The sequence below is a fragment of the Scylla paramamosain genome, chromosome 29 (genome assembly GCF_035594125.1).
Source record: "Scylla paramamosain isolate STU-SP2022 chromosome 29, ASM3559412v1, whole genome shotgun sequence".
In the NCBI taxonomy this organism is placed as follows: Eukaryota; Metazoa; Arthropoda; class Malacostraca; order Decapoda; family Portunidae; genus Scylla; species Scylla paramamosain.
This window is the reverse complement of record NC_087179.1, coordinates 5324315-5396403: the sequence shown is the minus strand read 5'-3', so window position 1 is coordinate 5396403 and position 72089 is coordinate 5324315. Positions and strand designations below refer to the sequence as shown.

General features: G+C 43.3%; 3 protein-coding genes across 4 annotated transcripts; 1 reads left to right on the top strand and 2 right to left on the bottom strand.

Annotated features, from left to right (window-relative positions):
- Positions 1 to 20312: 20312 nt before the first annotated feature.
- LOC135115777 (uncharacterized) lies at positions 20313 to 24029 on the bottom strand. Its single transcript, XM_064032791.1, has 3 exons — positions 23671 to 24029; positions 22757 to 22859; positions 20313 to 21292 (listed from the first exon to the last, which is right to left on the bottom strand). The coding sequence occupies exon 3, from the start codon at positions 21085 to 21087 to the stop codon at positions 20593 to 20595; it is 495 nt and encodes a 164-aa protein (XP_063888861.1). The 5' UTR covers positions 21088 to 21292; positions 22757 to 22859; positions 23671 to 24029; the 3' UTR covers positions 20313 to 20592.
- A 17899-nt stretch (positions 24030 to 41928) lies between these two features.
- On the bottom strand, positions 41929 to 45678 carry LOC135115613 (uncharacterized protein K02A2.6-like). Its single transcript, XM_064032542.1, has one exon. It carries the CDS (start codon positions 45676 to 45678, stop codon positions 41929 to 41931), a length of 3750 nt encoding a protein of 1249 aa, XP_063888612.1.
- Positions 45679 to 52701: 7023 nt separating this feature from the next.
- LOC135115194 (uncharacterized) lies at positions 52702 to 54373 on the top strand. Of its 2 annotated transcripts, none has more exons than XM_064031702.1 (5): positions 52702 to 52838; positions 52968 to 53306; positions 53396 to 53585; positions 53809 to 53914; positions 54031 to 54373. In XM_064031702.1, the coding sequence occupies exons 2-5, from the start codon at positions 52968 to 52970 to the stop codon at positions 54182 to 54184; spliced, it is 789 nt and encodes a 262-aa protein (XP_063887772.1). In that variant the 5' UTR covers positions 52702 to 52838; the 3' UTR covers positions 54185 to 54373. The 2 variants fall into 2 exon arrangements, with proteins under 2 accessions (XP_063887772.1, XP_063887771.1); XM_064031701.1 differs by having other exon boundaries at positions 53396 to 53618.
- The last annotated feature ends 17716 nt before the right edge of the window (positions 54374 to 72089 follow it).

The following is a 72089-nucleotide window of genomic DNA, read 5'->3' as shown; positions in this document are numbered from 1 at the left end:
GCGGAAACTCGGGTTGCTCCTTCCACCCCTATTCCTATATGACATACGAGTACTCTAGTATAATGGTGGTAGTTCTTGCCAGTTGGCAGGGCAGATGGGAGGATTTAGTTGCGACCACTGAGATGGGTGAGATAATTTCTGTAACATTTCGTCCATGGACTACGTGCAGAAGCGCCACTCAGAGATTGCACTTGTCCGTCTCCAGACGGGTCACACACGTCTCCCACATGTTTACTTCATGTCCCAGGAAACCCTACCATTTTGTGATGCCTGCTTAGTTCCTCTTACGTACATTACAACACTTTTTAACGGAGTGTCCCAGTCTGGTGGGGCTACGGGAGCGATATCTTTACCTTCCATATGTCGCTTATACTTAGGCTCTCTCCCTGAGACATGAGGTTCATATGTTTATGGAGAAGGCTGGTCTTTTAAACAAATTATAGATTAACTTCTAATTGCTCTTCTGTTTATTTTATCAGTAATATAGTATTGGGCGGAAGTTTATTCTCGGACTGGGAGAACATGGAGGTAAATTAGGAAGCTTGGGTCTTGGGTCAGTGGGGGTCAGTGTCTTGGGCACGCAAAGAACAACGCCAGATATCTAGGTCAGTGGGGTCAATGTCTTAGGTACAGAACGAACAACGTCATAGTGGTCTGGGTCAGTGGGGTCAATACCCCCCTGACTTTAAATCAAACTAATTAACTAAAACATTAATATACCAACCCTCTGATTTTCAGCACTAAATTTTTTTTTTCTTATGGTTTTCCCTATTTCTCTCTTCATGTTTACTATTTTGTGTTTTTTTAACATTTTTACCATATATATAATTTTGTTTTTAATATCAGTATTTTAAGTGTCAGTAGTATTGGTGGATTTCAGACACCCTGTAAGAGAGTTCACAAAGAAGTATCACACAGGAACACCGTTTTCTTCCCCTCCCTATTTTGAGTGCGGTCACATGTTTATTCTGCGTCAGTGGGATTGGTACCCCCTTCACTTGCAATACTATATTGAAATTCCATCCCGTATAATTTGTAGTTTTTAATGTATTTTATTTTATTATTGATTCAAATTTCAACTATACCCGATTTTATGTTATGTGTACCATTCATTTTAATAATTTTATAATACGGCATCATATTATGCCCTTAATTCTTGCGGCGCCAAGCAGTATTTTTTTGTTTTATTCACTTCCTGATCTAAACAGATGAATTATTGGTGTGTGGCGTAACAAAAGTTATGAACAGCTATTGGTTTCAAGTGAGCTGTGATACCAACTTTGTGGAATAACACAGGGATGGCGGTGTTGTTTTATCACTGTTTTTTGATGCTTCGCTTATTACCGAAGATCATCTGTAGGGCGTGGACATGATGTGTAGATAATGATTATGAAGTTACTTGTATTAACTGTACTTCCTACATCTACGTATGTCCTTATTCTAATTGTTTTGTAATTTTTTTGAAAGAATGGTTAATTATTTTTCCTCACCTTCTTCTACTTCCTTCACTCATTATTCTATTCTCAAAGACCCTTCATCTTTTCTTTCCATTATTCACTTATTTTAATTCCTTATATATGCGTCGAAATCGAACATACTTTCCATGAGCTTTTTTTAGCCATTGAACGACTAGCAGGCGGTGTGGCGCTCAGGTGTTGGCGGCGCCAGCGTTGGGATGACAAAATATAACTATCTAATTAGTGAGACAGATGGAGAGGTGACTTATCATCCTCATTAATTTTGTGCAGATTAATCTCTCTCTCTCTCTCTCTCTCTCTCTCTCTCTCTCTCTCTCTCTCTCTCTCTCTCTCTCTCTCTCTCTCTCTCTCTCTCTCTCTCTCTCTCTCTCTCTCTCTCTCTCTCTCTCTCTCTCTCTCTCTCTCTCTCTCTCTCTCTCTCTCTCTCTCTCTCTCTCTCTCTCTCTCTCTCTCTCTCTCTCGAAAGGGTGTGTCTGTTTTATTTTCTAGTACGATAATATTTATGCTTTTTGTTTTGAGGAAGTTTTTAATGATGGTAAATTACAACGTAAGATGATTTCGCACATGAATAAAGATGTCTTCAACTCTCTCTCTCTCTCTCTCTCTCTCTCTCTCTCTCTCTCTCTCTCTCTCTCTCTCTCTCTCTCTCTCTCTCTCTCTCTCTCTCTCTCTCTCTCTGTGCATCTTCCTTTCACATTTTTTTCCCTTCCTGTCCCCTTTGCCTCTCTCTTAACCCTCTCCCCTCTTTCCCTCTCCTCCCCCAACATTCATTATCTGGAAGATGGGCGCCGTCATCTTAACAGAAAACTACGTCCATCCTTCCAGTAAAGTATAGTTAGGTCCACCATTCCTTCTACTCTCCCGTTCTCCTTCCTAGTTCCTTCTCTTTATCCATACGTCTCTTCGTCAGTGTTTCTTGCATCCCACTACTAACTCATACTGTTGCCATTCGTCTCCCTTCCTCAACTCAACAAATTAAGATAAATGTCTCAGCGCTCACTAATCTTTTATTGTCGTCGTCGTTGTCATTGTTGCGGTGGTGGTGGTGATGTTGTTATTGTGGTTGAGGTGGTTGGTGTGGTGGTAGTGGTGTAATTGCTGTTGCTGTTGTTGTGGTTGTAGCATCGGTAGTGGTGGTGAATGTTGTTGTTGTTGTTCTTGAGGTTGTTAATGTTTTTATTATAGGTAATGGTGATTATGATAATGATGATATTGATGTTAGTGTCGTTATTGCTGTTACTATTGTAGTTGCTGATGCTGATGCTAATATTGCTGTTCTTGTTTATTGCTCTTCTTAATGTTGTTATGTAGCAATGAATAAATAAACTTCGCCAATGTAGTGTGTGCTACTTCAGCCAGTCTAATTTCTTACCATTCACCTCTTTAGTCTATATTCCTTTATATCCTTAGTGTCTATATTCCTGTTTATTAGCTAAGGGAAGGTAAGAAAGACTGTGGTTAATTAACAACTTTTTTATTCTTTAATACTTTAACATTTTATTAAAAAAGTGGAGGGCAAATACACAGGAGTGCGGTGGGGAGGGAAAAACAATGATTGAAATATAAAGATACAGAAGCTTACAGTGCCCGGGCGATCTGGGCACTGTAAACTTAGAACTTGGATATACTGGTAGGGTGAAAGAAGAGGTAATTAGAAGGAAGTGTAAAAAAGAAGAAATATAGTAATAGACCATTGAGTTAAAGATGGCGTGCAGTCCGCCTTGCTAGTTGTTCTTATAATCTATCAGTTATTATTATTTTGTTTATTTAAGCACTTATCAATTAACTTATTGTTGTATCTATAATCTTTCAGTTATTTAATGCGTTAGTGTAGATGAGTTGTGGTATATCTTTATTTAGTTGTGTTAACGGTCTTTTAAACCATTCGTGTTCTTTGTTTACTTCTTATAGCCACTGGTCAACAGGAAAAAATGCTTCCGAGTCCAGAATATTAATTTTCGACTCATTTTGGGTCACTGGTAATGAATATCATGATTAAAATTGTTTGTTACTTCTACTTTTCAAGCTACACCTACATGTCAGAACAGTTTCCAACACGCTTGTTGTGTTTCTCACAACACTCACAATCACACTGCCCTTCATTACTGACCCAGCAGTCATAGAAGGTGGTTGTGCTGTACAATTGTGTATTTAATGGTGGTGTGATTTTCTTACTCAAACACTTTTTAATGTGTAATATCTATTCAGTGAGCAAGCAATTCGTATGCATGTTAGGCATCTAATATTAATTTCATTTTTTACTGATTTATATGAATATTTCTGCTAAGTTTTATGCTCAATATTCTAATGATATATATATGTATATATATATATATATATATATATATATATATATATATATATATATATATATATATATATATATATATATATATATATATATATATATATATATATATATATTTTATTTTTTTTTTTTTTTTCACGTCCCTTGTAGTTGTGTGAATAAAGCAGACGACTTCTGCTGCATTTGTGGTTAGGTTACCTTTGCATCACAGAAGCGCAGCAGAAGTGCTATGGTTAGAAAGGCATACCACCTATGTTTTGGATGCAAGATTGATAACCAGGATAAGAACTGGCCTTCACCAGTGATACAACAGAAGAATAGAATGCCCTTTGTTGTGTCAATGACCTAGCGAGAGCCAACAGATCATACCAACAATTGTTATTTCTGCATAGTACCTCCAGTACAAAAGGGCTTGTCAAAGGAGAGAGAAAAAAAAAAAAACATTCCATTAAATATCCAGACATTCCATCAGGTATTCGCCCAGTTCCACTTGGACAAGGTTCACTTGTCCGGTATCATTCGAGTCAGATGAGGAAGATGTTATGAAGGAAGAAGAGAAGGATCGCAACGTTGGATTGCAGATTGATCTAACTTTTAATGAAGCAAAAACACACTCCTCTAGGCCACATTTCATAACACAAGGACACCAAGACCTTGTCAGAGGTCTACAACTACCCAAGAATAAGGCGGAGCTGCTAGGCTCTCATCTTCAGCAGTAAAATCTCTTAGCACCTTATATAAAGATTTCAAAATTCTGTGACCTCACCAGCAGTTCAACGATTTCTTTGTAATGGAAGGTGATTTAATAGTCGGCAACAATATTAATGGTGTGATGGAAGCACTTGGCATCGAATATGAACCCAATCACTGGAGGATGTTCATAGATTCATCAAAAAACAGTCTAAAAGATGTCTTACTGCATAACGGAAATAGTAAGCCTGTGTGCTATACACCACATATGAAAGAAACCTATGAGACTATAAAGCATATGTTGCAAAAGATAAAATATGGTGAACATTAGTGGGAGCTCTGCGGTAACTTGAAGGTTATTGCTCTTGCGATGGGGTTGCAGGGTGGATACCTTAAGCACTGTTGCTTTTTGTGTGAATGGGACACCCGTGCAAGAGGTTCTCACTATATTAGGAAAGACTGGCCATCTCGTCAATCATTGGAGCCTGGAATGAAAAATGTTCAACATCCATCTGTCGCAGAATCAAACAAACTTTTGCTACCACCGCTACATATAAAACTGGACTTCATGAAGACTTCTTAAAGATGGCAACTTTGAATCAGTCCTTCATGCGGAGAAGATGCTTGGGAAGCATTCAAGTTAATGGCAAAATTATTTCTCGGAAAACGAGAAAAAAAAAAAAAAATATATGAAGAATCGGTGAAAAATATCACCAATGCATAAAAGAACTTAGGATGTAACGTATCACTTAAAATCCATTTTTGAACTCACATTTAGACTTCTTTCCAGTGAACTGTGGTGCAGTCATTGATGAACACGGTGAAATGTTTCACCAACATATTTCATCAATGGAAAAGCGGCATCATAGTAAATGGAGCACAACCATGCTTGCAGACTATTGCTGGTCATTGGCAAGAGATGTTTCTTCAGCCAAATATAAGCGTCAGACAAAATGGAAAAGGGTAGATAAGGAATAAAACATGACACATTATACATTGTAGTAAAATATTCAAATATCACATGTCTCGTATTTGTACAACTATAGCCAAAAAAAAAACTTGTTTCAATGTGTTATTTGGATTCAGGACATGACATCACGTTACGAATTAACTCATCTCATTTAAGAAGTATACAACTTTTCAAAAGTTGTTCATTACCGAGTTATTAATTCTCTGCGTATGTCTATGGACAGACTACTGGTTAATTTGGCTTTTATGTTTTTTTTTTTTTTTTTTCATTTATGATAATGTTCAGCGGTTTAATTTGTGATATATGATGCAGATGTCAGCTGTTCTCGTGTATGGGTATTTTTCTTCGGATGCAAATTTTTGCGCTTTGTTTTGATATTTTTGTAAGCTGATTAAAGCTCTTTTTCGAAATGTCAGTAGTGGACAGCATAGGATAGATAGGTTTTCAATGTTTTAATGTGGCTGGTAATTCCTCTTGTGTTAAAGTTCATGCCTAGAATGTTTCCTGAGTTAGACTAGGGTATTTGGTATTATGGTTATTTGGTATTTGGTTGTTATCGGTTCAGTCTTTGTAACTGCCTGTGGTGTTATTTGGAATTTGCTTGTGTTTGTTTTTATTTTCCATTTTTCTTTATATGAGTGTTTATTTTGTCAATCTCTCTCTCTCTCTCTCTCTCTCTCTCTCTCTCTCTCTCTCTCTCTCTCTCTCTCTCTCTCTCTCTCTCTCTCTCTCTCTATATATATATATATATATATATATATATATATATATATATATATACGAGTATATATATTCTTTTTCTGGCCACAAATTTTCTAGATTTGATGGGGTGTATTATGATTTGTGTTATATCGTCTGCTTATATGATGTTAGTACAATAGTAGGCTTGGGCTAGAATGTCTGCCGTGTATAATGTGTAGTGTTGGTCAGATTGAGCTTTCCCGAGGTATTTCATTTTTGTTAAATATAGGTTTACCAATGGAATTATTTTATTTGATACAGGATGTCTATTGTCTATAAATGAACAGATAAGTTTTGTAAATATTCCAGGCATCTTGAGGTTAATGATCTTAACCTTGAAGCCCTCGTGCCACATTTTGTGAAATGCTTTAGAGACGTTGTTAACTACTAAGGGACATTCTTGTTTTTGTCTAAGGTGTGTGCTAGTTATTTATTTATTTATTTTATTTATTTTTTTTTCGGTGGCGATCGCTATTGCAGTATCCATGCCTCGTGTTGATCAAACTCCGTTTTGTACTTCTAGAAGTATTTTATTGTACTCGATGTTGTTTCTCACTCTCTTGTTTACTAATTTTTTCATTCTTTTTTTCCCTGATACTTCTAGTAAGGATAATGGCCTGTAGTTTATTGGATCAGTGTTTGATTTGTCAAGTTTCGAGATTAGTTTAATGATTTATTTATTTTAAATTTTTTTTTAGGAAATAACCCATGGATAGGGAAAGATTGAGGATTTTAGTGTGTATTATGATCGCTGCTTCTGGTAGGCTGTTTAAGGGGGGAAACCATTTTATATTTCGTCACCGGAAGTTTTGATCTCTTGTCGTGATTCTCCTTGTCGTGATTCGTGATTCTTTTTTTTTTTTTTATAGTTTAAACAACAGACTGTGATGTAACGCTGATGTTATTTTTTATGAGAATCGATTCAAAACCATTCTTCCCCAATTTTTTTTTTTTTACACTTGATTAAAAAACTGATATCTTATGAATGAAAAATTATCTATAGTACCAAAATATATTTTATTTAAGAGTTAATAGAAACCCAAACGAACAATATTGTATATAATCATTTGTATATCTCAAATATACATCTATCACTTCACAACCTTCTATCTGATCGCCAATATATCGCTCTACTGGTGATCTTCTGGCTTTCCTCACTGAGTCTTTGTCATCCTCTTTTAAGAGATTTTGGTGAAACTTTTGCTGTTGCCTTGGATATATCAAGAGCTTTTGATAGAGTCTGGCACAAAGCTTTGATTTCCAAACTACCCTCCTACGGCTTCTATCCTTTTCTCTGTAACTTCATTTCAAGTTTCCTTTCTGACAGTTCTATTACTGCTGTGGTTGACGGTCACTGTCCTTCTCCTAAGTCTATTAACAGGGTTCTGTCCTGCCACCTACTCTCTTCTTATTATTCATCAATGACCTTCTAAACCAAAATTCTTGTCCTATCCACTCCTACGCTGATGATACCACCCTGCACTTTTCCACGTCTTTTCATAGACGTCCAACACTTCAGGAAGTAAACATTTCACGCAGGGAAGCCACAGAACGCCTGACTTCTGATCTTTTTAAAATTTCTGATTGGGCAGAGCAAAGTTGGTATTGTTCAATGCCTCAAAACACTCAATTCCTCCATCTACCAATTCGAAACAACCTTCCAGACAACTGTCCCCCTCTTCTTCAATGACACTCAACTGTCCCCCTCTTCTACACTGAACATCCTTGGTCTGTCCCTTACTTATAACCTGAACTGGAAACTTCACATCTCATCTCTGGCAAAAACAGCTTCTATGAAGTTAGCTGTTCTGAGACGTCTCCGCCAGTTTTTCTCACCTCCCCAGCTGCTAACTTTGTACAAGGGCCTTATCCGTCCATGTATGGAGTATGCTTCACATGTCTGGGGGGTTCCACTCATACCTCTCTTCTAGACAGGGTGGAATGAAAAGCTTTTCGTCTCATCTCCCTTAACTGACAGTCTTCAGTCTCTCTCTCATCGCCGCATTGCTGCATCTCTAGTTGTCTTCTACTTCTATTTTCATGCTAACTGCTCTTCTTCACAAGACTTTCTCCTTTCTCTCACCCCTGTTCTGTCCATCTCTCTAATGCAAGAGTTAACCAGTATTCTCCATCATTCATCTCTTTGGTAAACTCTGGAGCTCCCTGCCAGCTTCTGTACTTTCACCTTCCTATGACTTGAATTCCTTCAAAAGGGATGTTTCAAGACACTTATCCTTCAATTTTCGACTACTGCTTTGGACTCTTTTATGGGACTGGCATCTCAGTGGGTGTTTTTTTTTTTTATTGGATTTTTGTTGCCCTTGGCCAGTGTCCCTCCTACATAAAAAGAAAAAAAAATAATAATAATAATAAGTATATAATATAATATTGATTCCAGCGGTATTTTTCAGTAAGAAAAAAAAATAAATAAAAAAAATTAAATTTAAAAAAATCAGGTCTTACGAGCTTCGTAATGAAAGAATGCCAAGATGCAGTTTGTAGCAATTTCCTTCCTGGTTGATATGTCGCAAGAAAATTGAAAATCGTCAGGTCGAGATATATAGCAATTTACACCAAAATATTTCATTTTGAGAAAAAAAACTCATTTTAATGTACCGATGTACGGTAGAAATATTTTCCAGAGAAACATAACTACTGTGCTTGATGTTTGCTCCATGTGGTCAGGCTTCCAAAGATGGTCTTTCAGGTCATCTCAGTTCACTTTTACTTATTTATTATTATTATTATTTTTTTTTTTTTAATGTAGGAAGGACACTGGCCAAGGGCAACAAAAATCTAATAAAAAAATGCCCACTGAAATGCCAGTCCCATAAAAGGGTCAAAGCAGTGGTCAAAAATTGATGAATAAGTGTCTTGAAACCTCCCCCTTGAAGGAATTCAAGTCATATTCAAGTTATAGGGAAGGGATCCTGACAACTTTTTTTTTTCTTCGAAGTGGATTTAGGCACCTGGTTCCCTTTTGTCTCTTACGATACGTATTACGATGTATATCTGTTTTATAATAGACAAAATATTAGTCCTTGAGAGGGGAGGGCATTATTGGACGCCACCCATCTCACGGTTGGCAGGTTAAGTCTATGAAGGCCTAGGTTTCAAAATCACCTATCTGATATAGTCTGCAGACTCGCAGCTTTCCCTCACTTTCTCCTTCTTTCTTGGCTGGCATGAAAAAATCCATGGCACCGTAGAGATTTACGTAATTCATAAATACAGACTGTGTCATGGCAAGTGTGCCAAAGAAAAACGAAAGCTTAGAGGCCAGGTCTTCCATACCCATTGCTCAGGCTATGATACAGTGACACACTGTTTTCTTCAGTAATGTTACCAATCTTTGATTTACGTGGCTTACTGTGGCACACCAAAACATTACACTTGTTGCACTTCAGTTCCACAACATGGTCGAAATATTTCTTAGTAATACTTGTCTGGGCCTGTTCGCCACATAAATCACATTCCTTTTTTACGATAACTCCCAACGGAAATTACAACAAGTGCATTATCATCACTGACATCTCCAACGTCACTCAGTTTACCTGATAAGAGGTTATTTCTATACTCCGCGGCGGTCAGCTGCTCCTCCTCCACGTGGTGGGTTGTTGCCGAATCGTCTTTTTTTTTCCTCTTTCAACTTTTCTCAGTACTTTTTCATTCGCTTCTTTGCAACGTCACTCCAACTAAGCGTCTTTCTTTTGTGTTGGCCATAGTGTCTTAACAACAACGAAAACGCACTGGAAAATTGGTACAAACACTCGAAGGAGAAACGCAAGCCGAGACCACGTGCATCCTACGTCTCCAAAAACTAAGCCTACCCCATCCCTCCCCCACATCCCTTCGATTAGGAGGGCGACACTTGACTCATGTGTTGCGGTAGAAACTGTCGTACAGTACCACAAGAATATATAATCACGAAAAAGAAAAAAAAAAAGAAAAAAAAGATACAGAGGAAGATACACGACGATAAGTGACAGTATGTATTTAAATCCCTAATCTAGTGTACCAGACATCTAAATTTTAGAAGCCACCTCGACACTATAGCGCTTGGTAGTAGGGCGCAGAACATGCACCTATATCTATCAGTTTCATTTGAAAAAAAATGAAAAATTTCAACCATAAAAGTGGTTTTCAACCTTAAGATGGTTTTATTTATAATACTGTTACCTCGGGTGTTATTCTTAAATGTGTTTATTGCATTGAGTATTTCTTGCTTGCTCATTATGGATGTTTGAGTATCTGTGTACTTTAATCTTATAGGGACCCCAGTGCCATGTCATTCAAGGATGGGGGACCCTGGTGACATTTTTCCAGGAGCTCAGTGGCATGCAATTTCAGGATGGAGACCCTGGCGGTAAATTAACTCGAGGAGGGGAGTGGATCTTTCACGGCGACGTCACCAGGGTTCATGCTACAGGGGAGTGACGGCGGCGGCGGCGCTGATGGGGAGAGGCGGGGGTGTGCGTCCTTATCCTACAGCAACTATAAAATGACTAAATGAATGAATAATGGTGGGTGGGAAGTAATTGAATGGTAAGGGGGGGGCGGAACCTGAACGCATCAGGCGAGGTGATCGCTGACAGCTTGCCACCAGGGTCCCCATCAAGAAATGGTTTGCCGCCAGGGTCCCTGTCACACACACGACGAGTGGCGGCGGTGGGGGTCGCTGACGGCTTGCCACCAGGGTCCCCATCACATGCGCGGATCCTGGGCGGCCAGGGTGGTTGAGTCTTGCCACCACGTGTTCCCTCCGACATCTCAGTACATTCCAATGTCTCCCATCACTCAATGGTCAAGGTCAGTGGAAGGAAAGGAAATGTGGACTGAACGCATCAGGAAAGTGGGTGGCAGGGACCATGTGGCCTTTGTTTTAGGCGGGAATGGGAAGTTGAGGGCTATAGGATGGGCCGCCACGTGGCTGGCACGCTCTAGACAGGGTGGTCAAGGAAGCATGGGTGGATCTTACCGCTCTGCCCGGTCATCTCAGGATGGATCAATACATTCCAATGCCCTGCCACTAGCCGATGGTCAAGGTCATCATGACTACCCACGCAGTTCCATTACCTGGACGAAATGTCTGTGATGGCGGGAGCGGCAGCGGTCACTTTCGCTGACCGCCTGCGCTGTGGGCGAGGTCGTTGACGTAATACTTATGACTGATGGTCACCTTATTATTATTATTAAAAAGGTTATGCAGAGGTGATGGGATATTTTATTTTTATTAGGGCGAATACAGCTCATTGATTTATTAGGACAAATACATCTCATTCATTCAAAACATTTGCAAATTGAAGACAAAGAGATCATCGTCATCGGTGTCAATGACGGGTATAGTTTCAATAACTCTAGGAATTACCTTCTTATGTGGGGCGGGTGGAGCTTTGGGTAGTTTTGACGTGCTGACATCCTCTGGTGTGTTCAGGGGCATATTTTTTTTTTCCTGCAACTTCTTCATCTCCTGGTGCTCATTACCGCCTACAGGCAGCTCATCTAACTGTCGTGGTTCTGATTCGGCGGGTGGTGGCATCACCGACTCCGGAGGTTGCGGCCGCGACTGCTGTGACAGTGGATTCGGCTACTGCTGCGGCCTGCAGCTGTGGCTGCTGCTGTGACTGCTGCGGCTCCTGTCCAGACCTGAGCTCTGTCACATGGCGTTGGTCATAAGAGCCTTAAAAATAAACTCGATCTCCCAAGACGCCTGCCAGACTGGCTTGTATTACACGTGCATTTATGACGGCTTATGCGCCGACAATGCAGAGAACATGACGATAATGATGAATTTCTATGACATCAGTAGCATTGGCGAAAAACATGATGACGTGGTTGTAATTACGTCCCTTAGCAAAAGATTCTTAGATTCCCTGATTTATCCAGAGGGATGGCATTGTGCACGTCCTCCATCACAAAGTTAAAGAAACATCACATGCTAGGGAATTACGCATGTCTAATCCTAGTGACTCGAGTCGTGTGAAATAATTTTGATGCGTGGAAAAGAGCTACGATTCGATATTAATGACGTCAACCATATACCAAGTAACGTCCGAGGTGTGTATGTATGGAGTTTATACGTGCGTGATTCATTGACGTGGCCTATGGCCCAAATCTCAATCCTCCAAGCATAATCACCCACTACTAGACACAACAACTGTTTGAGATAAAAAGCAGTTTATCACACCTACTTCATATTCCTTATTTGGATCAAGATGGCTGGGGGAGTGATTCTATTTTCAAAGCTATGGGGTTGGTTATGGGGGTAGAGGTTGGTGTTGCCCAGTCTCATCAAATACATTTAAGGAATACATTTATTCTCGTTTCGTCACACACACATCAAATTTATTTTAAAATTTTACATGATATAGTTTATTCAAGCTTCCTCACCAGAACAGTTTCAACTCCAAAAGGTTGAAGTCGCTTCACCAACCCTTCCACCATAGGCAGGTAATTATTCGTCCACTCATCCTGGCAACGACCTCTGCACCCTATTCCTTCCGGGATGATAATCTGCTCCACTTCAGTGTTCGCCATGGCTAGCAGGGTAATCTTTTTCAGGCAATTCTGGAAGTGTTGACGTCGTTTCACGCTTGTATCCATCTTGAGTCCTTCCACGTAAAGCAAATCCTTTGATGTTGCAACTGCCTGTCGTGCCTTCTCGTTATCCTTGACGGCCTCACCCCAACCATACTGAGTCATGCAGGCCATCAGGTGGGGGAGATTTACGCCTCTTGTGGAAGGCGCACGTATAATGATACATCCTGGTTCATCTCTCATGTCGCCGTGGCCCGATGAAGCGAGTAGAGTCTCTTTCTAGCCACATGCGTATTCTCATATGGATAAATCGTTTTGAGGTCCCGTGCAATCCTGCACGGTTCGGTGGAGACCGCATTTACAGCGTAAGCAATATAACAGCGACGATCGCGGAACGCGCCGTCGGTCAGCTTACCCTCGACCATCTTCATCTTGATGACTAATTGGAGGGTAGATCCACATGTCGATCCCTCTGTGTGGGGAGTGATTGACGAATGTGACATCGCAGACCTTTATTCGCACATATTGGCCGATATTACACCTCTTGCGTAGTAAAATTATTCATTCAAACTGACGCAGGTGTTATTTTTTTGCTTTGTTGGTGGAAAGGGATGGGGAGTGGGTCATATTATTTATTAGAGGATGTGGGTGATGGGACGAACCTTTTTGACCATAACCTTTATTAATTATCCATCCGTGGGTCTGCACCCCCTGACGTGCCTAACACGTGCACGTTAATGACTCATGCGTTATCGATTTACTTACTTGTTTACAGAGTAAGACAGAGCCTTTCATTTTAATATGCTTCCCACATGAGTCTGATCCCGCCGCCTTTTAGTTTACTTCGTTGAGCCGTATTTCTGATGGCGTCGGAGGGGAGTTGCGCCAAGCGAAGTAGCAGTGATAATAATGGATGCTTATCGGCTGAAAGTCTTTTTGCGTCCCCTTTTCCGTCGCCAAGCACTTATATGAGATAAACACACTTATCCCCGAAAATGGCGGAAGTAAGTTGCCGCTCTCATCCCATGAAATTCCAGGTTTACCCTCTAATAATTTCAAGAGGGATAAATCGTATTCTCTAAAGGAAAGTGGAACAGCAACTCGAATTAAATAATTCAAGGGCGGATTAACAGGCGCGCGTGACGGCGGAGCCGCGGTGGAGGCAGCGGTTTTTTTTTTCTTGACTTATTTTGACGTGACTCGGTGCGGAGTTGCGACATCGGTCGGTTCAAACTTACACCTCTCGGCAACTGAGACGGAAACTAAATATTCTTTCATCTCTAGCAAACTTGTTATTGCCAACACGGCTATTGGGAGTAACCCGGCCAATATCCTGGCCACCTCGTTTGGAGATGAGAATGGCTTTTTTCTTGTACACTGCCGTCTTCTTCAAGGCTATAGTGCGGATATCACTCTTGAATTTTTTTTCAGGCGGTTAATGATGGTATTGTCGTCTGTCAGGCGTTTCTTCAAAAAGTTGGCGAATATTTCCGAGATGCAATTGACTTCGCGCTTATTCAAACTCTGCAAGACCTGCTTCCGCAATTTAGGGGAGACGTGAAAGAGGAGGAAAACCAAATCCTTGTACTGCAATATCAATATTTTTTTCTCATCCATATCTTACTAAGTCGTTGACATTTATCCAGCTGTCAAATTTATCTGGAAGAAATACTTTCTCTTACCTCGCTCGACCTTCAATCTTAATATATCGACCTGTTAATGTGCCAGAAGATAGGACTTGATTAATTCTTCCTTGTAGAATGCACTGGTTACGTCTTCACCCGCCAAATCCCTTATGTAAGAAATAGGGATTTTATGTGAGTAATCCACACGACTTATCTTAAAAAGCTCCTCGGTATTGTTAACGGTATAAGCCTTATTGAATTTAAATTGCGCTCGGGAAGCACGTTGGGAGCGTACAATGTCTCCCACGTCTACCCTGGGATGGTGTTTGGTTATCACCCAAACCGCGGTGTGGGGTGTAATTGTACGTGTTTATTAGGGTGGGCAAGACGTTAATATACGTCAATGTATTGTTCAGCGTGAGATATTTATATATTTCCGTCTTTATGGTTCGAATGACCCTTCTGCCAAACTCACCTTTGTTTCGCGCGAGTAATTGGAATACAAGGTAATACCTCTCAAAGTTAGATATTTTTTCACTGCTTGATTATAAAATTCGGATCTCTGATTGGTAAAAAAGACGCGACACGCCTATAAAACTTCCCAAATCTAAAATTTTTATTCAGTGCTTGACTACAGTGCTTGACTACAGCTACAGTGACTGGATTTACTTGTCAGCGTTGCCACTTTCAAGTACCTGCTGAAAACGTCCAGGCAAAACATGATGTATCGAACGCCGCCATTGTGTCTGTGTAGCTTTGTAAAATCTGCCGAATCGCAAGTTAAAATGACGAGAATTTTTCGCCGTGGAAAAAGTTTCAGTGTTGGCTTGTGAAGCGTATAAGTGCAGACGCTCTGCAGAAATGCAGTGTTAGATTCTTATCCCTCTTCTTTCCTTCTCTGTAGAGTGCTTGCACACCTAAAGCCGCAGGATTCGTTATATCCCGATAAAGTTTGTCCAAAACGGCGTTCATAGCAGATAGACTTTCTCACAGGGCGGCTCATTCACAATATTCGTGCTCAGCTGAATATCTTCGGGTGTGTTTGGGGATAAATCGCACAACAAATAACCGTGATCTCGTCTAAGCATGACATATTTATAAATTTCCACAGTGTTTGGCGCGCTCCTTTCCATAAAGTTGCATACCCAGACATTCGATTTGATAAATATCTGTTTTTCATAAGAATGTAATATGAGGCATTTAAAGTTATCGTTCTACCATATTTTCCGGGAAAAAGACATTCTGCGCTATCATTATAACTGACAAATTTTTATGTTTCCCGTTGGTAAAGGCTATCGTTTGAGAATTGCCAGCCATGAGGAAATTATCATTTAATATCAAGAGCGTGTGCGCTTGCGGATCGGCATATGGATAGTTATCCATCACGGAATCATTGATTTTCTCATGCACTTCAAGCTTATCTTGAAAAGGGGGAATTCTGTTACAGCGAATGCGATGAGACGCCAAAAATAATAATTCTGTTAAATCCATGCTGACATTTCTCTGTGTGTTTTGCCGGAATTTGTATAACCTGCGATAATTATGCGAGCAGGATATCTGAAGAGATTCAGCATCTCATCGCTAAATGTCTTGTGGATGTTAAGTTCAGAGAGGCACTAAAACACACTACGATATGTTTACACTATTTATAGCTTAACCTTTATTTACATGGTCATGTAAGTAACAGCATAACTAGCCTACCAGCTGCATCCTCATCGCTACCCTCTAATTATGACGTGGATCTCTCCTGACTCACGCCTCTTCCTCGTCCTCCTCTTCCTCCTTCTTAGCCTAATGTTCTTACATTATCTCCTCTTCTTCCTCCTCCTCCTCCTCCTCCTCCTTTTCCTCTTTCTCTTCCTCCTCCTCCTCCTCCTCCTCCTCCTCCTCCTCCTCCTCCTCCTCCTCCTCCTCCTCCTCCTCCTCCTCCTCCTCCTTAACCCACATGGACAGTATAAATGATCTTACATTACATGAACAATCCCCTCATCCTCCTCCTTAACCTACGTGGTCAGTACAAATGTTCTTACATTATATGAACGGCAGCTGCTACCAACCGCAGTCTCTCTCCATCCGTTAATTATGATGTGAATAATGTCATGGAAAGTCCCTCCCGATAATGTCACAACCCACTCCTGTCAGTGCAAATGTTTTTTACATTGCATGAAGGGCAGCTGCTAGCAGCGGCATCCTCTCATTCTCTACTCCCTTAATTATGATGTGAATAATGTCGTGGAAAGTCTCTCCCGATCACGCCACAGTCCACTCATTAACCCATCCTCCTCCTTCCTCTTCCCCCCCCTCCTCCTCCTCCTCCTCCTCCTCCTCCTCCTCCTCATCCTCCTCCTCCTCCTCCTCCTCATCCTCCTTTTCCTCATCCACCTCCACCTCCTCCTCCTCATCCAGCACCACCTCATCATCCACCTCATCCTCCACATCTCTTTCCCGCTGATCATTGTCGGGGTGATAATACGCCCTTGAGGTATAGCCATCGACGTGAAAGCGCTTGTCGTCAAAATGTGACAACGTACGCTTTCGCATGCGAGTGGTACAAATTTGTCCTTTCACATTCCTGATATTATAGCAATCCACCATCCTACATGCGACATTATTAGGTGTTTCCCTATACTGCTGATGCAATATATTTTGCTGATGGTGAGATGGAATACCTTAAACTCGAGATAATTGATTATCATCTTCCAACAGCAGCAAATACATCTTTGGCTTTGATATGATCGCCTCTTTGATGAGCGTGGATCCGGTTTCAGATTTCAGCAAGCCTAGTTGACCTTTCCGCTCCCCATTAAAACATGGATGATCTGAAGCAAAGTTACTGGTATCGAGAAAATTTGCCACGGGTCCATGTTTCAGTTCATCATTTAAGTTTGTAAGTATGTGTAGACTAATATGAAACTGTCCGTATCTTCATAAGCTAATTTAGCTCTCTTCCCATAATTAGCTTTGATGACACGATACCAAAAATTTTACATGTATTTCTTTGCCACTTCTAAAATATGGTAACCCAAGTAATTTGGCTGCCTGATTTTAATCGTATTCTTACTGTTGACTTACTGTCCTCGCTAAATTGGATACCCTTTTAAAGGATGGATTTCAGGAAAGACTTTCTTTTTGTCACTAATTTCTGTTGGAGACCATACTTCACTTCAGATAACATGGATCTGCCATAGACTGCGTTTGACATCAGTTTGCAAATGCGATTTTTAATGGCGCACGTCTCATTTTTACGCTGACTAGCGTTCCTTTCTATGAAAGGTTTCAGGTACGGAGCCTGTCTGAAACTATATATAGCATGGACACATTGTATTTCCAATCCAAGTGAGAGTAAAAGTTGCAGCAATTCCAGACTGATCATATGATCTTTCAGTCCCTTATGACTGGCCACGAGTTTACGATTTTTCTTCCCCAGGTCACGACCCTCAGCTTCTAACAGTCTTTTACTGTACGGCGAGTTGTCATCTTCTGTAATAGTCATATGTGCAAGGCACAGAGGGAACTCGTCCGTGGCCCGGGCAACGTCGGTGGAAACGTCGCAGGTGTCCAAATGCAGCCAGTAACCGACGTCGCCATCAGTCGCGTGATTCTGGACGCCAACTTCAAAAAAATCATCCGTCTCTGACTGAGAAAGTCCTAACAGCTGGACAGGTGGGGAAAAGAGCATTTTATTTTTTCCTGCTTGCTAAAGCTCACTAAAGGGAGCAGCTGGAATTTAACTATCCATTGTAAATTTTGGTTTCTGGTTTAACTTACAGTAATAATTTCAATATGGTAGGATAAGAGGAATGGGAGGAAATAATTAAAAGATTACACTACGCTTCCAATCAAACTGACTACAATACCCAGGGTTCCACATCTCTCTCTCTCTCTCTCTCTCTCTCTCTCTCTCTCTCTCTCTCTCTCTCTCTCTCTCTCTCTCTCTCTCTCTCTCTCTCTCTCTCCTCTCTCTCTCTCTCTCTCTCTCTCTCATTCTCTCTCTCTCTCTCTCTCTCATTCTCTCTCTCTCTCTCTCTCTCTCTCTCTCTCTCTCTCTCTCTCTCTCTCTCTCTCTCTCTCTCTCTCTCTCTCATTCTCTCAGAGAGAGAGTCTCTCTCTCTCTCTCTCTCTCTCTCTCTCTCTCTCTCTCTCTCTCTCTCTCTCTCTCTCTCTCTCTCTCTCTCTCTCTCTCTCTCTCTCTCTCGGTGCTACTGTTTGTACTTTCTCAGCATGAAATGTATTCATGTAGGAGTCGTAGCGAGGACAGTGTAGCAGCAGGTGTTCTTGACTATCCCGCTGTGTGAAGCATCAGAGGCAGTGAGGCCGCTTTCGTATGCTACAATGTCTGTCTGTGCAGAGGTGTCCTCGTGTTCGACACCCCTCTGTTATTTTTACTGAAGTTCGTGTATGAAAGGGTCTATCTGGCTGATATCCTAACTAGAGCAAGCACGATCATAAATTGTCATTATGAGTGTATATCGTGCATCATCAGTAGTCTTATACCCAATTATAATAGGTTTATAATAAGATAAATAATTATTTATCGAATATTTGAGACCTCCAGTAAGTCCATGCTTTCCTTCCACAATCACTATGTGTTATCAAATAATTAAGAAACACGATATTTTATTAAGATTTTCGGAGCGCACATCAGCATCGTTGCATCGGAGGTGAAGGGACATCTTGCAATACATTAGTTAATAGCGAACATTTCTTACCGAAATATTGCCTTGGATAACGTGAGTCATTCCTTTCTCTACACTATCAAAAGAAACGTGGAATTAGCAATATTTACTTAAAAAGGAAAAGTGATAGTGTACGTTGATATGTTCATATCGTGCGGAACTATGCGAGTCAGAGGTATTCGGAGGTTTTAAATATTCGGTAAATAATGCATTATAAGCCCCATAGATCCTTCAATAAACGAGTTTGAACAAAGGCAACAGACAGGTGTGGAGCACAAGGCACATTTCCGCACAAAAGGACACCTTTGCACGACACCACCCGGGGTCTCCAGTTGTTGGTCTTGCGGTTGGGGATTTATTGGGGCCGTGCAGGCTGTGGTGCTACAGCCTCTGATGTCCCGACGGTGCCGGCAGTAAAGTTAGCTGGTTAGATTCTGGTGAGTTGCCCAGTCTTTTGGACCTGGTGTGCTGAGTGTCTTGAAGGCCAAGCCGGCAGGGTCTCCACTGACGTTTTTGTTTATGGAAGGGACGTCACGAATACATGGCGCGATACATTGTGAGAAGAAACAAGTACTAATGAACTATCCTTACAGTCTCTCATCCTTTGGGTATAGGACGTTAACCTGGAGCTGCCAGGGAGTGGGAGTTGCGGCGTCATAAAAGTAAATTAATCATTCAATAAAAAAAAAAAAAAAAAAAAAAAAAGAATGGGACTAGGGTGCAGTATGGAATGACATCATAAGGGAACAGTGCGTTTCAGTTGTGTGCAAAGGTTACGTTCTGCGAAAGCTCGCGTAAGGAGAATTCGCATATATCGAATCTATGATCCCATTAATTATATGGGGTTATGTTCCATAATCCGTTTTTGAACCCTCTAAATATCTGTTCCGACATCATTTCACACAAAAAAAAATAATAATAATGCACTACACCAACAGTAAAAAAAAAAATATTAAAGATAAACTATATAATATATGAAAAACGTTGTAAACAAAAAAAAAAAAAAAATGTATAAATTGTGGGTTGTGTCCGGTACGAGAAAAGCGCGGGAAAACATATGCACACACCGCGCTTTAGTGCAGTGATCCTCAACCATGGGTAAATTTAGCCATTAGGGGTAAAAAAAAAAAAAAAAAAAAAAAAAAAAAAAAAATACATGACAGGTAAATAACTGATTTACCTGTTAAATGAATAATAATTCAATTAAATTTCATTTTACAAGATAGAGAGAATGCAAAGAGTGTGTGTGGGTGCGTGTGTGTGTGTGTGTGTGTGTGTGTGTGTGTGTGTGTGTGTGTGTGTGTGTGTGTGTGTGTGTGTGTGTAATAATAATAATAATAATAATAAACGGTTTATTATTTAGGCAGTTAACAAACTGAAAATGTACAGAGGGGGTGGGGAAATACTTAACATTAATCCTTAAAGGTAAGTCTAATCTAGAAAGGGACTATTGATTGATGGCTCGCACCATGGTGGGAATCGCGCTAAGTCTGTACTGGTCCGTGCACGGCGCCTTTAGGGCGTTATCTTGTTGTGGTGTCTGGTGGCACGGACCGGGCGAGGCGCGTCAGGCGGCAGCATGCAGTAGTCCCCTTCCAAACTTCTCCAGAGCCTCTCGGTGCCTAGTGGATAGTCTGGACAGACTCAGGGTGGTCAGGGCTTCTTCATAGGTGGTGTAGGCAGGGCCAAGGATGACCCTGCACGCCCTTTTCTGCACACTCTCTAGCTGTAGCTGTTGAGTGTGTGTGAGGGAGGAGGACCACGCTGGGGAGGCATACATGAGTTTGGGGAGGATGAAGATGAGGTACACCCCCCTTAACTCATCTGTCGGCGTCCCCAGCGACCTGAGTCTGCGCAGCATGTACAGCCTGTAGGTAGCTGATCTTACGGTGCTGGCGACATGCTGCTTCCAGGTCAGCTGGTCGTCCACCGTGTCTCCGAGAAGCTTGGCACATTGGACCACCTGGATGGGGTGAGGGCCCACTGTGAGCTCGGGAGGGGGCACTGGTACAGAGGAGGTACAGAAATGCATCACCACAGTTTTGCTGTGGTTGATGGTCATCCTGCTCTCCTCCGTCCACGTCTACAGTCGCTCCAGAATTGCTTGCAGTGGCGAGTAGTCCAAGTTCTTGGTGGAAACTGGGACGCCCAAGGTGCAGTCGTCCACATACTTCCAGCGATGGGGGGGTGTCAGTGAGGGCGTCGTTAATGAGGAGGAGGAAGCATAGAGAACCCATCCTGGTCCCCTGGGGGACCCCACATGTCAGCTGTTGGAAATTAGAGACAGAGCCCTGATAGCGAACGGCCTGACGCCTTCCTGTGAGGAAGTCGGCTAGCCACGCTATCAGGTTAAGAGGGAGACCCAGACTTACTGCCTTGCTGATGACAACAGTGTGATCAACAAGATCAAAGGCTTTTTGAAGTCCACAAAAGCAACAGCTAGAGAGGTGTTTCGCTTGTCCAGGTGGCTGTGGATGAATTCAAGGAAGCTGGTCAGGTAATGGGAGGTGGAGGTGGCTTTAATATTTCCAAATTGCCTGATATCCACGGTATTACAAATTTTGGTGTAGGCCCAGTCATAAACAAAATCTTCACAAATAAGGCCAGGGGTGGGGGTGATAGAGACTGGCCTGAGGTCATTGAGTGACTGTGGACTGGAAGTTTTGGAGATGGGGGTGACGTAAGATGACTTCCAGTCCGCGGGGCAAGAGTGTTGGGAGAGTGAGGCGTTTATTATGGAACAAAGCGGTGTTGCTAGCTCTACAGCAAATTCCTTGTAAATTTTTATAGGAAGGTGGTGGATTCTGGTTCGAATTTGATTATTCTCTTAAAAAACATCCACCGCCTGGACACTGGGGGGATGGGAGGGAGCGGGAAGATAGGCAGGAAGTGGAGTGGTGTTGAGGGAAGGAAAGGTTAGACAGATAGCAGCAAAGTGATCGTTCATCTCCTGAGCCGCGAGATTAGCAGGAAGGTGTGAGGTGCAAGGAAGATATGAAGTGTGCTTTTGTAGACCACACAAAGCTTTGATCTTAGCGTACCACTGTCTGTTGTTGGTCAGCTTGATGTGGTGTATCTTGTCTGGGTAATAGCTTGCCTTTGTGTGTGTGTGTGTGTGTGTGTGTGTGTGTGTGTGTGTGTGTGTGTGTGTGTGTGCATGGAGGAGAGGGAGGAAGGGAGAGTGTATGGAAATATAGGGGTTCATGGAGAAATACATCAAGACGAGAGGGTTAATGAAGGAGGAAAAGTTGAGAATCCCTGCTCTACTGCGAGTCGGCCACCCTAACTCACCAACTAGTTGCACCAGCGTCGTTACTCGCATAACAGGGAATTTTTCTCATATAGTGAGAATATTTGGCAAATTTAGGTTAGTCGCATATGATTCAGTTAGCACATTTCGGACTTGCATATATCGAATACCCAGTATACGTACTCGACGTCAGTGAGAGCCAGATCAGCATCAACATCAGAGAGAGAGGCAGGGCCTGAATAATCCATATTACCTCAGCAATATGGTAAGAGTTAAAACGTTGAGTTAGTAACAGTGATAATGCAGTAACGTGGACATGACGACCCCACATGTCACACTTCTTGCACTGCACATGAACAGACGGGAAAGGCCCTGAGAGAAGGGGATTTGGCCAAGGATATAATTTCTTTATGGCTAAATACAGGGAAGACCAAAAACACACAAAATCCTTTATGCCACAGAACTGAAGACTGGTACTTACTGTGGTTCTCTGCCAAGGCCGGAAGGCTCGTTAAATTCCCCAAAACTTCCTAAAAACAGGAAAGGTCTTTCGAGCCGTTGTTTACGTTCAGGGCCAACAATAGCTGACGCAGAGAGAAACAGAAACGATTGAACGTGGTGGGTAAAAACATTGTCAAAAAGTAAAAAAATAAATAAATAAATAAAATAATAATAATAATAATAATAATAATAAAACACTATGCTTACCTAGTCTATTGATGGCATCTTTTACTTCACTTTATGAACAACATACACTTCACATGATGACCTCTTAACTAACAGAATCCTATTTATGTTTCTTTTTTTTTCTCCTACCCATCCCAAATAAAGGCTATGCTAATAACAATAATAATAATAATAATAATAATAATAATAATAATAATAAAATAATAATAATAATGAAAATAATAATTATAACAACAATAATAATAATAATAATAATAATAATAATAATAATAATGAGAAATAATGACATTACTACTACTACTACTACTACTGTTACTACTACTGCTGCTACTACTACTACTGCTACTACTACTACTACTACTACTACTACTACTATTACTACTACTACTATTACTACTACTACTACTATAAATAATAACACTATTAATAATAATAATAATAATAATAATAATAATAATAGTAATTATTATTATTATTATTATTATTATTATTATTATTATTATTATTATAATGTGATAATAATAACATGAATAATAGTAACAATAACAAGCGCAACACCAAAAATAACAACAACAAAAATAACAGCAACAACAACAACAACAACTACTACTACTACTACTACTACTACTACTACTATTACCACAATAATAACGGAAAAAAACACACAAAAAAAAAAATAACGAGGCACTGATCACATGGCCACCTCACCCATCCTTCACGTGCTGCGCTCCTCACGTGCCTTTTAATTGCGCCTCGTGTTGAAGGTAATAATGGATGACTTTCCGCAGTATTACATTGCCAGACACCCGGAACGTTGATGGTGGTGGTGAATTGACTGCTTCTCTTAAATGAATGTATCAACCATAATGTGAACCACTCCCGCCGAGCCGCTAAGCTGGCAGCCGACTGAGAGGTGACGCAGCACACGGACCACTGCACTTTTCAACTGTATCATCAATATCCGACGTCACACTTACATGAAGAAAATAACGATGTGTCAGGCACGGTTTACCCATTGTGAAACCAGTAATTCGTTCACGCTTACCCAAGTCTTCTCTCTCTCTCTCTCTCTCTCTCTCTCTCTCTCTCTCTCTCTCTCTCTCTCTCTCTCTCTCTCTCTCTCCAGTATGCCTATTAAAGATGTTAGACTAATAATGCAGCAATCTGACATTGCAATCCTATTTCCCTTCTTAAATACTGGGGCTACGCTCTTCTGTTTCCCCGACCATGTGAACCACGCTTTGTTCCGGTAGATATTCTTTTATAACGGGATTTTCATTATTTCACCTGGGCTTGTTTCATTTTGCCTCTCCCTGAGGATATCTTCCACAGTTTAGTAAGTGTTGGTTATTGTTTTCATTTAAAACTCAGTTGTAAAATATGCACAAAGAAGATCCGAAAAAAAGACTAGAAGAACTAAATTAAACTAAAACAACGGTATATAGCACAATCACTGGGCTCTCGCAAAATTTTGAACTAGAGTGATTTGAATATTAGGCAAGTGTGCGATGTGCGAAGTGACTAAAATTGCCTCTCTCTCTCTCTCTCTCTCTCTCTCTCTCTCTCTCTCTCTCTCTCTCTCTCTCTCTCTCTCTCTCTCTCTCTCTAACTTATTGAAATATCCCTTCCACTGATGCATTACTGACAGCTTCAGAGGCGTTTTATTTGTATTATAACATTATGATGTGTCGTATTTTAACATGATCTTAACATTTTCTCTTTTATCATTGGACCATCGAATACATCATTTACTAGATCGTCAGACAAGTAGATGTCAACACAAAATTAACAGTAATTTACTTTCATCCTTTCCTCTGAAAATCATGTGCCTTTATTTGTTTATTCATTCATTTATTTATTTATTTATTTATTTATTTACTTTTTTCATGTATTGTACTATCCAGTACTCTTTCCTATACCAGTGCAAGCTGAAGGTTGTTATGGATGATAAGGAGCCTTCTGTTACGCTTTCCTATCACTAACTAACATTTGGTTACAAATGCGTAGTTACCAAACAGTCATGCTTGATTCTTTCTGGCTATCCTTGTGGAATCCAGCTATGTAATCGTCGTCGTCCTCCTCCACCTCAGATCCTCCAAGAATGGAAGTATTGACGTCCTTCTATGTTGCACGATCTTGTTGCGTTCCTGAATTTCTGAGACAGACTTGTGAGTTCAAGGGAACGCGTTTAAGTTTTTATAAACTTTGCTGAATTTTGATTTGTATTATTTTCATATATTTACAATCACACCTTATGCGATTTCCGATTGCTATACACAGCATCCTAACACACACACACACACACACACACACACACACACACACACACACACACACACACACACACACACACACACACACACACACACACACACACACTGCTGTATATCTCTCACCTAATTCCTCTGACTATAAGCAATTATTTGATACTTAACTTTCAAAGAGGAATACATTCTGACTCTCTTCCCTTTTGCGGAGATCTCCATTCATGGTGACTTCAGTGTTCACCACCAGCTTTGGGTTTCCTCTCCCTTCACTGACCATCCTGGTGAACTAGCCTTTAACATTGTTATCCTCCATGACCTAGACCAACTGGTGCAATTTCCTACTCCTAACCTACTCCCAACCTACCACCCAACGTTCTTGACCTTTTCTTAACTTCCAACCCTTCTACTTCTGCTGCTACCCTATCTTCTCTGTTGGGCTCCTCCGATCACAATCTCATACTTGTATTTTATCCATTTGCTCCATTCCCTCCTCAGCATCCCCGAAGCAGAGGTGCCCCTGGCGTTTTGCCTCTGCTAATTGTGGGGTACCTGAGGAGGTATTACGCTGAATTTTAATTGGAATGACCACTGTTTCCGTGTTAGAGACCAGTCTGTGTGTGCTGGGAGCATAACAGAGTTATTAGTGTCTGGCATGAAGGCGTATATTTCTTACTCACTCCCTTTCTCTCTCTCGATCTAAACCTTGCTTTAACACAACCTGTTCTTGGGTTAAACATGATTGAGAGTTGGCCTTTAGAAGGTACCTGATCCTTCCATCAAATGGATCTCATGCGCCTTATACAGGGTGTAACTTGAGTTTCTGCAAATACTGAAAGAGGTGAAAGAGTATGTAATTCTAAGTAGAAAATGTTCTGTACACATATGCATTAGCTTTGTTTATCCGTTAGAGGAGTTGAAAATGTATGGGTGTACTATGCGTGTAGCTGTGAGGTGACAAACAGACGGTTGCATTGTCGCAGTCTCGGAGGTGCCACTTGCTCAAATTACGAATGGTTTAATCTTATTTGTTTTGCAGGCTATGGAATATTACAGTATCTTGTAGCAAGACAAACGGTATTAAAAAGCATGTAATTTACCGATAAGCATTACACGACATCATTATTACGGTGATTAAAAGTACTCCTGTAAAATGCTACGTGGCATCATCAAAAAGCGAGGGAGGAGGGGGGAGAGAGTCCGAGCGACCTTAAAAAAACAGCTGAGTGATGATGCCACGTGTGGCTTGTCCGGTGAGCAGCCTTGCCTCCGTATGTGTAAATCTTGTAAATACACAGAAACTTTAGGGACCTGGTGTTTCCTCATTCCAGCTTATTCTTACTGAACACTAAACAGAACCAAAGAGAAAGAAGACTACTATGTGGTGAATACAACGGTGACAACTTCGTTCGAGGCTACCAAATCGATTTACCACAAAAAATTGGTGGCAAGCAGTGGCACGTACTTCTAAAAACAGTGAATATCGATTGTTGTAGATAACTGTGACAATGCTATAATAATAAAAAAAAAAAAATGTCTTTCTCTGATAGTGAAGAACAAACAAGCCTATAAAGAAAGAGCGCCCAGTGACAGCCTTGCTGAGAGTGCGAGTGTGGATGCAAACCGTTTCAGGACAAAACACTCCCGCACTATCATCTTGCTCTGATAAGGGGTGGGGAGAACGTATCTTCCCAACTGCAATTAACTAACCTCCGAGGTGGCAGTGGTAATGCTATCAACTAACTCTGATGAGTTTTATATATATATATATATATATATATATATATATATATATATATATATATATATATATATATATATATATATATATATATATATATATATATATATATATATATATATATATATATATATATATATATATATATATATATATATATATTCTTTCCATTGTAATACTTATACTACATCATTTCTTATATATAATTGAGTATATTCCACTAACTGCATGCTACATTATTATTGTGTGTGTGTGTGTGTGTGTGTGTGTGTGTGTGTGTGTGTGTGTGTGTGTGTGTGTGTGTGTGTGTGTGTGTGTGTGTGTGTGTGTGTGTGTGTGTGTGTGTGTGTGTGTGTGTTTTCCTCTTTTTTTTTCTCTTGTCATTTTATTTGTTGTTAAATAACTTATAAAAGCCACTGGCTGCTGATGACGAAGAAAACCGAAAAACGCTTCCATAATTGCGGGTGAACAGATGGAGAGCTGTATTCGTATACTGAAGGAGTATATATATAGGGTGAGGTCAGGCACTTGACAATACATCGATCACTAAATTCTTTGAAGTCTTTTCCTGCTATTTCATGTCAAAGAAAGGACGGTGCATGCCATCCAGTCATTTTTCGATGGTCCTGATGGCTCATATGTTGCTCTGATTACAGCAACAGAAAATAAAATTATGGAAGGAAAAGGGAGAGCGTCAATCGCTACCACGAACCTCAGTGACATTTTTTTTCTTTTTTTTTATGTAGGAAAGACACTGGCCAAGGGCAACAAAAATCTTATAGAAAAAATGCCCACTGAAATGCCAGTCCCATAAAAGGGTCAAAGCAGTGATCAAAAATTGGTGGATAAGTGTCTTGAAACCTCCCTCTTGAAGGAATTTAAGTCATAGGAAGGTGGAAATACAGAAGAAGGCAGGGAGTTCCAGAGTTTACCAGAGAAAGGGATGTATGATTGAGAATACTGATTAACTCTTGCGTTAGAGAGGTGGACAGAATAGGGGTGAGAGAAAGAAGAAAGTCTTGTGGAGCGAGGCCGCGGAAAGAGGGGAGACATGCAGTTAGCAAGATCAAAAGAGCAGTTAGCATGAAAATAGCGGTAGAAGACAGCTAGATATGCAACATTGCGGCGGTGAGAGAGAGGCCGAAGACAGTCAGTTAGAGGAGAGGAGTTGATGAGACGAAAAGCTTTTGATTCCACCCTGTCTAGAAGAGCAGTATGAGTGGAACTCCCCCAGACATGTGAAGCATACTCCATACGTGGACGGATAAGGCCCTTGTACAGAGTTAGCAGCAGGGGGGGTGAGAAAAACTGGCGGAGACGTCTCAAAACACCTAACTTCATAGAAGCTGTTTTAGAGAGAGATGAGATGTGAAGTTTCCAGTTCAGATTATAAGTAAAGGACAGACCGAGGATATTCAGTGTAGAAGAGGGGGAAGGTTGAGTGTCACTGAAGAAGAGGGGATAGTTGTCTGGAAGGTTGTGTCGAGTTGATAGATGGAGGAATTGAGTTTTTGAGGCATTGAACAATACCAAGTTTGCTCTGCCCCAATCAGAAATTTTAGAAAGATCAGAAGTAAGGCGTTCTGTGGCTTCCCTGCGTGATATGTTTACCTCCTGAAGGGTTGGACGTCTATGAAAAGACGTGGAAAAGTGCAAGGTGGTATCATCAGCGTAGGACTGGATAGGACAAGAAGTTTGGTTCAGAAGATCATTAATGAATAATAAGAAGAGAGTGGGTGACAGGACAGAACCCTGAGGAATACCACTGTTAATAGATTTAGGAGAAGAACAGTGACCGTCTACCACAGCAGCAATAGAGCGGTCAGAAAGGAAACTTGAGATGAAGTTACAGAGAGAAGGATAGAAACCGTAGGAGGGTAGTTTGGAAATCAAAGCTTTGTGCCAGACCCTATCAAAAGCTTTTGATATGTCCAAGGCAACAGCAAAAGTTTCACCAAAATCTCTAAAAGAGGATGACCAAGACTCAGTAAGGAAAACCAGAAGATCACCAATACAGCGGCCTTGACGGAACCCATACTGGCGATCAGATAGAAGGTTGTGAAGTAATAGATGTTTAAGAATCTTCCTGTTGAGGATAGATTCAAAAACTTTAGATAGGCAGGAAATTAAAGCAATAGGACGGTAGTTTGAGGGATTAGAACGGTCACCCTTTTTAGGAACAGGTTGAATGTAGGCAAACTTGCAGCAAGAAGGAAAGGTAGGTTTTGACAGACAGAGCTGAAAGAGTTTGACTAGGCAAGGTGCAAGCACGGAGGCATAGTTTCGGAGAACAATAGGAGAGACCCCATCAGGTCCATAAGCCTTCCGAGGGTTTAGGCCAGCGAGGGCATGGAAAACATCATTGCGAAGAATTTTAATAGGTGGCATGAAGTAGTCAGAGGGTGGAGGAGAGGGAAGAACAAGCCCAGAATCGTCCAAGGTAGAGTTTTTAGCAAAGGTTTGAGCAAAGAGTTCAGCTTTAGAAATAAAAGTGATAGCAGTGGTGCCATCTGGCTGAAATAGAGGAGCAAAGTTATTGGATATATTTTTGGCTAGATGCCAGAAGTCATGAGGGGAGTTAGATCTTGAAAGGTTTTGACATTTTCTGTTAATGAAGGAGTTTTTGGCTAGTTGGAGAACAGACTTGGCATGGTTCCGGGCAGAAATATAAAGTGCATGAGATTCTGGTGAAGGAAGGCTTAAGTACCTTTTGTGGGCCACCTCTCTATCATGTATAGCACGAGAACAAGCTGTGTTAAACCAAGGTTTAGAAGGTTTAGGACGAGAAAAAGAGTGAGGAATGTACGCCTCCATGCCAGACACTATCACCTCTGTTATGCGCTCAGCACACAAAGACGGGTCTCTGACACGGAAGCAGTAGTCATTCCAAGGAAAATCAGCAAAATACCGCCTCAGGTCCCCCCAACTAGCAGAGGCAAAACGCCAGAGGCACCTTCGCTTAGGGGGATCCTGAGGAGGGATTGGAGTGATAGGACAAGATAAAGATATGAGATTGTGATCGGAGGAGCCCAACGGAGAAGAAAGGGTGACAGCATAAGCAGAAGGATTAGAGGTCAGGAAAAGGTCAAAGATGTTGGGCGTATCTCCAAGACAGTCAGGAATACGAGTAGGGTGTTGCACCAATTGCTCTAGGTCATGGAGGATAGCAAAGTTGTAGGCTAGTTCACCAGGATGGTCAGTGAAGGGAGAGGAAAGCCAAAGCTGGTGGTGAACATTGAAGTCTCCAAGAATGGAGATCTCTGCAAAAGGGAAGAGGGTCAGAATGTACTCCACTTTGGAAGTTAAGTAGTCAAAGAATTTCTTATAGTCAGAGGAGTTAGGAGAGAGGTATACAGCACAGATAAATTTAGTATGAGAATGACTCTGTAGTCGTAGCCAGATGGTGGAAAACTCGGAAGATTCAAGAGCGTGGGCACGAGAGCAGGTTAAGTCATTGCGCACATAAACGCAGCATCCAGCTTTGGATCGAAAATGAGGATAGAGAAAGTAGGAGGGAACAGAAAAGGGGCTACTGTCAGTTGCCTCAGACACCTGAGTTTCAGTGAGGAAAAGAAGATGAGGTTTAGAAGAGGAGAGGTGGTGTTCTACAGATTGAAAATTAGATCTTAGACCGCGAATGTTGCAGAAGTTAATGAAGAAAAAGTTGAGGGGGGTGTCAAGACACTTAGGGTCGTCGACGGAAAGGCAGTCCGACCTGGGGACATTTATGGTCCCCTCCCCAGATGGGGACTCCGAGGCTGGTGTAGGAGTCGCCATGATTTTAAAATTTTTTGAGTGAAGGGTGTGTGTGTTATTAGGTGCTTGTAGTTTTGTGTGGAGGAAGAGAGTTGTCTTTAGAGGGCAGGCTGTGACTACCCCCTTGTGTTGTGAGACACAAAGGGAAACGTTCAGTGAGGTCACAGCTGGGTTTAATGATAAGTTCACAGCACCCCCTGAACAGTGCTTTAGACCTCACTGGGAGTAATTATTAGGTGCTTGTAGTTTTGTGTGGAGGAAGAGAGTTGTCTTTAGAGGGCAGGCTGTGACTGCCCCCTTTTGTTGTGAGACACAAAGGGAAACGTTCAGTGAGGTCACAGCTGGGTTTAATGATAAGTTCACAGCACCCCCTAAGCAGTGCTTTAGACATCACTGGGAGTAATTATCGTTTCGGCAGGTGTCTACTGCCTCATTCCAATACATGCCCATATTGTCTTACGTTTAAGTAGTAAGAACCAACCAAAGTTCTGTTCGTTTTGCAACAAAACTCGAAATAACGAGAAAAGCTTAAAACGTAGGTACGATAAAAAAAAAAAAGAAAGTCTGGGACATGAACAGGCGGTAGCATCAAGTGAAGAGGGAACACTCAGCAGGACCTTAAAACAAAGCTTCGCTCTCATTCACACCCTTAAACCCTTCTCTTCCAACTTTACTCACACTTCAGCTAAGCCTTTCTGTCCTCCTTTCTCTTACTTTACTAGTAGGTGACCCAGACTGTAACGGTGTCACATAATTAATAATGATATGTATTGCATTTATAATGCCTTGCCTAATTAACAATATAAGTGTATGTATACATATATTCACCCACTACAAATAGTGGGTGTTTGCGGATAAGGGTGGGGCGGATATGGTCACGCTACCCTACGTCACACACACACAGCATTGAATTTTCCAAGCTTCTTTTATTGCCATCGATAAGTAATCGGTAGGACTTACATTATAGTATCTATGTATTCTCCATTGTTAATCTCTCTAATTTATTTTGGCGTTTATTATTCTTAGCTTCTTAGTAACTTTTCTCTTGCCTTATTTATGTAATTTGAGAGTTATAAATATGAATATATACATGTATTGTGAATGCGGTAAACCCGCCCATATTTCTACTGTCAGCACTTTTTGAAGGCGCTAAGCGTCCCTTGAGCCGGCTCCGGATCGGCACTCTCCTGTCAGAGTCTAACGCTGTACCACGAAGAGGACATCCGTTGTCCTGTACACGCCCCACACTTCCCTCAGAACTCTGTACATATATCTAAATATACATATTTTTGTTCGTTTACCTTTGACGTTCACCTGAAAACCACAGAAACTCACCAAGAGTGACCTTACCCACTACATAAAGTTAAGAAACTAATGAACAATGTCCAGTGGTAATTGATAATTCAAACCACACTGGAACATTTGGTGGCAGCTTAATGAGATACGAATAACTAACTCCAGTGCCAAGTACAACAACAATAAACAGTGGTTGACAGTGAAGTGGTGAACGGACACAGAGAGCGGAGAAAACGGCAAACAGTGGCAAGGTAGTGAGGAGAGCAGAGCAGCGAGCCGGCGTTGTTTACAGAACTTACCCTGACACACCAAAACACTTGCACCCAACGAAGAACGACTCACCTAACGGTCTCGCCTTGCTCACCCAGCCTGCCACTACCAAGATTCACTTCTCCTTGTTATAAAAGAGGAGACTTAAAAGACTCAGGGCGAAACCTAACCTAATTATATGGTTTCCCCTCGGTGTAATATTTTGTCGTAGATTTTTGGCGAAGACATCATCGGCGCAGACATTCTCGGCGCAGACCAACACATCTCCCACTGCAGGAATCCAACAGGATCCTACAAGGACACCACTCTCCCAAGAGGAGCTTCCCATGACGGAAGGAGTCTTCCCAAGAGGACGTCATATATTATTTTTAACGTGTTAATTTCTCCGGCTAGAGTCGTGAGCGCAGACACATAGTGGTAAACCACACAAATATTAAATAAAACACTTGTGGTTACGTAAACCTTGTTAGGAATCATGTATAACTTACCTATTTCACAGTGATACAACGTTACGTATGTGCAAATTAAAAAAACTTAGTTTACCTCTCAAATACCATTTTCTTTTTCAGCTGGACGAAGCGCTCGCTCTCGTTTTCTCTTAATTCTCTAGGTATAGCTAAGATAATCCTATTTATATCATCAACTCTTAACTCGATTAAAATTTCCACACTTCTAAGAAAACTAACCATTTTTCCTTTAAAGGTAGAAACGCCTTTGGACGATGAAAACGTAACGTAAGTGTGTAATTCATTCCTAATTAAGGAAGGTTAATAATACCACATTTATAGCTAAAGCTGAGAAGTTAGCTGAAATTTAAGAACTGGAGTGTCATTCCCAAGCGGAGAATATTGATATTAGATCATCAGAAGAATTACCAATGGAACTAAAACCAACTACAGTGGTAAATACTGTGTCTCATGAGGACGAGAACGTGTTGATTACAAGATCAGGGAATAAATACCCATCATTATCAGCAGCAACCAAGTCTAGCACTAAAGCTTCAGCTTCTGCCTCTAGTGGCTCTCCTAATGCCTTGCATGCACCTACTACACTTAAGGTACTTCCTATTCTTGAAACAATATTATAATTTATCGGAGAAAATTCGCAAGAACGGGCTCATGACTTCATCCGTTCGTGAGAGGATCTTATGAGGAGATGCTAAATGTTGTAAATCGATGCTCCGTCCAAGTGACTTGAATCTTTCTGTTGTCACCGGGTCATCCCTGAAAATCGTAGGAATAATTTCCTCACCAATTAGGCTATCTAAGAATACTCAGCCTATTTCAAGCTGATTTATGTGTAGTCAGTAACTTTAAACATTCTTCTGACGGCTTGTTAGGGCTAAGAACCATGAAGTCTCACCAGACAATAAAGGTCATGTACTGCGGACAACATCTGGAAGGGATGAAACACCCTGCACCTTTGGTTTCCAGGCAACCCAGTAATGGTTCTTTATCACGGAAGGGACAGATTCAATAGGGAGCCTCAAATGATTCCATCTGTCCAGTCTCCTATGAGGTTCTATAAGGATCAAACAAGGTCTTTTCCTTGGAAAGTGCCTTGTTTATGACAAGAAAGTGGTACCAGAACCCAGTATTCTGCCTGGAGCCTGCGTTGCTTTGGTGAGTCAGTCTGCTGTTGACACCGAGCTGGGGCAGGCGCCAACCCTAGGTTCATTTGTCAGTGTTGTGGACTATCCCGAAATGAGCCCCACCCTCTTGGACTTATTGGGGAAGTATAGCAATGTCCCGGCAGTACCTGGAGAACCCTTAGGTGAGACCGATCGAGCGGAACACCACATTAGGTTAAAACCAAATCCTAAGCCAATATATATGCCAGTTTATCGTCAGAGGGCGACTGACTATTTAGAAAGCAAAAGCTTTCTAAATGTGAATTTCTAAAAGCCAAAACAAAATTTCTTGGCCATGTAGTCGATAGTGAAGGAATCCACTCAGTGGATGAAAAGGTCATGGCTGTACAGGAGCTTCCTCAACCTAAATCAGTAGAGAATGTCGGATCTGTCCTAGGCCTTGCGGGATATTACCGTTCTTTCATCAAGAATTTTGTGGCAAATGCATACCCACTTACTAAACTCCTTAAAAAAAGATGTTGCTTTCCAATGGGAGGTTGCTCATGAGCAAAGTTTCAGTGAATTAAAATCACTACTAACAAATGCACCTATACTTGCTTTCCCAGAGCATTCAGAGCCGTTCATTATTTGCACGGATGCTTCTTCTCTAGGATTAGGAGCAGTACTGATGCAGACAGATGCCAGAGGCAAAGACTATGTAATAGCATATGCAAGTCGTGTACTCAATTCAGCGGAGTCCAATTACTCTGCCACTCATCAAGAAATACTTGCCATAGTTTGGGCTTTAAAACATTTTAAGGACATTATCCTTGGATACCCAGTTACAGTCTATATGGATCATGCACCCGTAATTGAACCGTTCAAAGGGAAAAATTTAACTGGACAAGTGGCAAGATGGTACTCTACCATGCAGGAATTTGTTCCAGTAGTGAAGTACCTGCCAGGTCGTGCTAATATAGTAGCCGGCGCACTTTCACGAAATGTGTCTGTGGGAGCTGTCAGTAACTATGAATAACTTCACTCCTGAAGGAATTAGGTAAAGCACAGTGAGAGCATAAAATATGGTCTAAGATCATTCATGCTCTGGGGTCAGGCAAAGAAGATGATCTTCCACGTCTGCATATACCATTCTCTCAATTCTTCATGTCACCAGACAATGTTCTGTGTCGACATAATCGCCAAAAGGGAGATTCTAGAAAGCAACACATCATTCCTGAGAGTTTAGTCCCCGTCGTATTTATCTTAGTATGCGGCATGCCAAGTGCGGGACATCCAGGAAGAGAGCGAACTATACAAGCAGCGAGTATAAGCTATTATTGGCCTACAATGCGCACTGACATAGAAAACTATGTTGCCAAGTGTATATCAAGTGCAAAGCAAGAGGGTACGGTAAAAGGATCAGCCCCAATACTGGAATATCCACTACCTGAGCGACTTTGGAACATTGTCTCCATTGATCTTCTTCAGTTACCCAAAAGTCAAAATGGCTTGCAGTACCTACTTGTGTGTGTAGACCATTTTTCAAGGTTAGTGGTTCTGTCACATTTAAATGAAAAATCTGTTAAATTTGTACCGCATGCGCTAGTGACTAAATTCTTTTTGTCCATATCCAACGCCGCGAGTGTTGTTAAGTGATAATGGAACCGAATTTCGCAATGAAATCCTACAAGGTACACAGTACAACATCAAACACACCTATACCGTAGCTTACCATCCTCCTTCAAACGGACTGGTAGAAAGAGCAAGCAGGAAAATCCTGGAGATTCTTCGTCTAGTTATAAACAGTCTGCATGATGACTGGGAAGATTGGTTACCAAATGTTGCTGTCTGCATTAACAGTTCAATGTGTGAAAGTACTGGGAAATCCCCACACTATATACTGTATGATGAAGATAAAAATCTTCCTTATGATTTGTTGAAAATCCCACAGACTCAAGTCTACAACGTAGATGACCATGTTAAACAACATATGCATGTCTTCAAAGATATTCATGCTAAAGTCCGAAGTAGGCTTCCATGAGGAGGCAGTAGACACCTGCCGAAACGATAATTACTCCCAGTGAGGTCTAAGGCACTGTTCAAGGGATGATGTGAACTTATCATTAAACCCAGCTGTGACCTCACTGAACGTTTCCCTTTGTGTCTCACAACACAAGGGGGCAGTCACAGCCTGCCCTCTAAAGACAACCCTCTTCCTCCACACAAAACTACAAACACCTAATAACACACACACCCTTCACTCAAAAATTTTAAAATCATCATGGCGACTCCTACACCAGCCTCGGAGTCCCCATCTGGGGAGGGGACCATAAATGTCCCCAGGTCGGACTGCCTTTCTGTCGACAACCCTAAGTGTCTTGACACCCCCCTCAACTTTTTCTTCATTAACTTCTGCAACATTCGTGGTCTAAGATCTAATTTTCAATCTGTAGAACACCACCTCTCCTCTTCTAAACCTCATCTTCTTTTCCTCACTGAAACTCAGGTGTCTGAGGCAACTGACAGTAGCCCCTTTTCTGTTCCCTCTTACTTTCTCTATCCTCATTTTCGATCCAAAGCTGGATGCTACGTTTATGTGCGCAATGATTTAACCTGCTCTCGTGCCACGCTCTTGAATCTTCCGAGTTTTCCACCATCTGGCTACGACTACAGACTCACTCTCATACTAAATTTATCTGTGCTGTATACCTCTGACCTAACTCCTCTGACTATAAGAAATTCTTTGACTACTTAACTTCCATATTGGAGCACATTCTGACCCTCTTCCCTTTTGCAGAGATCTCCATTCTTGGAGACTTCAATGCTCACCACCAGCTTTGGCTTTCCTCTCCCTTCACTGACCATCCTGGTGAACTAGCCTACAACTTTGCTATCCTCCATGACCTAGAGCAATTGGTACAACACCCTACTCGTATTCCTGACCATCTTGGAGATACGCCCAACATTCTTGAACTTTTCCTGACCTCTAATCCTTCTGCTTATGCTGTCACCCTTTCTTCTCTGTTGGGCTCCTCCGATCACAATCTCATATCTTTATCTTGTCCTATCACTCCAATCCCTCCTCAGGATCCCCCAAAGCGAAGGTGCCTCTGGGGTTTTGCCTCTGCTAGTTGGGGGACCTGAGGAGGTATTTTGCTGATTTTCCTTGGAATAACTACTGCTTCCGTGTCAGAGACCCGTCTTTGTATGCTGAGCGCTGTTACGTGTGAGCATACACTGAACTCTAGGGGATGGACCATGAAGGGGTGTTGCTCACACTAACAATGGAAGGGTTAAAAGAAAAGAGAAAAGGAGACATTTTAACTGCTATTTAATATCTTAAAGTTAACCCTTAAATTAAGTAACAATACAAAATTGAAGATTATTTAAGTAAGTAAAAGTAAGTAACAAGGAGTGGCAATCTGAACTGGACTGAATAACTTAAAAGACTGGTTCAGTTAATAACTTAAGCCAAGTTAGTAAATACATATAGATACAAATTACAAAAATAAACACCTTTACATATACATAATAGAAAATAAATATAAATGTGTTTGTGTGTGTGTGTGTGCGTGTGTTTATGTGTGTGTGTGTGTGGGTGTGTAACACTGGTGTAACTCTTACCACCGCTCTCGAGTGTATATGAGGCTCCCAGCGTATGCCAAGGCGACCTCAGAGCTGTAGCGACCCTTGGAGGAGACTGAAGCTCGATGGAACTCCACCCCTCGTTATCGGCTTGGTAGCCTGCTAGAGGTCACGTATCCAGTATGCCTCAAGCTATACACGTGGCAGCGCCACGAGTTGAGAGGCAGGCACCTGGTTCCGTGGTAGAGTAGTCACGTGTGTGACAGCGCATAACAGAGATGATAGTGTCTGGCATGGAGGCATACATTCCTCACTCTTTTACTCGTCCTAAACCTTCTAAACCTTTAGTTTAACACAGCTTGTTCTCGTGCTATACATGATAGAGAGGTGGCCCACAAAAGGTACTTAAGCCTTCCATCACCAGAATCTCATGCACTTTATATTTCTGCGCGGAACCATGCCAAGTCTGTTCTCCATCTAGCCAAAAGCTCCTTCATTTACAGAAAATGTCAAAACCTTTCAAGATCTAACTCGTGATTTCTGGCATCTAGCCAAAAATATCTCCAATAACTTTGCTTCTTCTTCTTTCCCTCCTCTATTTCAACCAGATGGCACCACTGCTATCACATCTATTTCTAAAGCTGAACTCTTTGATCAAACCTTTGTTGAAAATTCTACTTTGGACGATTCTGGGCTTGTTCCTCCCTTTCCTCCACCCTCTGAATACTTCATGCCACCTATTAAAATTCTTCGCAATGATGTTTTCCATGCCCTCGCTGGCCTAAACAGTCGGAAGGTTTATGGACCTGATGAGGTCCCTCCTATTGTTCTCCGAAACTGTGCCTCCGTGCTTGCACCTTGCCTAGTCAAACTCTTTCAGCTCTGTCTGTCAACATCTACCTTTCCTTCTTGCTGGAAGTTTGCCTACATTCAACCTGTTCCTAAAAAGGGTGACCGTTCTAATCCCTCAAACTATCGTCCTATTGCTTTAATTTCCTGCCTATCTAAAGTTTTTGAATCTATCCTCAACAGGAAGATTCTTAAACATCTATCACTTCACAACCTTCTATCTGATCGCCAGTATGGTTTCCGTCAAGGCCGCTGTACTCGTGATCTTCTGGCTTTCCTTACTGAGTCTTGGTCATCCTCTTTTAGAGATTTTGGTGAAACTTTTGTTGTTGCCTTGAACATATCAAAAGCTTTTGATAGAGTCTGGCACAAAGCTTTGATTTCCAAACTACCCTCCTACGGTTTCTATCCTTCTTTCTGTAACTTCATCTCAAGTTTCCTTTCTGACCGTTCTATTGCTGCTGTGGTAGACGGTCACTGTTCTTCTTCTAAATCTATTAACAGTGGTGTTCCTCAGGGTTCTGTCCCGTCACCCACACTCTCTTCTTATTATTCATTAATGATCTTCTAAACCAAACTTCTTGTCCTATCCACTCCTACGCTGATGATACCACACTACACTTTTCCACGTCTTTTCATAGACGTCCAACCCTTCAGGAGGTAAACATATCACGCAGGGAAGCCACAGAACGCCTGACTTCTGATCTTTCTGAAATTTCTGATTGGGGCAGAGCAAACTTGGTATTGTTCAATGCCTCAAAAACTCAATTCCTCCATCTATCAACTCGACACAACCTTCCAGACAACTATCCCCTCTTTTTCAATGACACTCAACCTTCCCCCTCTTCTACACTGAATATCCTCGGTCTGTCCTTTACTTATAATCTGAACTGGAAACTTCAAATCTCATCTCTAGCTAAAACAGCTTCTATGAAGTTAGGTGTTCTGAGACGTCTCTGCCAGTTTTTCGCATCCCCCCAGCTGCTAACTCTGTACAAGGGCCTTATCCGTCCACGTATGGAGTATGCTTCACATGTCTGCGGGAGTTCCACTCATACTGTTCTTCTAGTTAGGGTGGAATCAAAAGCTTTTCGTCTCATCAACTCCTCTCCTGAGCGTCTCTCTCACCGCCGCAGTGTTGCATACCTAGCTGTCTTCTACCGCTATTTTCATGCTAACTGCTCTTCTGATCTTGCTAACTGCATGCCTCCCCTCCTTCCGCGGCCTCGCTGCACAAGACTTTCTTCTTTTTCTCACCCCTATTCTGTCGACCTCTCTAACGCAAGAGTTAACCAGTATTCTCAATCATTCATCCCTTTCTCTGGTAAACTCTGGAACTCCCTGCCTGCTTCTGTATTTCCACCTTCCTATGACTTGAATTCCTTCAAGAGGAAGGTTTCAAGACACTTATTCATCAATTTTTGACCACTGCTTTGACCCTTTTATGGGACTGGCATTTCAGTGGGCATTTTTTTTTTATTTGATTTTTGTTGCCCTTGGCCAGTGTCCTTCCTACATAAAAAAAAAAAATATATATATATATATATATATATATATATATATATATATATATATATATATATATATATATATATATATATATATATATATATATATATATATATATATATATATATATATATATATATATATATATATACATATATATATATAATTAAATAAATCGTAACAGCAGTAGGAAAGGTTGCCGATATTATGTTTTATTACGATGTGGAAGTATTACAATTAATTGATCAGAAATATCAGGTAGTAGCAATTAAGCGATTTTACTTGTCACTAACTAATTGCATCCTTAATTAACGTTCGCTACATTTCCATTAATTACCAACGGGGACTAAAGAAGAAGGAGAAAAGAACAAGAACAAGAACAAGAAGGAGGAAGAAGAGGAGGAGAAGGAGGAGGAGGAGGAGGAGGAGAAGATAAAAAAAGTGAAGGAAAAAGAAAAAATAAGAAAGAAAGAAAGAAAGAAGAAGAAGGAGAAGAAGAAGAAGAAGAAGAAAAAGGAAGAAAAGGAGGAGGAGGAGGAGGAGGAGGAGGAGGAGGAGGAGGAGGAGGAGGAGGAAGAAGAGGAGGAAGAGAAGAAGAAAAGGCAGAAGTAGTAATAGGAAACGAAGAAAAAAGCGGAGGAGCAAAAGAAAATGCAAAACAAAAAGCAAAGAAATTGAGAAAAAGAGAGAAACTAGTAGTAGTAGTAGTAGTAGTAATAATAGGAGGAGGAGGAGGAGGAGGAGGAGGAGGAGGAGGAGGAAAACACTCATGCCTAAGATGGCAATCTTATCAATCATCCTTGATTGATCGACCGACAGCCAAAGGGATGTCAATTTTTTGGCGTGGTTGTGTTTCAAGACTGGTGACTCAAGACCCGCGACCGTTCATTGCCACCGCCACCACTGCACGTCTACCGTTACCACAGGCAGTCAAGAACGGTGTCATCATCCGCACGCCATTCACGAGCTAAGGGGGAAGGTAACGTGATGTTGGTCACGGAGGACTATTGAAGCTGAAAGGAAATGGCACAGGCACATTACTGAATGTCTGTGCTGTAAGTGGTACTATACTTACTCTAATATACCTTTTACTACTACTACTACTACTACTACTACTACTGCTGCTACTACTACTATTATTACTACTACTACTACTATTCTCACAACAAGAGCATCATGTAATAAATAGTCAATCCTTGTGGAAAATGCATGATGGGAATACAATTTAGGTGTGAACTCATTATGTTATGAGAGGGAAAATCTTGTTTCACAGCTTCGTCTTGACTACACATTGCTTCACCTCAATATATTATACGAGTAGCTGGCTGCGATAAGAGGTCAAGCACCAAAAGTAAACAAACGAATCAATTGTATTTAAAGTGCGTACGTCGGTCGTTCACCATCGCTTTACTTTATCTGTGTAGTGTATCCTATACAGAGTATGCATTTGTATGTTACATCTCGATATAGGCTACATTTTCTTGGCTTTTACGTGATATACATCTTGTAAGATAGCTAGGCAGGGGAACGAGACACAGGGAAACACGTCTCTCCTTTATTGGGCTCGGCCCGGAACTGAGGATACACTCTTGGCGACAAGCAGTGCTTGGCTTGCCGCCGGGAAAACATATCGTACAAATAATAATATATCCAATATCCCCCCTGTAAGATAAATGTGTGCCTGCAACACATTAATCTGATATGTGTATGTATGTGTGTGTGTGTGTGTGTGTGTGTGTGTTACACATAGTCGCTCAGCCACCCCGGTCGCCGCACCTGCCTCCTGGGTGCGGGGCGTAGCTGAGGTTGGGTGGGGGTTGAGACTTGTGCGTTTGTCATGGTTGGTTGAGCGGCCGGCGGGGTTGGTGGGCGCAGGGTTGGCGGTGCGGGCGGTGGGGTTAACTCAGCGACGGGCCGCAGATGCTTCCTGTTCCTGAGGCTTATTCGGCCGGTACCATCAAGCCTGACGGTGTACTGCCTGTAGGGCAGCGCCTCCACGATCAAGCCCGTGCGGTCCCACGTGCCCGAGGCCTGGTTCTGCATCCTTACTCGTGTGCCGGGGGACAGGGGCCGGAGCTGTCTGGGTGTGCAGGTTGCCATCAGGGTGTTGCCTTCCTCCCCCATTTTCACTTCTCTCTCACGCAGCGTCCTTCCCCAGTGCCTGTCCACCTTGTATGTCGTCGGGCCGTTGGCACGCCATCACGCAGCTGCCTTCCGGTGGCAAGTTGGGCGGGGGACTTGTTGACAGATCGCAGCGGGGTGTTAAGGTACTGCAGCACAGCGAGGGAGGTTTTGTCCGTGTCCAATGAGCCCCCGCTACCTGTGTTGGCTCTGATGATTCTTTTGGCCGTCTTGACCGCTGCTTCGGCCCGCCCGTTTGACTGTGGGTACTGTGCTGAGGACAGGCGTGCAATGACACCCCAGTTCTTGAGGAATTCCGACATTTCCTCGCTCGCCAGGTTCGGCCCCCCATCAGTGGACAGCTGTTCCGGGGCGCCCCATCGCGTGAAGTACTGCCTCATTTGACTCTTGATTTTATTAGATGTAGCACCGTGTGGGAAATGGGCGAGTTCTAGCCATCCAGTGAGCCTGTCAGCGTAGACCATGTAGGTGTGCCCCTCATGCTGAAACATGTCCGCCACTGTGGATTGGAATGGGTACTCTGGGGGCGGCGTGATGACGAGTGTTTCTGAGGGCTGAGAGGGAGCGTGCGTCTCGCATGACGTGCACGACGCCCGGTAGTGCTGCAGGTCCCCTTCCAACCCGGGCCAGTATACACATTGCCTTGCCCTCCGCAGCATGGAATCTAGCCCTTGGTGACCAGCGTGTAAGTTTGCTGCTACCTGTGGGCGGAGGGGCTCAGGAATCACGAGTCGCACACAACCCTGGTCAAAGGTGTATGTGACAAGGTCTTGAGAGACTGCCAACCGGTCCCTCACGCCATAGAACGGGCGCAGGCAGGCCACTTCTTGCGCCTTGTGTGGGTGCCAGTCCGCGGCCAACACTTTGGCCAGTAGTAGTTGGTAGACAGGGTCGTCGGCTGCAGATTTTCTCACCGCTGACTCGTCGAGAACGTGACCCTCGTGTTCGGCTGTAGCGATGACCACGGCTGCTACTGCCTCGGTGAGGTCCTCATCCAGGTCGGCGTCGGTGGGGCTTCTGAGGGCTGGGTACCTGGACAGGAAGTCGGCTGCGGCGTTCCTTTTTCCTGGCAGATATTTGACTTGAAAGCGGTACTGTAGCATTCGCTCCTTGAGCCGGAAGAGTCGTGGGTTGATGACTTCTGTGAGGGCCCTGTCCCCCAGCAGCTTGGTGAGAGGGCGGTGGTCGGTGACGATGGTGAGGTTCGGGCACCCCAACAAGAACAGCCGGGCTTTCTGGAGGCACCACACCACAGCCAAGGTTTCCCCCTCTACCGCGGCGTAACCAGTCTCGGCGGCCGTGAGGTGGCGGCTTCCGCACAGGGCCAGACGCCAGCCCGCCCTGCAGCAGAAGGGAGCGGCAGCAGACGAGCAGTGGCAGAACTGCTGCAGGATAATGAATCCAATGCCCTCCCTGCTCCAGTCTGTGAGGGCAACTGTGGGGCGGGTTTTGTCGTAATATGCCAGGCCGTCCTTTGCAAGCTGGCATATGGTGTCCTGAGCGCGGCGGAATTTCTCCTGCAGGTGCTCGTCCCAGTACACAGCCTTTCCGCACGGCTTCTTCAGGAGCTCCCTGAAGGCGTTCATGATTGGGGCTGTGGCGAGGAATGGGGCAAGTTGATTGACAAACCCGTACCACGACCTGATGTCTGAGATGGAGGGCTTGTCAGGCATCCTGAAGCTTTTGATTGCCGCTAGGCGCTCGTCTGTGGGTTTGTACTCCTCCCAGCCGAGGTGAAAACCCACGAAATCCACCTCCCTCCGTGCGAACTGGAATTTTTCAGGCTTCAAAGTAATCCCCTTGGCTGCACAGGTCGCCAGAAACTCGTACGTGTGCCAGAATGCGTCTTCGATGTTGCTGTCGTAGAGGAGGGTGTCGTCGATACACTTGTGCTTCCTCACGATGCCTTGGATGGCGTCATCGAAGCGCTTTGTGTATGCGTCGCCAGTAGAACAGTGGCCCATGGGGGTCCGGAGGTACCTGAACCTCCCCCATGGGGTGATGAAGGTGGTGAGACTTCGACTCTCCTCGTCCAGCCTGACTTGGTGGTACCCCCAATAAGCGTCAGCCACTGTCTTGAAGCAATGTTTGGGGACACTAGACACCATGTCGAAGGGGGCGGGGGTGTGGTGTGTCTCTCTGCGGCATGCGGCGTTGAGGCGCTGGTAATCGACGGTGCGCCGCGCTTGCCCTGATTTCTTTGCTACCACAACCATGCGGGCACACCACTCCGTGGGTTCCCCTGCCGGGACGGGCTCGATGACGCCTCGCCGTACGTCGTCTTCAAGCTGGGCTTTCACCTCGTCCTCCCAGTGTTTCGGCACCGAGGCGGGCGTGTGGCAGGCGTAGGGGACAGCGTTGGGTGCCAGGTAGATGTGGTGAGGCTCGCCGTCCATCACGGGCAGCGGGCTCCTTGTGGTGTTGAAGGCGGAGGCCGAGAAGTGTTGTAGTAGCCACTCCTCTAGCCGTCGTACGTGCTCCTCGTGTGGCGGGAATGGTATCGTAGCGGGCTTGGCAGGCGGCTGGGCAGGCTCGGCGGTCGTGTCACGCGCTTCCACTGCTTGCACTGTCGGCAGGGAGTGGTGAGGGAAGCCGGCGGGCACCAGCCCCAGCTCCTTGCACGCGCTCAGTGACAGGAACAGCGACCTGGCGGAGGGTACGAAGTATACTTCTTGCTGTGTAGCATGGCCGCCAAGGTAAATGTCACACCGGCACGATCCGAGGCACCGTAAGGGCAAGTCCGCTACATCCCGCAAACCTGCACGTCCCTGTAGCTGCGTGGGTTGTATGTTGAGACTGGAAAGGAGGGCCGCCCCCGCGACGCACACCTGGGCGCCGGTGTCCGCCACAGCTGCTGTGCGGTGCTTGGCGCCCTTGCCAAGCGCCACTGTTACCTCTATGGTGGGTTGGCGGGACACGTTCGCGCCTGCCGTTGTCACTGATCCCGAAACGGCGTAGGCAGATGCAGTGCCGTGTGGGCGCTTGGAGCTCCTGCAGCACCTCTTGAAGTGACCTTTCTTACGACAGGCGACGCAGACTGCTTCCCTGGCCGGGCAGGAAGCTCTGTCAGGGGCGTGCGAAGTACCACAGTTCCAGCAAGTACGTGAGGGCTGTGTCTTGCCAGAGGTGGTGGCAGCGGCGGCGTCGAGCGTCTGGTTCCCGTTCTCCTCGGCCCGCACGGTGCCAGCCGCGCGACTGCTTTCCCGCCAACCGCCCACGCCTGTGGTGTGTTGCCGGGCTGCCTCATATGCACAACACATGGCCCTTAGGGCGTCCACACTGCCTAACGAGTCACACGCCTGATACACCTGCTGTTTGAGGCCCGTGTCGCGGATGCCTACCACAAGCTTTTTCAATAGCAAGTACTCAGAGAGGTTGAGGCTGCACTGGGGACACTCGAAAGCGCAGTCGTTGACTTTCTGGGTGCCCCGTACGAAGTAATCACTAACACACTCGTCCTGCCCTTGGCTGACACCGAAAAACTCTGCCCACTGCACTGCCGGGCTGGAGGAGCGAAGCACTAGGTTACCAATGGCGTCCAGCGCCTCCTGCTGTGTGAGGGCGCTCCACTGGTTGAAGGTGAACTGGCGTCCAAGGCACGTTGCAGCGGGGGGCCACAGAGGAGTCTGACGTGATGGACCACTTCCTGGCGTGGCCACTTGCAGAGGAGAAGCCAGCACTCCATGGACCGTTTCCACGACCTGAATGCAGCTGGTGTCATATCCAGGTCGCATTTCTCGGGGGCAGCCGAGAGAGGCACCCGAGGGGCGGGCGCCACGTTGCCTCGTGTGATGAGCGCCGCCATGTTGGCCTGCAAGGTGGTGATGGTTTGTTGCTGGTCACCGATGGTCTGCCTTGCCTGCTGGAGCAGCGGCTGGAGGCTGCGAGGAACCACTGTCGTCGAGGCCCTAGGTGTCGAGCGAGGGGATCGGCGAGGTAGAGGCATCTTGACCGGTGTAGGTAAGGGTTTCACTGCGCCATGTAAGATAGCTAGGCAGGGGAACGAGACATAGGGACACACGTCTCTTCTTTATTGGGCTCGGCCCGGAACTGAGGCTACACTCTTGGCGACAAGCAGTGCTTGGCTTGCCGCCGGGAAAACATATCGTACAAATAATAATATATCCAATACATCTGATTTCGTTACGTTGGATAATTAAAGAGTTATAAAGTGAGGAATAATAGCGTGTGTTAAGTAGGAAACTTTCAGATTTTGAAACTTTCATATGGCCCAGTAAACCTTTGAAAATAAGAATCTATTGACATGCAGCATCTCTTAATAGTTCATTAAGAACAAACTCAGACTCCTAAATAAAACACTCCATGACAATAATTTTAGTGTTTCCTGCTGGCTCCTTGTGCTGTCTCCGTGCCGCTCTCTCCAGGAAGAGGACTGGGGGTGGGGGGATCGGGAGGAGAAATGGACGACTCTCCCAGACGTACGATAATTTCTACTATTTCCACTTCGTTTTTTTTTCTCTCTCTCTCTCTCTCTCTCTCTCTCTCTCTCTCTCTCTCTCTCTCTCTCTCTCTCTCTCTCTCTTTTACTATAAACCGTCTCAGGGCAGTGAGACGGTATATAGTTAGGATCTGTTATTTATTCTCAACATTTTTTCTTCTATTCTTTGCCAAACTAACGTTGTTTGTGATAATGCACTTTCTCTCTCTCTCTCTCTCTCTCTCTCTCTCTCTCTCTCTCTCTCTCTCTCTCTCTCTCTCTCTCTCTCTCTTAGCAATAGATAAGTAATAACTTTGCCTTAATAACATAGCTTCCTATAATAACACAAAACATACGGATATTGGCATTAACAATGCCGTACGAGAGTTTGGGTTAGCTGGTGTGGTGTAGGTTTTAGTGACCAGCTTAGTTTCAAGTGACCAAATGTGTGCGCAGCCCTATTTTCATTGCCAGACGTATGGTTCATTTACTCCCAACCACGGTAACGCACAGACCTGTTTGGATCCCCATCTTAAGGACACTCATTTTATTCTTGGAAGAACGTTTAGGTGCTGGCCGAGATCCGTAAGCTAGTATGCCACATCACACAATTTCTCCTTAATACGTCAGTTCTTTTTACTTTTTATTGGAATTCAATTATTAGGTATGATTTATTTAGCTTATCAGCAGTACTTCGAACTAACCTAGCATTAACTGAACTAACCTAAGTGAACTGTAGCAATATCTAACTTAACCTGACATTGCCTAACCAAACTTACGAGTACATGGCATACCTACTACTACTGCTGCTGTCGAATAGTGGTGGCCGAAGACGTTTGTGCGTTGCCTGGAAGTGAATACGTTATACGTCTGGTAGTAAAGATGGGTCTACGCGCGCACTTGATCACTTCAAAACTAGTTGTTCAGTTGAACCTACTACAGTAGCACCTTTCGATAAAGAAAACTTATGTGCCCTGAGTAATGAATTTTTTTTCAATGTAATTTATCGAAACGTTCATGTAACACTTTTTTTTTTTTTTTTTAGTAAGAAGTGTATTTTTTTTTTATTTTTTTTTACAAGAGGTACAGTAGCTAAGGGCAACAAAAATACACACACACACACACACACACACACACACAAAAGCCCACTGAGATGCCAGTCCCATAAAAGGGTCCAAAACGGTAGTCAAAAATTGAAGAATAAGTGTCTTGAAACCTCCCTCTTGAAGGAATTCAAGTCATAGGAAGATGGAAATACAGAAGCAGCCAGGGAATTCCAGAGTTTAGCAAAGAAAGTGATAAATAATTGAGAATATTGGTTAGCTCTTGCATTAGAGAGATGGACAGAATAGGGGTGAGAGAAAGAAGAAAGTCTTGTGCAGCAAGGCCACGGAAGGAGGGAAAGCATGCAGTTAGCAGGATCAGAAGAGCAGTTAGCATGAAAATACCGGTAGTAGATAGCTAGAGATGCAACATTGCTGCGATGAGAGAGAGCCTGAAGACAGTTAGTTAGAGGAGAGGAGTTGATGAGACGAAAAGCTTTCGATTCCACCCTGTCTAGAGGAGCGGTATGAGTGGAACCCACCAGACATGTGAAACATATTCCATACATGGACGGATAAGGCCCTTGTGCAGAGTTAGCAGCTGGGAGGGGGTCGGGGTGAGAAAAACTATCGGAGGAGACGTCTCAAAAATCTTAACTTCAAGGAAACTGATTTAGCTAGGGATAGGATGTGAAGTTTCCAGTTCAGATTATAGGTAAAGGACAGACCGAGGATGTTCATTGTACAAGAGTAGGACAGTTGAGTGTCACTGAAAAAAGAGGGATAGTTGTCTGGAAGGTTGTGTCGAGTTGACAGATGGAGGAATTGAATTTTGAGGCACTGAACAATGTCAAGTTTGCCCTGCCCAATCAGAAATTTTAGAAAGATCAGAAGTCAAACGTTCTGTGGCTTCCCTGCGTTAGATGTTTACTTCCTGAAGGGTTGGACGTCTATGAAAAGACATGGAAAATGCAGGGTGGTATCATCAGCGTAGGAGTGGACAGGACAAGAAGTGTGGTGTAGAAGGTATGAGGGGATGCATAATAAGAAGAGAGTGGGTGACGGGACAGAATCCAGAAGAACACCATTGTTAGTAGATTTAGGAGAAGAACAGTTACCGGCTACCACAGGAGCAACAGAACTGTCAAAAAAGGAATCTTAAGATGAAGTTACAGAGAGAAGGATAGAATCCGTAAGAGGATAGTTTGGAAACCAAAGCTTTGTGCCAGAATTTATCAAAAATCTTTTGATATGTCCAAGCCAACAACAAAAGTTTCACCAAAACGTCTAAAAGAGGATGACCAAGAGTCAGTAAGGAAAGCCAGAAGATCACCAGTAGAGCGGCCTTGACGGAAACTATAGTGGCGATCAGATAGAAGGTTGTGAACTAATAGAAGTTTAAGAATCTTCCTGTTGAGAATAGATTAAAAACTTTAGGTAAGCAGGAAATTAAAGCAATAGGTCGGTTCTTTGAGGGATTAGAACAGTCACCCTTTTTTAGGAACAGGCTGGATGTAGGCAAACTTCCAGCAAGAAGGAAAGGTAGATGTTGACAGACAGAGTTGAAGAAGTTTGACTAGGCAAGATGCAAGCACGGAGGTACAGTTTCGGAGAATAATAGGAGGTATCCCATCAGGTCCATAAGCCTTCCCAGGGTTTAGGCCAGCGAGGGCATGGAAAACATCATTGTGAAAAATTTTAATAGGTAGCATGAAGTAGTCAGAGGGTGGAGGAGAGGGAGGAACAAGCCTTGAATTCTCCAAGGTAGAGTTTTTAGCTAAGGTTTAAGCGAAGAGTTAAGCTTTAGAGATAGATGTGATACCAGTGGTGCCACCTGGTTGAAATAAAGGAGGGAAAGAAGAAAAAGCAAAGTTGTTGGAGATTTTATTGGCTAGATACCAGAAGTCATGAGGGGAGTTAGGTCTTGAAAGATTTTGACACTTTCTTTTAATAAGAGAGTTTTTGGCTACTTGAAGAACACAGTTGGCATGGTTCCGGGCAGAAATATAAAGTGCATGAGATTCTGGTGATGGAAGGCTTAAGTAATTTTTGTGGGCCACCTCTTTATCGTGTATAGTACGAGAACAGGCCGTGTTAAACCAAGGTTTGGAAGGTTTTGGTCGAGAAAAAGAGTGAGGAAAGTACGCCTCCATGCCAGACACTATCACCTCTGTTATGCGCTCGGCACACAGAGACGGGTCTCTGACAGGAAAGGAGTAGTCATTCCAAAGAAAATCAACAAAATACCTTGTCAGGTCCCTTCAACTAGAAGAGATAAACTCTCGGAAGCACCTCCGCTTAGGGCAATCCTGAGGAGGGACTGAAGGGATAGGACAGGATACAGATATGAGATTGTGATCGGAGGAGCCCAACGGAGAAGAGAGGGTGACAGCATAAGCAGAAGGATTAGAGGTTAGGAAAAGGTCAAGAATGTTGGGCGTATCTCCAAGACGGTCAGGAAAACGAGTAGGGTGTTGCACCAACTGCTCTAGGTCGTGGAGGAGAGCAAAGCTGAAGACTAGTTCGTGAAGGGAGAGAGGAAAGCCAAACCTGGTGGTGAACATTAAAGTCACCAAGAATGGAGATCTCTGCAAAAGGGAAGAAAAACAGAATGTTCTCCACTTTGGAAATTAAGTAGTCAAAAAACTTCTTCCAAACAATGGAGTTAGATGAGAGGTATACAACACAGATAAATTTAGTTTGAGACTGACTCTGTAGTCTTAGCCAGATGTCGGAGAACTCGGAAGATTCAAGAGCGTGGGCACGAGAGCAGGTTAAGTCGTTGCGCACATAAATGCAACATCCAGCTTTGAATTCAAAATGAGGGTAGAGAAAGTAGGAGGGAATAGAAAAGAGGCTACTGTAAGTTGCCTGAGACACCTGAGTTTCAGTGAGGAAAAGAAGATGAGGTTTAGAAGAGGAGAGATGGTGTTCTACAGATTGAAAATTAAATCTAAGACCGCGAATGTTGGAGAAGTTAATGAAGAAATAAGCTGAAGGGGATGTAAAGATACTTAGGGTTGTTATCAGAAGGGCAGTCCAACCTGGGGACATTTGTGATCCCCTCCCTAGATGGGGACTCCGTGGCTGATGTAGGTGTCGCCATGATACTTTTTTTTTTTTTTTTGAGTGAAGGGTGTGTATGTAATTAGGTGATTGTAGCTTTATGTGGAGGAAGAGAGTTGTCTTTAGAGGGCAGGTTGTGACTGACCCCTTGTGTTTTGAGACACAAAGAAAAACGTTCAGTGAGGTCACAGCTGAGTTCAATGATACGTTCACAACACCCCTAGATCCAGTGCTTTAGCCCTCAATGGGAGTAATTATCGTTTCGGCAGGTGCTTACTGCCTCCTCCTGTCTAATACAGGTGGAGGCGTTAGAATTAATAATCATTATCACTAAGTGCCTCTTGAAACATCTGATATTTACCGAATGAGATAGTAATGGCGATAGCATGATTGATGAGGTATACACTACTATGATTAAGAACGTTAGCTCCAATCACAATAGAGATAGGATCACATCAATGTTGTTTCTGAAAAGTTGCGAAATTATAGAACAAAATACATTACTAACTCCATTTCACGGTGGTTGGCGCTTGGCCCCTTGTCGCAGAGAGCTACACGTACACACACACACACACACACCACCTATGAAGAAGCCCTGAACACCCTGAAGCTGTCCAGACTATCCACCAGGTACAGTGAGGCTCTAGAGAAGTTTGGAAGGGGACTTCTGAATCATCCACGTCTCAGAAACATGCTACCGCCTGACGCGCCTCGCTCTACCCGTGCCACCAGACACCACAATAAGATAACGCCCCTAAAGGCGCCACATACGGACCGGTACAGACTCAGTGCGATTCCCACCATGGTGCGAGCCATCAATCAATAGTCTCTTCTAGATTTGACTTACCTTTAGGATTAATGTCAAGTATTTCCCCACCCCCAATGTTCATTTTCAGTTTGTTGACTGCCTAAAGAATAAACCGTTTATTATTTATTATTATTATTATTATTACACACACACACACACACACACATATATATATATATATATATATATATATATATATATATATATATATATATATATATATATATATATATATATATATATATATATATATATATATATATATATATATATATATATATATATATATATATATATATATATAATAGTCCACTTTAATCAAAGTTGAAAATGTTCTATGCAGAAATGCATTTTGAGGCGTTGTTTATCCGGGTGTAAAATTCGTGTGGCCTGACGACAGATACAGCGGCCGAGCAGAGAGGGTATCCATGGAGGAATGCGTAGACCTTGATGTCCGTTGGTGAAATTGTGAATTATTTAGTCATGATTTTTAACAAGTTTTGAAGATTTATAGTGATAGCAACGTTCAGGTGACTTATCGTTAAATATTACACAAAGATACTCTGGATGTAATATACGACGAATAAAATAATAGGCTGCGTAGCACCATGTATTGCCTGTCCGAGCCGGGGGTGGGAAGGAGTGAGGCTAGCAGCAAATCAGCTGATTGCTAGTTAGTCACGTGCAGTTTCCCTCCGAGACAGTGACAATTAATACTTTCTGATTGTGTTGCATAACTCAAAGTAATGTGGAGTGTATGGATATGGTGTTTCTCCGCCGTGGTAACTCCCCCGGCAAAGCCTTTGTACCTGTCGCTTGGCCTCTTGAATTTCACACCACTTTTAAAACAAAGCCTTAAAATGCATATTTGCATATAACATTTTCGACCTAGATTACCCGGTAATTTATCTTCTGGCAATATCCGGAGAAACTCACGTTGCATCATGTGTGTGTATATATATATATATATATATATATATATATATATATATATATATATATATATATATATATATATATATATATATATATATATATATATATATATATATATATATATATATATATATATATATTATTGTTATTGTTCTTGTGTTTATTTTTATGCATTATCACGAAAAGTATGGAAATATTACTTATCAAGTTCAGCGAAAGCCACGAGGGTGATAGTGGTGTTAAAGTGATGAGTGGTAGTCAGTGGTGACCATCGTCGGTGCCCAGGTACGCCACTTTCAGTTTAATGAGGATGAGTGAATGCGTGAGGCTGCCCACTCTTGTTCAACGAAACCGTACATAATGTTTCAATCACAAACAAGAAAAGTACGTTAAGTGATGGAGCACATCAGATAGCGTATCATTTGTGCCAGTGGTCGTAAATGACCTGAACGATCCTTGGCTCGTGATGAGCTACGGCGTGTGATCACCAAGGCCGTTGGTTGGTCCATGCCTCCTCCAATCATGGCTCTGCATAGTCGATGAGGAACGGCGAGGAGGAGATAGAAGCACTGTTCTGGGAGCATTCGTTTCGAGTACAACAAGGTGAGGTTCTGGCGAGAATTCTCTGTTACTGTTATTAGATTTGATGCATATTTGTAAATGTGTGAGTGTTGGGGAGAGGGTGACGAACGTAGGTAAATATTCGAGTGGTCATGGTGGTTCTTTCTACAGATGTGGTGTTCTCTAATAGTAGTAACAGCGGCGGTGGCAGCAGCGACTGGGATGCGTTTCAGTTATGATGGGACGCCCTTGGCTGAAGGCGTAGTGGTTGGCGGCGCTGTGTCCCCGAGGATATCTGTAGTGGGGAATGCACCACAGCCGGTCGCTCAGGTGTTGTCTGGGCCTGTGCCTGTGGTTGTGCCTACGTCCGTGCCTACATTCCAACAGCCTTTCTTTCCAGCGATTACCACGCCGACATTTTCGCAGACTTCACCATTGTCACCACTGGCTTCTATCCCGCCTCCCTCGCCTGATGGCCCGCGGCGATGTAGCTATCCTCCAGGATTTGTGGTGAGCAGTGTTACCAGTTACTAGTTTTGTATGTAAGTGCATTTTACCTTGTTAGGATTATGTATCGTTTGCACCTGTGCATTACACAGGTGCACGAAACCCTGAACGGACGCGAGTACCATTTGTCGTGGTGTAGCCAACCCGGGCGAACCTTCAGCTACCAGCAGGCCGAGGACTACTGCAGGAGCCTTGATACAAACGGTCACCCGGTGGGTTTCCACTCGCTAAGCCTCGAGACTCCAGTCGAAGATTCCTTCATTACCTCCATCATCCGCCATTGTAAGTTTATTTTTTTCCCCGTCATCCGCCATTGTAAGTTTTTTCCGTCATTTTCTTCTTATTTACCATACTTTTTTTGTCACGTTTGTTTTACCCGTCACTTCTGACATTTTGACATTCACAAATGGTTGGCTCCGTCCTTTTAAATTAAAGAGCAACTGATAGGATGTCTACCCTTGACATCAACTTTAAATTTCCCTAGCATATGCTTTCGTATCTACAGATGAAGTGCCATACATTTGGACGAGTGGTTACAAGGTGAGCCCGTATTTATGGAAGTGGCAAAGTTGTGTGGCCTCGCAGTACAGCCGTTGGTCCTTCACCGGTCGGTAAGTGTGGTCAGTCTGGACAAGCGTGCATTCCATTGTTCGATATTGAGTATAGTGTCGTAATACGTACTATTGTGCTCTTTCTTTTCAGTTTGGAAACTATTCTTCCCTTTCAGATTTGGACGCAGCCAACCTGACAATGCGGACATGAACGAGAACTGCTTGGCTATACTCAATAACTTCTACGGCGACGGCATTATCTGGCACGACGTGGACTGTTCCTTGGAGAAGTACGTGATCTGCGAGCGCCCCAGGACACGCGACAGCTAGAAACAAATACTTACGGAATTAGAATAAGTTTGTCAAAACTAGTTAAACCAAACTGTTATTGTGCAATATCGTATGAACTAGAACAATCTTAACTAGTTAAACCAAGCTGTTATTGTGAAATATCTATTTTGTATGAGAACTAGAACAATAACTATTTTGTATGGAAATTCAATAAATGGCTTAAATACATTTATTAGTAATCATTTGTATATCTATGGTTTATATATCTATGGTGGTGAGGTATTTTGTATAGAACAATAACTATTTTGTATGAAAATTCAATGAATGGCTTAAATACATTAGTGATCATTTATATATATATATCTATGGTGGTGAGCTAAGTGATTCGGGAGACCTATGGTGGTGAGGTAAGTGATTCGGAGACCTTCAATGAATGGCTTAAATACATTTATTAGTAATCATTTATATATATCTATGGTGGTGAGGTAAGTGATTCGGAGACCTTTAGTCAATAAATAATGGCTTACGATTATTGCGGTGTGGCGAGTTCAATAAATGGCTTTAACTTACTGTGGTAGCGAGTGATTCAGAGACCTTCAATAAAATAGCGTGAATAATAAAAATGTCTTGAATACGTTTATTTGTAATCATTTACTTCTATGGTGGTGAGGTGAGTGATTGAATCAGAGACCTTTGTCTACATACAACACTGTGTAGTTGTAAGGGTTGTCCACAATACAACTGCAGTACCTGTGGCTTTAGGGTTGTCTACATACAATGCAACGACAATGATTTGTGGCTCCCTTAAGGCTTGTTTACATGGGAATGGTTTGTCTATTACAAGGTTGGTGACTCCAAAATTGATGGAACACAAGACTGTGTGAATGGAGAGGAAAGGAAGATCTTCAAATGCAACGTTTATATATAGTCTAAATATGTGAAAAAATTATGACATAACTGAACTCCCTACATTCTATCTATGAGGAGTTGGTGGTACACAAGTATCCTGTTATTGAAAACTAGATCACGCCGTGTCAACTAGATCACGCCGTGTCCACATTATCAAGCACAGACCGGTGGAGGGTTGCCCGTCAACGAGCTGTGTATGCAGGCACTCCTGTTTTGTGGTCCAAGCGATAAATCTTGAGGAGGCAGAATAAGTAATCTTTATCCATTTTGACATTGTGTAAAAGTAGTAAATGCGTACCTTGAATTATGCTGTTAGACCTTATAAATGGACTGACTTGGTCACCTACTGGTGTTAACAGCGACAATGAACTCTTGATTGCATACAAAAAAAAAAAAAAAAAGTCTGGAAACAGCCCACTTACATTGCTCGATTTTGTGGACAGCGTCTAGTGGTGTCAACAGTGCCATATAAAGTACGTAATCTTATCGTTTTGCGTTCGGTGTTCTTAATACCTGCGAAATTCAAAACGAAAGACCTTTTTTTCTTTCACACCCTTCAACCCTTAGGCCTCTCTGGAAGGTGCAGAAAGAAAAAGTCCACCGTGTATAAAGAAAACAGTGCCTTACATATGAAGCTGAAAGACATTAGTGAAACAGCCAAAGTGTGTATTTATCTGCACATATTGCTGTGTAACGGTTATGATTCAAGCTTGCTTGTAATTCTGCTGCCATATCTACGTTTGCTCAATGAAAGCTTTGGTCGAGGACGTTCCTTGCAAATATTACTCCCACATCAAACTCTCTCCAAGCGTCAATTCTAAAGTTAAGAATGTTTCATGGACTTTATTTAGTCTTGATAAATTTGTCGGATTCTTGCGAGTAGTTAATGATAACCGCAAGATCTCGGCTCATCAAGGATCTGATGATACAATTATTGTTATTTTAAGTATGTTTCTGTTTTTTTTTTTTTTATGGCTTGTCTAACTCATCATTACGTAATCAACTGTAGGTCGGTCTCTCTCTCTCTCTCTCTCTCTCTCTCTCTCTCTCTCTCTCTCTCTCTCTCTCTCTCTCTCTCTCTCTCTCTCTCTCTCTCGTTAGGTTGAACAAATAATAATGATATGAAAATAAATATAACGTCTTTTCTTATTAACCTTCAATATAAAGTTATGCTGTTCTTTTCCTGCCAACCTTATAATTTTATCTAGTCACCTAACGTTTCTGCATTGCCCTTTGTGCTTGTGGAGCCTGATCGCTCCTTTCGCTGACAATTTCAATGAGGTGGCGAAGAGCTTTGGCAGGGAGCACGACAACCAGCAGGGAGCATGCCAAGTCTGTTCTCCAACTAGCCAAAAACTCCTTCATTAACAGAAAATGTCAAAACCTTTCAAGATCTAACTCCCCTCGTGATTTCTGGCATCTAGCCAAAAATATCTCCAATAACTTTGCTTCTTCTTCTTTCCCTCCTCTATTTCAACCAGATGGCACCACTGCTATCACATCTATTTATAAAGCTGAACTCTTCGCTCAAACCTTTGCTAAAAACACTACCTTGGACGATTCTGGGCTTGTTCCTCCCTCTCCTCCACCCTCTGACTACTTCATGCCACCTATTAAAATTCTTCGCAATGATGTTTTCCATGCCCTCGCTGGCCTAAACCCTCGGAAGGCTTATGGACCTGATGGGGTCCCTCCTATTGTTCTCCGAAACTGTGTCTCCTTGCTTGCACTTTGCCTAGTCAAACTCTTTCAGCTCTGTCAACATCTATCTTTCCTTCTTGGTGGAAGTTTGCCTACATTCAACCTGTTCCTAAAAAGGGTGACCGTTCTAATCCCTCAAAGTACCGTCCTATTGCTTTAATTTCCTGCTTATCTAAAGTTTTTGAATCTATCCTCAACAGGAAGATTCTTAAACATCTATCATTTCACAACCTTCTATCTGATCTCCAGTATGGGTTCTGTCAAGGCCGCTCTACTGGTGATCTTCTGGCTTTCCTTACTGAGTCTTGGTCATCCTCTTTTAGAGATTTTGGTGAAACTTTTGCTGTTGCCTTGGACATATCAAAAGCTTTTGATAGAGTATGGCACAAAGCTTTGATTTCCAAACTACCCTCCTACGGTTTCTATCTTTCTCTCTGTAACTTCATCTGAAGTTTCCTTTCTGACCGTTCAATTGCTGCTGTGGTAGACGGTCACTGTTTTTCTCCTAAACTTATTAACAGTGGTGTTGTTCAGGGTTCTGTCCTGTCACCCACTCTCTTCTTATTATTCATTAATGATCTTCTAAACCAAACTTCTTGTCCTATCCACTCCTACGCTGATGATACCACCCTGCACTTTTCCACGTCTTTTCATAGACGCCCAACCCTTCAGGAGGTAAACATATCACGCAGGGAAGCCACAGAACGCTTGACTTCTGATCTTTCTAAAATTTCTGATTGGGGCAGAGCAAACTTGTTCAAAGCCTCAAAAACTCAATTCCATCTATCAACTCGACACAACCTTCCAGACAATTATCCCCTCTTCTTCAATGACACTCAACTGTCCCTCTCTTCTACACTGAACATCCTCGGTCTGTCCTATACTTATAATCTGAACTGGAAACTTCACATCTCATCTCTAGCTAAAACAGCTTCTAAGAAGTTAGGTGTTCTGAGACGTCTCCGCCAGTTTTTCTCACGCCCCCAGCTGCTAACTCTGTACAAGGGCCTTATCCGTCTATGTATGGAGTATGCTTCCCACGTTTGGGGAGGTTCCACTCACACTGCTCTTCTAGACAGGGTGGAATCAAAAGTTTTTCGTCTCATCAACTCCTCTCTTCTAACTGACTGTCTTCAGCCTCTCTCTCACCGCCGCAATGTTGCATATCTAGCTGTGTTCTACCGCTATTTTCATGCTAACTGCTCTTCTGATCTTGCTAACTGCATGCCTCCCTTCCTTCCGCAGCCTCGCTGCACAAGACTTTCTTCTTTCTCTTACCCCTATTCTGTCCATCTCTCTAACGCAAGAGTTAACCAGTATTCTCAATCATTCATCCCTTTCTCTGGTAAACTCTGGAACTCCCTGCCTGCTTTTGTATTTCCACCTTCCTATGACTTGAATTCCTTCAAGAGGGAGGTTTCAAGACACTTAGGCTGCGTTTACACCAAGCGAATCGAATCGATTCAATTCATGGAGAATCATTTGACTCGAGTCATTTTGAATCGGTATAGTTCCAACCGACTGAATCTGATTAACACATCATTCAGTACCAAGGCAGCCTTCGAGGAGTATGGACGTCTTTGCTGTTGCAGAAATAGCATTGTTGCTGTGGCTGAGAAAGCGTAGACGGAGGCGGAGGCAACGAATATGGGTGCATCCAATAAATTCTAGAAGACCTGAATTTGGGAGCTTTGGACATTTGTTCCCAGATTTGGTCAATAATCCGGAGAAGTTTTATGACTTCTTTAGGATGACCACAGAACAATTTAAGATGTTGGTTGAGTTGATGGGACCCTCCATCAAGAAGCAGAATACCAATTTCATTTCTGTAGCAATATCAGTCCATAATGCAGCAATTACATCACGATTACGGTGCATAGGATCACTAGGATCATAAATAGCACGTCGTTCTTGCACTGAACTGATGAGGAGTTCCACATGCATGATGCTTCCTGCTCGGCTGACTCGCCTTGACTGATGAAAAAATGGGACCGCGCGCATCAGTGATTCTGAATCGCCATGAATCTCCATGATTTTAATTGACTCGATTCGCTTGGTGTAAACGATTCCATTGAATTTAACGTGGCGAATCATGACGAATCATGAATTGGGATGATTCTCCATGAATTGAATCGATTCGATTCGCTTGGTGTAAACGCAGCCTTATACATCAATTTTTGACCACTGCTTTGACCCTTTTATGGAGTGGCATTTCAGTGGGCATTTTGTTTATTAGATTTTTGTTGCCCTTGGCCAGTGTCCTTCCTACATAAAAAAAAACAAAAAAAAAAACACATAACTTGTAGACGTGACAGGAGAGGATATAGGGAAATTTGTATGAGTGGCTAAGGTAGGCATCTACCAGTAGGAAAGAGAAGGTGGTGTCAATAAACAGCATTATCATATTCCCCACGAAGTTGTTGGTGAGAATAAAATGATATGACGGAAGTGTGACAGCTGGTAGTAGATGGTCGCGGTGGACACATGCTTGGTTCCAAGATCTACATCCTTATGATGCTGCATCTATGACTTCATGTCATATCAGCGAAGAACGAACATGCCTGTCAGAGAATATGAGTTAATAATAGAAAGGAGGCCATGCATAAGGTGAACAGGATACAGGGATCAAAACAGCGAAATGTCGCACGCCTTAGCTATTTTGCGCAATAAGGAAGGAATGACATTGAACAGTATGACAGCCACCAATCCTGGGGGCCACTGGGATGCTCAGTGCCGGCGTCAGCCAGAAGGTCACATGGGCATATTGTTTGCTTTACTTAAAGGCGAACTACTGCCATTCCTATTTTTCTTTACTGCTCTCCTTAAAGGAGTCTTCAGCGCGGAGTAGTGTGAAGTTAACTTGAAGTTATGGAATCATCGTGACTGGCAAACGCGGGTGCTGCATTATTTACTTAGAGTTGTGGCGAGCGTGTCTCTGCACACTGGATGGCAAAACTTTGGTCTCTGCCTCGTGCAAGTTCAGTTCCGAATAACTAGAAATCATCAGTGTGAGGGGAGAGGAGGCGGACAGGGAGAGACAGCAGGTCTTGCAACACGTCTAAAAGAGTATCTCTCTGCTCCTCCAGCACGTCGACGACAGTATCTTGCGTCACCTTGGAGTATCGTTCTAACCAGTATCTTCACTCTTTTATTACTTTTACAAGTAAACACTGGAGCTTTTTTTATTGTTTATGTTTTTCCTCCTCCCTATAACTTAAGCTGGTTTAGAAAAGGAACATTAAAACCTCAGAAACTAAATAAGCCATCATTCCTGATATTTGTATTACTAGAGGAACAACATTGTCAGCATTATTATTATTTTTTCATTCCCTTCGTCAGCCTCCTTAACATACACACACACACACACACACACACACACACACACACACACACACACACACACACACACACACACAAATATCAAATTGATGCAACCCAAGAGACAAGAAGAAATGAAACGCGTAAGAAAAAAGAAGAATGGAACAAGAATGAAGAACTGAAGAAATGAAGAAGGAAATAAGAATTAGAAAAAATAAATGAGGGAAGAAGGTGATAAGCATGAAAGCAGGTACCAAGAAGCTATCACCACCCTGATAGATCTGAGACGAGACGTGACCACTGAGGAGAACAAGATGCGGTGAGTCATCACAAGACTGACAGACCCGGAGGTTACCACCAGATTACAAGAAGAGATACCTATGTGGCTATCACTGAATTAGTATATGTGGGAAGCAGGGGTCACCACAAGCAGATGACGTGGACAACACCGACAGCCGGCCAACCATAGGAATCGCCGCCTCTTTGTTCCTGATAAGAAGATGCAATTACCAAAATTACTCAAGGATGAACCTTATTGAAAGTTAAGAGAAAATAAACTGTATGATCGAAGTATGGGGAGATAAATATAGTTACTTGAAAGTGGACTTTACGGAAAGTATAGGAAAATGATCCGTATGATCAAAGTATTGGAAAATAAATCTTATAGCAACGGAAGCCTTTTTGGGGCAAAATGTTGCTTTAAACATCATGTATATATTGAGAGGTACAGGAGACGGGAATAGACAAAAGCAGACAAATAAACAAGTTAGACGGTTGTCAGACCACAGAGGGTCAAGATGGTCAAGGTGCTTGTCACAGTACCAGTAAGTAGAGCCAGACAGTTGTAATACGGTTAGAGTAAAATGTTGGTGTTATATATTGACAGAGAGGGATTGGGTAGGTGTAGGATGTATTCCTCATTGAATATTAGTTGCGAGGTTTGTGTAGGATGTGATTTATCACTAAGTATTAAATATGTGAAGTGATTTGAATCGAAAGTGTAATGTGAAATGTTCGAGATATTTAATGGAATTTATTCGAAGAGAGATGAAACAATTTTCGTAGTTTTTCGTTGTTGTCAGAAGTCGTATATGATCGTCTGAGTGTAAATTTATGTAAATAATACAAATTAAGTAAAAAAAAAAAAAAAAAAAACTTTCCCTTGAACCCACAAGAGCCAGTCGGAGAGACACAGCAAGATCGTGTAACATAGAAGCACGACAAAACCACGAGTATACATAGTGATGAAGGTGACTGGTGTAAAACAGGGTCTTATTGGTCAGAAATGAAAGGGAACTACTGTTAATGGCAATGGATGAATTCAGAAACTAAAGTTAAAAGAATGCATTCCTTTAATTTTATGTGAAAAGCGTGTACTTTTTTTTTTAAGGAATCTTGATTACGTGAAGAAAAAATCATCACTAAAGGAACACTTTTGTAGTAGGCACAAAAAAAAAAAAAAATGGAGATAGACAGTTTAATGATTTAGGAAAGGTTCTATCTTTAGAATGAAATGGTGGAACAAAGGGTGTGTCATAGCCATAAGGAGGTCAGATGTGATGTTTGATATATTTGTCGTATTAACTTATGGATAATCCAGGTTATGTGTGTGTGTGTGTGTGTGTGTGTGTGTGTGTGTGTGTGTGTGTGTGTGTGTGTGTGTGTGTGTGCAATAATAATAATAATAATAATAATAATAATAATAATAATAATAATAATAATAATAATAAACAGTTTTTTCTTAAGGCAGTTTACAAACTGAAAATGTACAGAGGGGGTGGGGAAATACTTAACATTTATCCTAAAGCTAAGTGTAATCTAGAAGGGAAATACTGTTGATTGATGGCTCGCACCATGGTGGGAATCGCGCTGAGTCTGTACCGGTCCGTGCGCGGCGCCTTTAGGGGCGTTATCTTGTGGTGTCTGGTGGCACGGACCGGACGAGGCGCGTCAGGCGGCAGCATGTGTCTGAGACGTGGATGATGAGGAAATCCCCTTCCAAACTTCTCCAGAGCCTCTCGATGCCTGGTGGATAGTCTGGACAGACTCATGGTGGTCAGGGCTTCATCATAGGTGGCGTAGGCGAGGCCAAGGATGACCCTGCACGCCCTTTTCTGCACACTCTTCAGCTGTAGCTGTTGCGTGTGTGTGAGGGAGGAGGACCACGCTGGGGAGGCATACATGAGTTTGGGGAGGATGAAGGTGAGGTACACCCCCCTTAACTCGTCTGTCGGCGTCCCCAGCGACCTGAGTCTGCGCAGCATGTACAGCCTGTAGGTAGCGGATCTTACGGTGCTGGCGACATGCTGCTTCCCTTCCAGGTCAGCTGGTCGTCCACCGTGACTCCGAGAAGCTTGGCACATTGGACCACCTGGAGGGGGTGAGGGCCCACTGTGAGCTGGGGAGGGGACACTGGTACAGAGGAGATACAAAAATGCATCACCACAGATTTGCCATGGTTGATGGTCATCCTGCTCTCACCCGTCCACGTCTGTAGTCACTCCAGAATTGCTTGCAGTGGCGAGTAGTCCGGGTTCTTGTTGGAAACTGGGACGCCCACGGTGCAGTCGTCCACATACTTCCAGCAATGGGGGGTGTCAGTATGGGCGTCATTAATGAGGAAGAGGAAGGATAGTGGACCCATCTTGGTCCCCTGGGGGACCCCACATGTCAGCTGTTGGAAATTAGAGACAGATCCCTGATAGCGAACGGTCTGACGCCTTCCTGTGAGGAAGTTGGCTAGCCACGCTACCAGGTTAGGAGGGAGACCCAGATTTATTGCCTTGCTGATGACAACAGTGTGATCAACAAGATCAAAGGCTTTTTTGAAGTCCACAAAAGCAACAGCTAGAGAGGTGTTTCGCTTGTCCAGGTGGCTGTGGATGAATTCAAGGAAGCTGGTCAGGTAATGGGAGCTGGAGGTGGCTTTAATATTTCCAAACTGTCTGATATCCACGGTATTACAAATTTTGGTGTAGGCCCAGTCATACACAAAATCCTCACAAATAAGGCTAGGGATGGGGGTGATAGAGACTGGCCTGAGGTCATTGAGTGACTGTGGACTAGAAGTTTTGGGGATGAGGGTGACGTAAGATGTCTTCCAGTCCGCGTGGTAAGAGTGTTGGGAGAAAGAGGCGTTTATTATGGGGCATAGCGGTGTTGCTAGCTCTGCAGCAAATATCCATCGCCTGGACAATGGGGGGAGGGGAGAGAGCGGGAAGATAGGCAGGAAGCTGAGTGGTGTGGAGGGGAGGGAAGGTCTGACAGATAGCGGCAAAGTGATCGTTCATCTCCTGCGCCGCGAGATTAGCGGGAAGGTGTGAGGTGCAAGGAAGAGATGAAGTGTGCTTTTGTAGGCCACACAAAGCTTTGATCTTAGCGTACCACTGTCTGTTGTTGGCCAGCTTGAGGTGGTTTATCTTGTCCGGGTAATAGCTTGCCTTGGCAGCCTTAATCTCCCTGATTACTCTGTTTCTTAGTTTCCTGTATAGGACCAGGCAGGAGTGGAACGCCTAGGTCCGCTGACGCATGAGTCTTTTAATGCGGGGCGTCATCCAGGGGGCATCAGACGGGTGCACTGTGACGCTCTTGGCTGGGAAGTGGTGGTGGCGACGTAATTGTGTGTGTGTGTGTGTGTGTGTGTGTGTGTGTGTGTGTGTGTCTGCTCACTGGGGTGCACGTAATATCGTGGTGTAGCGGGTAGCATAGCAGCCTGGAGAGGGGAGAGTTCCATTACATTTACACTTACACATTACACATTTAGCTTTCTGTAATCTACTGACTCTACATCAGGACTGAGTTCATTAGAGGTTAACTGCCTACTAATAGTGTTGTCAAAATCCCTTAATGGTGATACAAGACACTGAATTTTGCTTTTCATCTGTCAAACTTTGTTTTATCTAACACTTGTTCTTCATAAAAATACTTTTCCCTCTTGTGTTGATATTTAACATAAAATAAATTATCACTATCTATTTCTTGGAATGTGGAAAAAGTGCTAAGTTTATGTAATACACATATCACTGTCTCCATCATTCCATATTTTGTTGACATTAAGAGAGAGAGAGAGAGAGAGAGAGAGAGAGAGAGAGAGAGAGAGAGAGAGAGAGAGAATGTGTGTGTGTGTGTGTGTGTGTGTGAGTAGGGGATGGACAGTTTGGATGAGGATTAGCAGTAGTTCATCACCTCACCCACGCCTTCCTGGTCATAAAAATGAAACAAAACTAACGTCCGCTTTTCACTAGCCAATTTCAGGTTTTGAAACACAGGATGTACCCTGCCCCAACCTCCGATGGGGAAGGCTTCCATTCTTCAGTTTATATGAGGCAGATCAGAGTAGTAGTATTAGTTAGTAGCACCAGCAGCAGCAATAGTAGTAGTAGTAGTAGTAGTAGTAGTAGTAGTAGTAGTAGTAGCAGTAGTAGTAGTAACAGTAGTAGGTAGTAGTAGTAGTAGAAGTAGTAGTAGTAGTAGTAGTAGTAGGCTTGGTAGGGGTAAGACGTGTGGGTGTGTGGCTCCGTGATTAAGGTGTATTTTTAAGGTTAAAACTTTGTGAAATTTTGTGACAAAAGACACAGAGATGAGTGAAGTGGAGAGGGTGGGCCCAGTGTAATATCAGTGTCAATACTCGTATAAATCACGTGAAAAATATTGATTTATTATATTCTGAAATCAGTGGTTGTTGTGAGCGTCACGGAGCGACCGTTGAAAGGGTCGAACTAGGTCGGAAGGGTTATCAGGTGATAAATCGCGTAGGGAAAACTCCGAGCAGCCCGCGCGGCTGCCCATCCACTCTCCGTCGGGGATACAGGTGCCACCTACTCCATATATTTCTATATAAATCTTACTATATATTATAGACTGATATCTCTGTTATAATACTAGGTATAAATCTTTCTGTTTAATTTTATTGGAGCCATGCACACCACGTGAGTACCCAAAATTACAGATCTTCATTAAATTTTCAGTAGTAATATACTATCACTCTAACTGTTGTAACGGTACTCCTAAGACGGCTGTTGCCACTACTACTGCCGCTAAACATTGTAGGGAATACTGAGTAAAGTGCCTGTAATACATATCTAAGTCCCATATTTACCATAAATGTTTTCTCTCTCTCTCTCTCTCTCTCTCTCTCTCTCTCTCTCTCTCTCTCTCTCTCTCTCTCTCTCTCTCTCTCTCTCTCTCTCTCCTTCCCTCATCTCTCTATCTCTTTCTCTCTCTCTCTCTCTCTCTGCTATCACTTTCCCCTCCCCTGTTCCTCCTCCCTCTACCCTCCCTCCCTCCCTCCTTCCTTCTCTCTCTCTCTCCTCTCTCTCTCTCTCTCTCTCTCTCTCTCTCTCTCTCTCTCTCTCTCTCTCTCTCTCTCTCTCTCTCTCTGTTGTCGCCTCGCCCTCCCCTACTCCCCCTCCCCTACTCCTCCTCCCTCCTACCTCTCCCTCTACCATCGCTCCCACCTTCCTTCACTTCTCTCTCCCTATCTCTCTCGCCCCCCTCCCTCATACTTCTCTCTCTCTCTCTCTCTCTCTCTCTCTCTCTCTCTCTCTCTCTCTCTCTCTCTCTCTCTCTCTCTCTGTTGTCACTTTGTCACTTCCCCTATTTCCCCTCCCTCCTACCCCTCCCTCTCCCCCGGCTTCCCTTCTCTCTCCCTCCTCCCTCCTACCTCTTCCCCCACCCTCCCTCCTTCCCTCCTTCACTTCTCTCTCTCCCTTTCTCTCTCTCTAGTAGTACTATTCCTCCTCCCTCTACCCTCCCTCCCTCCCTCCTTCCCTTCTCTCTCTCTCTCTCTCTCTCTCTCTCTCTCTCTCTCTCTCTCTCTCTCTCTCTCTCTCTCTCTCTCTCTCTCTCTGCTGTCGCCTCCCCCTCCCCTACTCCCCCTCCCCTACTCCTCCTCCCTCCTACCTCTCCCTCTACCATCCCTCCCTCCCTCCTTCCCTTCTCTCTCCCTATCTCTCTCGCCCCCCTTCCTCATACTTCTCTCTCTCTCTCTCTCTCTGTTGTCACTTTGTCACTTTCCCTTCCCCTATTTCCCCTCCCTCCTACCCCTCCCTCTCCCCCGGCTTCCCTTCTCTCTCCCTCCTCCCTCCTACCTCTTCCCCTACCCTCCCTCCTTCCCTCCTTCACTTCTCTCTCTCTCTCTCTCTCTCTCTCTCTCTCTCTCTCTCTCTCTCTCTCTCTCTCTCTCTCTCTCTCTCTCTCTCTCTCTCTCTCTCTCTCTCTCTCTCTCTCTCTCTCTCTCTCTGTTGTCACTTTCCCTTCCCCTATTCCCCTTCCCTCCTACCCCTCCCTTTACCCTCCCTCTCCCCCTGCTTCCCTTCTCTCTCCCTCCTCCCTCCTACCTCTTCCCCTCCCCTCCCTCCTTCACTTCTCTCTCTCTCTCTCTCTCTCTCTCTCTCTCTCTCTCTCTCTCTCTCTCTCTCTCTCTCTCTCTCTCTCTCTCTCTCTCTCAAATAATGTCATGTTATTAATACAATGTCTAACCCACCTGCACAAAGAAGATGTTGTCAGTGTACAAAAGAGGAACACAGATGTGTTAATTGTCAATGTGTGAGACAAAACAAAAAGTGTATAAATTGTAGAAAGGGAGATGGATGCCAAAACCCCCAGAGACGTGACCACCAGGGCAGTGAGAGGGAGGAGGAGCCAGGGGACAGCCAGGAATCCCAGCAGGATGAGGAACAAGAGCGAACGATGAAGACAGAGATGGGAGGGGAGGCTGCCCTGCCATCAACACCGTCACAACACGCCCCATCGCTACCGCAACACAATGTGTACGCCGCGAGACATACAAACGGGAGGAGAAACTTAGTCTGGAAAGGACTAACAGAAGAAGAAACAACCATGTGGGTGAACAACACTTACACAGAATTAGTTGGGTGGTCGACATGTCATCTGTTCGATCCACCAAAGTGTGCAGCCACCAACAAAATTGTACAAGAGATGGTCATCCTCCTCAACAATTACTTACAAGAGTCACCCCTCGCACCGTATGCGATGAAATTATTCTTCACACTGCCAAAACTCTTCTTTCAAAAGACACATAGAAATGCGAAGGTGGCGGAAAACGTGAAAGCCGTCGCAAGAAGAGTGGGTCTATGGCAGAACAACCAACTGGATGAGCTCCTGGAGGAAGCCCGAGCCATCCAGAAAAGACGCTGCCAAGACCATCAGGAAACCAACAAAGGCAGGAAGACAAAGCCCGTAATTTCGCTGGCAATATGCGGCAAGGACAGGTGTCCAGGGCTCTGCGGGCACTTAATGAACAGCAGTCAGGTGGAGTGTTGCCCCTCACCAGGGAAACCATCCACCTGCTGAAGGAAAAACATCCTCCCCCCAGTGACGAGGAGGGCCTCAGGATGCAGGGGCCTTTCCGCAAGCCCAATGATGTCATCTACGAGGTGATAACTGGAGAGATGATCTGGAAGAAGTCTCTCCAGACACACGGCAGTGCTGGTCCCTCAGGACTAGACGCTAGAGGGTGGCGTCGCCTGTTGAGCGGCGCACTCTGTGGCAGCGCCGCTAACGACCTATGCGGCACCCTGGCAGCACTGGCGAGGAAGCTTGCCACCACAATTTGTCACCACGTCGAGGCTCTCACCGCATGCCGATTAATTCCGCTGGACAAAAAGCCGGGATGCAGACCAATTGGCATCGGCGAGGTGATAAGACGCATCGTGGGTAAATGCGTCATGACGGTGGTCAAGGACGACGTAAGGAGGGCAGCGGGGAACCTGCAAGTATGTGCAGGACAACAGGCAGGAGGGGAAGCCGCCATCCACGCTATGAGGAAAATGTTCAGTGAAGACAATTGTGAAGCGGTGTTATTAGTGGACGCCAAAAACGCTTTCAACACTATTAACAGAAAACAATGCTTCACAACATTCGAGTAAAATGTCCCTCTCTGGCACAATATGTAGAAAACACATATAGTGACCCCTCGGATTTGTACATATGTAGTAATAGTGGTAATAGTGTTAAGGTGTTAAAGTCCATGGAAGGGACAACACAAGGTGACCCAGTGGCCATGGCGATGTACGCCCTCGGACTTTCAGTGCTGCAACAAGTTATCTCATATGAGAAAACGAGTGTGAAGCAAGTGGCGTACGCGGATGACCTGTCAGGGGCCGGCAAAATAACAGACTTGAAAAAATGGTGGGGCTTAGTGAACGACAATGGTCCCATCATAGGGTACACACCCAATGCCGCTAAGTCCGTCCTTATTGTAAAGCCTGAACACTATGACAGTGCAGTGGATAGCTTCAGTGGCAGTGGAGTTATAATAACAAAGGATGAACAACGGCATCTGGGTGCTGTCATCGGAACAGAGGAGTTCAAGAAGGAGTACATAGGATAAAAGGTGAAGGAGTGGATACAGGAGGTGGAAGTCCTGTCTGACATGGCCAGGACTGAGCCTCATGCAGCCTACTCTGCCTACACCCACGGCTTGCAGCATCGATGGAGATTCGCCATGCGCACCATCCCAGGCATCAGCCCTCTCCTTGCACCACTGGAGGTCTCGATAAGGAACACCTTCCTCCCAGCGTTACTGAGATACCATACCATCGGAGATGGGGAAAGGGCGCTGCTCGAACTTCCACCAAGACTGGGCGGGATGGGAATCACCTCCCCTGAGAAGTTGGCGACTGTGGAGAACCTCAACTCCCTCAAGCTCACCAGGTCCCTCACAGAGAAGATCATTGCTCAGGACGCACATGGTGAAATAGCCCAAAGTGCAGTCACTGAGCAAGGACGAATTATATCTAGAGATAGGCAACAACATCAACGAAACTGTCTCGAAGACCTGATAAACATCCTGCCTGCAACCACAGTGAGAAAAATCCTCACTGCACAGGAAACGGGAGCCTCTAACTGGCTAACGTCACTGCCCATCAGAGCGAAGGGCTTCAGCCTCAACAAACAAGAATTTGTCGACGCCATTGCTCTGAGGTACGGCTGGCCGATGGAAGGACTCCCCAGTACTTGTGTGTGTGGCTCCCCCAATGACGTCAACCACACCATGACGTGCAAAAAGGGGGGATTCGTATGTATCAGGCACGATGAGGTGAGAGATCTGACCGCCAGCATGCTCAGGGAGGTGTGCCACGATGTCTCCACTGAACCGACCCTCCTGCCGCTAGACGGCGAGCACCTGCGCTACACAACAGCCAACACCACCAACGAGCCTCGAGTCGACGTCAGTGCACGAGGGTTCTGGACAAGGGGACAGAAAGCATTCATGGACATACGGATCTTTGACCCGATGGCCGCCTGTCGCCACGAACTCTGCCTGGAGGCCGCCCACCGCAAGAATGAGCAGGAGAAGATCCGAGCGTATGGGGAGAGAATCCAACACGTTGACCAGGGCAGCTTCACACCTCTGGTCTTCACCACATCTGGCGGGATGGGCTCCAAGGCTCAGTGCTTCTACTCAAGACTAGCCGACCTAATGGCAGAAAAGAAGCACCAGCCAAGGAGCCATGTCGTCGCATGGATGAGGTGCCGTCTCTCATTCTCCCTCCTCAGATCTGCCCTCCTGTGTCTCAGGGGGACAAGGCATTCCACTCCCATACCTGCAGACTTAGGAGGCCTCGACTGCGAGGCTACAGTGGTGGAGAGTGGCATAAGAGTAGATAGAGTAGAGGTAGAGTGAATTTATAGTTAACAACTAATGCTTATATTATAGAGTATTAGATATGGTTGGATGCCACAGTCATTAGCGGGAGCTGGGGCTAATGACCTCCAAGTAATGGAGCCCCTAATTGACACATCAATAAACATGGGGTGGAGGTATTATTAAATTTTGTAGTAGTAGAAAAAAAAAAAAAATAAAAAAAGTAGTAGTAGTAGTAATAGTAGTAGTAGTATATATATATATATATATATATATATATATATATATATATATATATATATATATATATATATATATATATATATATATATATATATATATATATATATATATATATATATATATATATATATATACGTTCATAGAGCGACAAACCTAGTACATAGCAAAGGACACTACTTACATATAAATCGTCAGTTATAGATCACGGAGAGAGAGAGAGAGAGAGAGAGAGAGAGAGAGAGAGAGAGAGAGAGAGAGAGAGAGAGAGAGAGAGAGAGAGAGAGAGGAATTTCTTCCCTAAACATAAGGGTAATTATTAAACTTATCTTTATCTTGATGAGGTATGCTCATTATTATTATTATTATTATTATTATTATTATTATTATTATTATTGTTATTATTATTATTATTATTATTATAATTATTATTATTATTACTACTACTACTACTGCTGTTATTACCATTATTTTACTTTTTGTTCTTGTTGTTATTTGTGTTGTTATTAGTGTTTTTGTTGTTGTTGTTGTTGTTATTATTATTTTTATGCAGTACCAATTCTTTTCATGTTTTGCAAAAGACTTGTGGGTGATGGTGTTGTTAAGATGATGCGTGGTAGTCAAGGGTAATAATAGTAGTAGTAGTTTAGTGGTTGTGGTACCTGTTGATCAACACTGATGCCCAGGAACCCAGCATTCAGGTTAGTGAGCAAGAGTGGATGAGGAAGGCTACCCTAGTCATACATCTTTTTCATGGAAACCGTGCATGATTTTCAATCACAAACAACAAAAAATACGGTAATTAATAGAATAGATAAGACAGAGTGTCAAGTGTGCCAGTGGTCTTAATAAATGACCTGAACGATCCTTGGCTCGTGATGAGCTACGGCATGTGATGGTCACCGGCGTGGTTGGTTCACTTCTCCGCAAATCATCGCTCATCATAATCGATGAGGAGCTGTGAGGAGCAGCTCACAAGAGTAGACAAATGTAATTGTCTAGTCTTGCAGGGTAAGAAGGTATGGGGTATTCGGGGTGTAATAATGATCCTGATATGTATAGGTCGTATACAAGATCTTAAGGCTAGTCCACACGATCGAATATAGCTTGATGGGCACTGCTCGCAACAGGGTTAAGTCTGCGTATGGACAACACTGTAGTGTTGTCCATACCAGGGTTTCCAGATTACTGAAGCATAAAAGGCCAAAGGTAACAGAAAATAAGCCAAAAAGACGAAATGCGCTATAGAAAGAACCAAAAATATGCAGTAAAAAGCGAGTTTTATTATTTTACTTCCAAATCTATCAAATAAATATAAGATATTTCCTGAGCACTTTGCTACGGTGGACTGCACATTACGTATGGCTGCGTTCAGTAGCGCGACTGGAGTCGCCCAACTGAACGGTTTTGAGCACCTCCCAGAGTAATGTCAACACATAATTGACGTTGCTATGGAAACAGCCACACTCTACCCAGTTAACAAATGGCTCAGTTAACATACGTCTAACGCTTATCCACTTGATTTGTATTGCAGGGTATTACTTGCTGTCCTCGGCGATGAGGTTCTTGGTGAAGATCCGTTACTAATATCATTAATTAACCATCCCATTTCCTTTATTTTCATCTTATATATAATTAAGACTCATTACTTTTACTTGATAATGCATGTCATTGGATGTATGTGACAGTATTGTAGTCATCTGCAATAAATTAGCTAGTATAACACTGATATAAGTATGGCGTATCCCTATGAACTGACAAGTGAGGCTAGAGAGGGCTTCAACCCTAACTCTGCCCAACTTAGGGAAGGTGCCTCACCATGCTAGCAAGGTGAGGGAACAGGCGAAATGGTACATGGAATTAGGCTGCCAGTACTGGCCGACTGTGCTGACAGCAAGAGGAGCCACCTTTTAATTTCACCTTGTATTGGGTGGATGGTTGTCTGGGCTGAGATACGTTGTTGGGGGAAGGTCTTAACTCCGTATTGGGCAAAGTTCGAATCATGAGGAACATCTTTATTTTAAAAAGAACGGCACCCATGGAGGCACCCATGGAGACGAGGTATCTTCGCGACGGCCAGCGCTCGCTCCATCATTAGGCGGTTGCCCTAGGCCCTTGGAGTCCTTTTTTTAGTATAATATATACTTTCAGTACAAAACAAAATTC

Coding starts and splice junctions, on each gene's coding strand:
- LOC135115194 (XM_064031701.1), top strand. CDS start 52,968: ATGTGGTGTTCTCTAATAGTAGTAACAGCGGCGGTGGCAGCAGCGACT. Junction 53,307..53,395: donor GCTATCCTCCAGGATTTGTG/GTGAGCAGTGTT, acceptor TGCATTACACAG/GTGCACGAAACCCTGAACGG. Junction 53,915..54,030: donor CGTTGGTCCTTCACCGGTCG/GTAAGTGTGGTC, acceptor CTTCCCTTTCAG/ATTTGGACGCAGCCAACCTG.
- LOC135115777 (XM_064032791.1), bottom strand. CDS start 21,087: ATGACCATCAACCACAGCAAAACTGTGGTGATGCATTTCTGTACCTCC.
- LOC135115613 (XM_064032542.1), bottom strand. CDS start 45,678: ATGCGACCTGGATATGACACCAGCTGCATTCAGGTCGTGGAAACGGTC.